At 52.7% G+C, this 69,913-nt stretch overlaps 1 protein-coding gene and 1 long non-coding RNA gene across 4 annotated transcripts; one reads left to right on the top strand and one right to left on the bottom strand.

The window, feature by feature from the left end:
- Positions 1 to 10,430: 10,430 nt before the first annotated feature.
- Positions 10,431 to 19,591, top strand: LOC115274269. Of its 2 annotated transcripts, none has more exons than XR_003901170.1 (4): positions 10,431 to 11,066; positions 11,717 to 11,884; positions 17,005 to 17,152; positions 19,177 to 19,591. It is a non-coding gene; the product is annotated as an uncharacterized LOC115274269 (long non-coding RNA). The 2 variants fall into 2 exon arrangements; XR_003901169.1 differs by having other exon boundaries at positions 18,766 to 19,591.
- Positions 19,592 to 25,921: 6,330 nt separating this feature from the next.
- Positions 25,922 to 67,491, bottom strand: ANGPT4 (angiopoietin 4). Of its 2 annotated transcripts, XM_029917035.1 has the most exons (9): positions 67,014 to 67,491; positions 45,128 to 45,283; positions 43,609 to 43,730; positions 39,981 to 40,213; positions 37,682 to 37,797; positions 35,390 to 35,491; positions 33,494 to 33,660; positions 28,766 to 28,896; positions 25,922 to 27,977 (listed from the first exon to the last, which is right to left on the bottom strand). In XM_029917035.1, exons 1-9 carry the CDS (start codon positions 67,320 to 67,322, stop codon positions 27,817 to 27,819), a joined length of 1,497 nt encoding a protein of 498 aa, XP_029772895.1. In that variant the 5' UTR covers positions 67,323 to 67,491; the 3' UTR covers positions 25,922 to 27,816. The 2 variants fall into 2 exon arrangements, with proteins under 2 accessions (XP_029772895.1, XP_029772896.1); XM_029917036.1 differs by lacking the exon at positions 45,128 to 45,283.
- Positions 67,492 to 69,913: the final 2,422 nt, after the last annotated feature.

Here is a 69,913-nt window from a genome sequence, read left to right as displayed (position 1 = left end):
GTCTGGCAGTTCATAAGCTGTTCGGTGCCTCAGTCACCTCCATGAGGTTCACCTTCATAAGGCTTGCTTGGGCCCATTCACATGGTAATCTTCAAGTTCCACATTGAGCAAGAGAAGTAAGCTCCAATGCACATGAACTTTGTGTAAAAAAATGTATTTATTTTTGAGAGAGAAAGTACATGTGGGGGAGGGGCAGAGAGAGAGGAAGACAGGATTCCAAGCAGGCTCTGCTCTGACAGCAGAAAGCTTGATGTAGGGCTCGAACTCACAAACTGTGAGATTATGACCTGAGAAACCGGACGCTCAACCGATTAGCCACCCAGGTGCATCACACAGGAGCTTTTTAAAGACTCCGCTTGGGGCACCTGGGTGGCTCAGTCAGTTGAGCACCCGACTTCAGCTCAGGTCATGATCTCATGATTTGTAGGTTCGAGCCTTGCGTTAGGCTCTGTGCTGACAGCTCAGAGCCTGAAGCCTGCTTCAGCTTCTGTGTCTCCCTTTCTCTCTACCCCTCCAGCACTCATGCTCGGTCTCTCAAAAATAAATAAAACATTAAAAAATTTTTTTAAAAAGACTCTGCTTGTGTTGTGATTACTAAGGTCCCATTGGCCAATGTGACATGGCCAAGTCAGATTCAAAGGTTGAGAAATAGAGTCCATCTCTTATTCACGTTGCAAAAGGGCATGAGGACAAGCAGGGAGCAATGATTGCAGCCAGTTTGCAATTTAGCACAGCCGATGTGTGCCAGGGAAAGTCCCGAAATTTGCAATACCTATGCTATTCATCCATTCATTAATGCAACACACATTTGTTGCACGAGGTACACCCTGAGGACATTGTAGTGAACAAAATGAACCAGAACACCTACCCTTGGAAAGCTCAGTCTCGGTTGTGAACAGATATTTAATTGGTCATCCCAGTCATGTTATAGCCACCAAAATTAGGTCCTAGAAAACAGGAGGGATTGCCGAGCTGGCCAGGGAGGCCTGGAAACCTGAGCTATCTGAGCTGAGACAGGAAGGATAGGTAGGAGTTAAACAGAAGAGGGGATAGGAGTGGAAAAGGATTTCAGATTGAAGGAATAGTTTGTGCCAAGGGCCCGTAGCGAGAGTAGATTTTAGGAACGAGAGAAGGTGGGTGGGGCTGGACCTGGAGCACAAGGGTCAGACTGTGCAGGGTTATGGGAGCCTTTGAAAATGTGAGGGTCTTGCTCGGCAGACTGAAATGAAACCCAGAGGTCTAACTATGCTCTACAAGGCCCTCATGGCCTGAATTCCTGTTATGCCACCCACTTCTCCTTTACCTACTCTGCTATAGCCACGCTGCCTTCTTGATGTTCCAGGAACACACCAGACATGTTCCTCAGGGCCTTTGCACTTGCTGCTCCATTGACAGGATCTATCTTACCCGAGACAGCCACATGACTTGCTTCATTTAGGTCTCTGCTCACATGTCACCTCCTCAGAGAGGCCTTCCTTGACCCACCTGAACCTGACTCTCCCTAGCTGAACCATCAGTATCCAGCAGGCACTAGTTCCCTCTCCTGGATTATTTTTCTTGCTAGAAAAATACATATCGGCCCCTGACTCACAGTAAACAGAGGCCACATTTCTTGCCTCTGTCTGTTACTAGAAGGCAGCTCCGGGAGGCAGGGATTTGACTTTGCTCTAGACTGTGTCCCTGTCCCCTAGGGAGCAGTAGGTATTCCATAACTATTTGTTGGATGAGAGAATGAGTGAGCAAATGGCATGCAGGAAGGAACTGGCTCCTGGAAGTTAGGGGGTCCAGGTTCAAGCCCCCGGTGGGCAACCTTGACCATTGTTCACCTTTCTGTTCCACTGTGAGGCATCTGTGGTCTCTCGGTAGGCTCTGTCTGGAAAGGCTTCGAGGTAGTGGAGGCCACCGGGCCCTGTTGGGGAGGAAGGGAGCTGGGGCCCTCTGCCTGGCCCTCCTACAGATGAAAATAGCCCAGCCTCTAAGTTGGCCCCTGCCCTCACCATGGCACCCAGCTGGAGCCGGCGGGCTCTGTCTGGAGCCTGCCAGCCTAGCTAGGGTTGCAGCTTCCCGACAGCTGGGCCCGGCAGCCCTGGGAGGCTCGTGTGTATGTGTGTGTGTGTGTGTGTGTGTGTGTGTGTGTGTGTGTGTGTGTGATACTTATTTATTTTTCTTCCTTTATTTTGAGAGACAGGGGGAGAATGGGAGAATGAGCAGGGGAGGGGCAGAGAGACAAGGAGTGAGCAAGAGAGAGAGAGAGAGAATGAGAGAGAGAGAATCCCAAGCAGGCTCTGTGTGGTCAGCGTGCATGTGGCTTGAACTCACGAACCATGAGATCAAGACCTGAGCCGAAATCAAGAGTCGGACGCTTAACCGCCTGAGCCACGCAGGTGCCCTTGAGCCCTGGGGGGTTCTTCAGAGCAAACCAGGCCTGTTGGATGTCCCTGATCTCCCTCCACACCTCTTCCTCCTCCCTCAGTGTCCGCTGGCCGGATAAATCCCTTAATCCTGTACGTGCCTGCAGCCTTTGTGGCTTGTAGAGCTTTCTCTTGGTCTGTGTTTAATCGCACCCTGCACTGGCCTTGCTGATGGGGACATTGAGGCTCAGAGAGGACAGTTGCCCCATTGGAGGTTACAAGCTAGTGTGTAGTGCAGTTGCGATGGGAACCCAGGTCTGCCCAGCCCACATGCAAGTGTGTACATGTGTGTTGAGGGTGGCGTGAACTGCCATTGACCTTCACTACCATCAGGTTTAAAAATTTTAATTAGTGGCCAGTATTAAGATTTAGGCCATTGGAGGAATCATATATACAGACCAACCAATGAACATCTAATGAGACCCCAAACACCTACAGTGTGCCCACACAGAGCAAAGCTCTCCCCGTGCAGCTCATTCCTGGGAGTGAGTGCCAGTGTGAAGTGAATGTCATTACCATCTCCTCCAAGGAGGCCTCACAAAGGTGAAGCCAATGTGCCCAAAGTCACGCAGCCAGAGGCAGGGAGGGAGGTGAGTTGGGGGTTGCTGAGACCTCAGCACTCACCCCTTCTTGAGACCCAGTGGTGTTTATTCAGGCTGGTGTGTCACACTTGGCTTTGGTGTTCCTCTTGGCAAAATGGGGGGGCAGTAGTGAATGGACAGGGCTTGTCCCAGCCCACAATCACCCCCCGGGAATGTGGGCTCAGGGGGATCAAAGCTTTCAGTGCTCATAAGAATCAAGTTCTCAAAAATCAGCTAGTAGGTTATTTTCTCATTGTGTAAATGTGGGGAAGTCACTATTTAAATGTAAAAATCCCCCCATACAGAAGTACTCGGCTGGCTCAATCAGTTAAGTGGTTAAATGTCCGACTTCAGCTCAGATCATGATCTCACGGTTTATGGGTTCGAGCCCCACATCAGGCTCTGTGCTGACAGCTCAGTGCTCACAGTTCAGATTCTGTGTCTCCTCTCTCTGCTCCTCACCCACTCATGCTTTGACTTTCCCTCTCAAAAATAAAATAAACATTTAAAAAATTATTTAATAATGCCCCTATACAAAGGATAGAGAATGTTATTTATTTCACCATTGTTTATGAGAGCACGCTATAGAAAACAGGCATCAGTGAGAAGTGGGTAACCCGACCTGGGCCCGGCCACACAGTGGCATCCCACGCAGCCATAGAAAAGATGCCTCGCGTGCACTTGACGGGGAATGGCATGATGCCTGGTTTGGCGAACAAGCAAGGTATGGAACAGCCCACACACAGTGTGCTACTATTTTTGGAAATCGGAACGTATGTCCACACACTCCTGTACTGGCCTAAAACCTCCCTGGGGAGTTACACAGCGAGTCCTGCACGTTGGCTGGAGCCAGAGGTCAGGGGGAGACTCACATCTTACTTTCTCTGTCTTTTGAGTTTTGAACCATGTAAATGTATTACCTATGCAAAAAAAAAAAAAAAAAAGGAAAAAAGAAAAAGAAAAAAGAAAGAAATTGAAGACACAGCAACAGAAATGAGAAGCCTGAAACAGACAGACAGACAGTCATCAGACCTGCAGGTCCAGGCGCTACCCACTCCCCTAGAGCAACCACGGCCGTATTCTGGGCTTTGCCTAGTTTAGTTTTGTGGCTCCACCCTCTACGGTAATATTTTGGTTTCCACATGCACAGCACCCATGGGAAACCCCAGCCAATGGGTATCAGGTTCCGTCTGGGCTGCCTGCCAGGATTGGTGGTGGGTATGACACAGCCCTGGGATGGTGTTGTTTGAATACCTGAGTGATGACGCAGCCCCGGATGGGATGATGACATTTCCCACAGTCTCACAGGCCTTGCTGGTCTGGTGATTGTCTGGCAACCTCCAGGTGGGTGTGTGGGCACTTCCAACAGCCAGCCTCATCTACTGGCTCTGAGCTTTCAGGGACTAAACCCATCCATCCATCCATCCATCATCCATCCAACAGCCATCTATCCATTCATTCATCCAATCATCCATTCATCCATCCATGTATCCATCTATTTATCCATCATCCATCCATCCATCCATTCATCCATCCATCCATCCATTCATCCATTCATCCATCCGTTTATCCAATATCCATCCATCCATCCATCCATCCATCCATCCATCCATCCATCCAGTATTTATTAAGCACTTATGATATGCCAAATAATCTTCAAGGTACTGAAGATAGAGCAGAGAAAAAACCCAAAAGTTCCCACTCTGGTGGACTAGACATTCTAAGGAAGAGATACACAATGCATGCCAGAGTGGAAAAGTTCTGGAAAAAATGAAGCCGAGAGGGAAGGTGGTGGTGGGGGGGGAGGACTCTAGGTTTTTGCCCTTTTGTATTGAGGTATGACTGACATACAACGGTGTTGACCCATTTTGGTTGTATCATTTGGTGAATTTTGACAGTTGGATAGGTCTCTATGTCCGCCATTACCAAGAAGTTCTAGAAGTTTTCTATCATCCCTGAAAGTTCCTTCCTGCCCCTCTGCAATCAATCCTGACTGGCACCCTCTCTCCATCTAGGAAACTGCTGGTCAGCTTTCCTTCACTAGGAAGGGTGGGATTTGTCTTTTCCGCAGTTCATACAGGTTGAATCTGGCTTCTTTCTCTCAGTGTAACAATACATTTGCGATTCAGCCATGTTGTGTGTCGTCCCTTTTTATTGCTGAGTAGTCCATGGTACAGATGCCTCCTGTTTTGTTTATTCATCCAGCCTATTGATGGACATCTGCGTTGCTTCTGTTTTGCTGCTAATTCCAAGCAAAGCTGCTCCGAATATCCCCGTACACCTATCTTTTCATTTCCCTTGGGTGAATGGCCGGGAGCAGGGCTGCTGGGCCTGGTGGTAAGTATATACTTAACTTTATTAGAAGCAGCAATGGTGCTTTTAAACAGTGTGCTCAGGGCAACATTTTAGCAGCGACCGGAGGGGGGTGAGGGGGAGCCTCATGGATGTTGGTGGTGAGACAGCTGGAGGCAGAGAAACTGGGCAGGGGGTGTACCCCGTGTGTTTGAGGAACAGCATGGAGGCCAGAGTGGTGGGAGTGGAGTGAGTGAGGGCCTGCAGAGGGCTAGGAGCTGGGGTCAGCGTTTAACAGGGCTGGACCTGTAGGTGTAGGGCCTGTAGGTCATGGTGAGGACATTGGCTTTTACTCTGAGAACTCCTGGGAGGTTTCTGAGCAGAGGTGGGACAGGATCAGACTTGTATTTTAATATCCTCCTCTGTCCCGGGCTGCCAAGGGGAGAATGGGCTACGGGGCAGCTGAGGATGAGGCGGGGAGGCCAGGGAGGAGGCTACTGCAACAGTCCTGGCCTGAGATGGAGGAGCAGGTCTGGGGTTAGAGGTGGCAGAGGGTGAGGAGTGTCAGATTCTGGATCTGCTCTGAACATGGAGGCCACAGGGCAAGTATTGGACGTGGGGGCCAGGGCAATAGGACACGAAGGACGATAGAATCTGAGGTGGCCTCTAAGGGGCTGAGAGTGACCCCCCACCCCCAACCAGCCAGCAGCCAGCAAGAAAATGTGCATTTCAGACCAGCAGTCACAAGGCCCTGAATAACAAGGACTGCCCGAATGACTCTGAGCCTCCCCAAAGGCACCTAGCCCAGCTCACGGCTGGATTTCAGCCCGGAGAGACCCTGAGCAGAGAGAACATGCCTAGACTCCTGACTACAGAAACTGTAAGATAGTTGTTTTCGGTCACTAAGCTGGTGATAGTGTTTCCTCAGCAGTGGATGAGGAAACCAGCCTCCCAGAGTCCTACAGCGTCAGAGCTAAGCGGGTCCTTAGCAGCCACTGAGTCAAGCCTCCCATGTACAGATGGGGAAACTGAGGCCAAGAGAGCAGAGAGGGACACTGGATCCTGCAAGGAGACACCATCAGGTGGAAGCTGCCCCTGCCAGACCCCGTCTCTTGTCTCCTAGGCTGCAGTTCTAGCCCCTCTGCCAACATCACCCCCGCCAGGGCACCGGCCCCCCAGGGAGCTGGCTTCTGGCCACCCACTGAATGCCCTCTGCCCCGTTCAGCAAGCCAGGGCAGGCTCCCTGCTGGGCAGAGCCGGGGAGTCAGGAGGCAGAGCCCTGGCACCCAGCAACCAGGCCCAAATCTGGGACCCCAGAGGAGAAGGACAAAGCACAGACGTGGGTGGGAGGGACTGTGCTTAGGATCCCAGCCCTGCTGCTCACCAGCTGGGAGGCTCTGGCAAGGGCGCCCCTTTGTTGAGCCGCAGGGTCCCCCCTGTGAGCTGGGAACTGCAATGCTCTCCTCCAGATGGTCAATGAGCTAAGGTCCCTGAGATTCGGTGGGAGCGCCGTAAACAGGCCAGTGAGCGTCCCCTCAGCTCTACCTTCTTACTGGTCTTAGGTTTCCCCATCTGCTAAATAACCTTGTGCCCTAGACGGGTTTGGGGACCCTTGTGACGCTAGCAGTGGTTTTAGGGCTCAGATTCTTGCTCTGCTTCTAACTCGCTGTGTGACCTTGAATAAGTCACTGAAGCCCTCTGAGCCCCAGTTGTCTCACCTGTGAAATGGAGCTACTGGTAATTCTCGCCGGTACCTGAGATGCAGGTCAGATACCTAGCCAAGTGCCTCCAAAGCCTGTCAGCTGGGTTTATAATCATCATCCTTGACATCCTTCCGCGTGCCCCCTGGAAGGGGCCACAGGGCAGAGCCTCCCTGGCGAGGAAAGTTTAGTTTCCTTCGAGACACACATTTGTGGGCTGGGCCAGGCCTGCATATATATCTGGGAAAACAACTTGTTCTTTCCAACTCTCTGGCCCCGCACTCACCTAAAACCAGGCCCCAGATATCACCGTTCTTGTAAATGCTGAACCCACAGGCAGGTTTTGGGAAGTGAAACTATGCGTTTGTCTTGCGAACAGAACCACCTCCCGTTTTTCTCTAGCTTTGTGCCAGTGCCTGGAGGTGGCCATGGGCATCCCCACTGGCCGTGTCTGAGTTACGGCTGCTGTCCTCTGTGCCCAAGTAACTGGCTGGTGGTAGCAGACACCTGACTGCGGGCTGGCCAGGCCAGAGTCTCTCCTGGGAACTTGAGTTGAGTGAAGGGCATACCGGCAGAGGTGGTTGGAGGTGGGTCACCGCTGGCCAGGACGCTAGAGAGGACAGCCAAAGGCTCTGCTCCTGAGCCCCCTGACAGGTCCCTGAGGAGTTCTGGGGGTTTGTTCTTTCACCATCCTGGGGATCCCTTCCCATAAACTCACTGCCAGGCTTCTCAGTGAGTCGATTTCTGGTGTTTATCACCCGATTCCTCCCACCAAGGTGGTAACTGGGAGGGTGGGGGGACAGAGCACTGTTGGGTGTTGAGAGCTGACTGTGGGATGGTGCAGTGACCCCCTTGGTCCATGCAGGCAGCTTTGGGGTGCTTCTGTGCAGCAGGAGCACTGGAATAAGAGTCTGGTTCTTCACCTGTGAACTTGGGCAAATCACTTAGCTTCCCTGTGTGGTCCACGGAACCAGGGGGAACCTCAAAAAGCAGATGGGGAAACTGAGGACCAGAGAGAGGAAGGGCTTTACCTCAAACCACACAGCAGGTTTAGGACAGACCCCAGGGATCTCCTGAGTCCCCCAAATCCCAGCCCTGAGGCGGAGCTAGAGTAGGAACTTGTCTGTAATTAGTGGCAGAACCTGCGTCCCCTAGACGAACCTCAGGTCCACCAGCAAGTCACAGATCATAAACCCCTTTCCCAACTAATTGTCATATTGGGCTCTGCAATAGTATCAGTGTCCCGTTCGGAGCTGAGCAAACTGATTCTGGAGAGTGACAGGTACCTGTCCAAGGTCACATTATAAGCTCATGGTGGAACCAGTCTGAGCCAGATCTGAAATGCCTGTGCCTTTCACTCGAAATCAGTGTTTTCCAAGCTGATATATGGGGATGAAGGGGTTAGTGGTTAATGAGTTCTCCATAGGGATTTTTAAATTGTTTGATTTCATTTTGGAGATAATCCTAAAAAAGTAACTCAAGCATATCATGAATCATCTATATGACCACAGGTAAGTCCTACCTGAGATTGTATCTGGGCTTGGGATCACATAGATACCAAGGAACAGCATCTTCTGAGAACAATCTAGGGGCCAGGCATTGTGCTTTGCACTTTTCACATAGTTAGTATACATTTAATCCCCACAACAACCTTATAAGATAGGTACTATTGTCATTTCCATTTCACAGGGCAGGAAGTTGAGGCACAGAGATGTTAAGTAACTTGCAACAAGGTCAAGAGCGAGCAAGGGGTACAGCCAGGATTTGAACCCAGGCTGACTCCAGAGCCTGTGATCTTGACCACTGTCCTCAGCCCTGAGTGATAAGAAATGGGCAGAGGGGGCTTTCATATGTAAAGAGGAATTCCTGCTAAATGAAGAGGTAGAGGGTGGGGAGGAAGTTTCCCTGGAGGCGACACACAGCCAAGTGGTAGGAGAGTAATGTCATTAGCACACGGAGTTGGGCAGAAGCGTGTGACAAACCAATAGAAACAGCAGCATGCTTGAGTGTCTGTCCCACATTCACAGTGCTGGGGGCAGTTCAGGTTTAGCAAAGCAACACCCTCCCTATCACTGAATTAATGTTACATTGAGGCCGTTGCAGCATCGGGGCCTCAGGAGCTAGGGCCATAGGCTGAAGAGTTTTGGCTTCTGAGGTCAAATCCATCTTCCTCCTTGCCTGGTCCTCATACTAGGGGCAAGTCATGCACCCTCTCCGAGGTTCAGTTTTCTCATCTCTAAAATGGAATTCTAACAGCACCCGAAAGGCTGCCAGTTGCCTATGGAATTCCCTTCTCTCTTTTTTCTCTGTTGACCAAATCCTGATTTTATTCCATTTGCAATGTACACAGCTAGAAGACTACATTCTCAACCTCTCTTGCAGCTACTGGTGGATGAGTAGAAGTTGGTAGGTGAGATTTCTGGGAAATATCCATGGAAGACACTGATGCAGCTGGGATGAGAGCCAATTTGCCCTTTCTTCTCCTTCTTCCTACATGGGACTCAGGCATTATGGCTTGAGCCCTTGCAGCCATTTTGGATCAAGAATTGATCTTGAGGAGGAAGTCACATGGTAAGAATGAAGCAACACGAAATTAGAGGGAATGCGAGATGCTGATAATACCATAAAGACTGTGCCAGCCCTGGCCTGGATTGATCTTTAGACTTCTTTTTTTTTTTAAATCAACTTTTAACTTTATTACAGTGGTTTTTGATTTATAGAAAAATTGCCAACAAAGTACAAAGAGTGTCTATATATCTCACACCCAGTTTCCCCTATTATTGATATCTTATATTGGCATGCTACACTTGTGCAAATCACAGCTCAATACTATTACATTATTATTAACTAAAAAAAAAATCAATACTTTATTCAGACTTCCTCAGTTTTTCCTAAATATGCCTTTTCCATTTTAGGATCCCATCCAAGATACGACATTACATTTTGTGGTCGTGCTTTCTTAGGCTTTTCTTGCTTGTGACAGTTCTCAGAAAAAAAATTTTTTTGATGACCTTGACTATTTTGAGGAGTCCTGGTCAGGTATGTTGTACCTGATTTGTCTGGAGATTTTCTTATGATTAGACCGAGATGATGTGCTTTGGGAGGAAGACCACAGAAATAAAGTGGCTGTTCTCACATTCTTCCGAGGGTATATACTGCCAACACGACTTATCAGTATGGATATGAACTTTGATCTTTGATCCGTCAAAGTCTCTACCGTAAAGTTATTCTTTTTATTTCTTTGCATGCCGCACTCTTTGGAATAATGCCATGATATGCAGCCTACACTTACGGTGTGGGGAGCTGTCCCTTCCCTAAGGATGGAGTCTCTCATATAAATTACTTGGAATTCTTCTGCACCAGAGATTTATTTATCCTATCTATCTATCTATCTATCTATCTATCTATCTATCTATCTATCATCTATCTACTTATTTACTCAATCATTTATTTGATAAATATCATACTTGGGTACATCCATATTCCATGTGGGCCCAGGGATATTTATTTTATCCGCTGGGTTATAACTCAATATAACTTTATGCTCTTGCTCAAATTGTTCCAACTTCAGCCACTGAGTTTTTTTCAGTTGAGTCCCCAGACTTTCTGACTTGAGGAAAAAAACAAACTAAGGTAGATATTTTGCAGTAATGATCTCAAGTTCCTCCCATTCCTGCACGTTCAACCCCTTTGCCAAGTGATTCTGCAGTTTCCCTCACGGAGACTGAGTGCCCTTCTCCATTCCTGGAATTTGGGTCCAGCCCTGTGACTTGCTTTGGTCAATGGGAAAAGGCCAAAGCTTGAAAAGGCCTTGTGCACGGGGCTTGCTGCCCCAGGGACTCTGAGACCACCCTGGGAGCCACCAGCCAGCCCGCGGAGAGGACAGGGTGTGTGGCCCAGGTATCCCCACGGCCCTTGCCTACCGCCAGCCAGCAGCCACGGGAGCGATTGCAGACAGAAGATGAACTCAGACGCAAGCTGCTCCCACGGATCCCAGTCCAGACTGCCAACCCACGGAGCCACGAGCAGGTCCCGGTGAGTTTAAGCCAGCGCGTCCTGGAAAACTTGCACCACTTCCTTTGGTGAGTGCGTGTCATTTGAATTTTCTGTTACATGAAGTCAAACCTAATCCTAAATGGACATGGAATTTATTTCATAGGAGGTGGTGGAAATGGAGTGAGGGAGGCAGAGTCAGTACATTTAACTGTCTGGGTGGATTAATGATAATATTAATAATGTTATTAATAAATATAATATCTAAGTTATGTAACATATAATAAATCAATATACTATCAATACACGAATATATAATATAAAAGATATAACTATAATATTATATATAAATTATATACATAATTATTATTTTATATTAAAGTTTATTAATTTTTGAGAGAGAGAGAAAATGCAAGTGGGGGAGGGGCAGAGAAAAAGGAAAGAGAGAATCCGAAACAGGCTCCAGGCTGAGCTGTCAGCAGAGCCCAACACGGGGCTCAAACCCACAAACCACAAGATCGCGAGCTGAGCCGAAGTCGGACGCTTAACTGAGGGAGCCACCCAGGTGTCCCAGTAATAATAATTGTTATTATTAGTTTTGTAGCATGTTAGTATTTAATTTGTAGCATTGTTTCAATTTTAGTTCTTCCATTTTTAGTGTAAGCTCAAGGGGCTGAGAGCCCATTCTGTGAGTGCGCACAAAGCAAGCCGTCCTCTGTCCCTGTCCCCCACCCCCCAGCCAGAGGCCGCCAGAAGCGCATCTGCCAGCAGACAACCTGAGCTGATTCCTCATCGCAGCGACAGAGGACGCACGGCCGGCTGGGAACTTGGAGGCATCTCAGCAAGAGGGTGTTGGAAGAGGCTTATTATAGGAGCTGGGCTTGTGCGAGGTGACCTTGGGGACAGTGTAAGCACGCAGGTTTTCTCTAGGTTGCACATTCTCAGGGAACGGCAGTATTCCCGTAGCCGGGCTCCTGATAAACCTTGCCTGTGCAGAAGGCAGACTGGGGCGAGGCTGTCACTGTGAGTGCCCCAGGGGCCATGGTCGCGGTATCCGCCAGGGTAGGGGGACATGCCATCATTTTTGTGGCTTGGAGATGTTCACGTTTTGTCTTTGTTCAGACAGGATTACAGAGTGGTCTTGCTTTAGTCTTGATTCTTTTTTCTGTTTTGTGTTGTGATTTTTCGTCTGTTTTTTTCCTGTTTCTGTTCCACAAGCCATCGGCTGTTATTTGTGAGTGTCAGGCTCAGCTGATCACATCCAAGGCAGCTCCCGGATGTCAGGGCTGCTCTCTCGCTTTCAATGGAGACCAATGCTGGTAGGATTCCTTTTCCCTAAAGATCTCCAGATATACTCAGGTTGGAGCAAGAAGCTCATTCCTTCTCAAATCGGGCAGGCATCTTTGGGGATTTTTCTTCTCCCAGAAGCCTTTCCTTTCCCATATTCTACTCACAGTATCTTAACCTCAGATAGTTACAGTATTAACTATACACAAATGGATCATATTACTAACAAGATACAGTAATAATAATAGGTATCAGGCACTTGCTATATTTCAGATGCTGTTTTAAGCATTTTACGTCTTAATTCAAGGATTCTTTTCTTTAATTTTTAAAAATGTTTTATTTAATTTTGAGAGAGAGACAAACAACATGTGAGTGGGGGAGGAGCAGAGAGAGAAAGGCAGACACAATCTGAAGCAGGCTCCAGGCTCTGGGCCATCAGCACAGAGCCCAGCCCAGGGCTCGAACTCACAAACTTCCAGATCACGACCTGAGCCGAAGTTGGGCGCCCAACCAACTGAGCCACCAGGCTTAATCCAAGGATTCTTAACCTGGGGTCATACAGGGGCCCATGAATGAGCTGCGTCTTCATTTGTCTGTAATTAAATTCAGCACTTCCTTCCATTTTGAAGGTAGACACAGGCGACAGTAGTGTCGGCAGTGCCTGAGACCTGGCCACCGTTAGAGATCATAGCTACTTTCTTATCCCACGACAGTAGTGATGGATATCTCAAAACACTGTCAGCACTCAGCATTACTGTGCGTGAGAGCACTTAGATCTTGAGGCCACTATGGTGGGTATTTAAGCGGTCACCAAAAAAGCATGTACAGTCCTATATCACAACTGTGTTCTTTAAAAATATTTTGGGGCACCCCTGGGCGGCTCATCGGTTGAGCATCTGACTTCGGCTCAGGTCATGATCTTGCAGTTTGTGAGTTTGAGCCCCACGTTGGGCTCTGTGCTGACATGCGGAGCCTGCAGCCTGCTTCTGGTGTGTGTGTGTGTGTGTGTGTGTGTGTGTGTGTGTGTGTGTGTGTGTGTGTGTGTGTGTGTGTGTGTGTCTGCCTGCCCCTCCCTCATTCACACCTGTCTTAAAATGAAAGAAAAAATATTTTGAGGACCATGATTTTAATTACCATAATCTGTTCCCTTCGTAATTCAATGTATTTTATTTCAAGCACCTGAAAACAGTGCTCTGAGAAGGGCTCCATGATCTCACTAGATGCTAAATGGGTCCACGGGGCGTGAAGAGCCCTGTGCATCGATTTACTCCTCCTGTGACCCCACAGGCAGGTCTGATTACCAGCTTGTTACCAGAGGGGCCAGGAAGCACAGAGAAGGTGCGTAGACTTCCCAGGGTCACACAGGTACCGAGTGGCTGAGCAGTATTAAATCTGTCAGCTGTTTTCACAGCCTATGGGGTGCTGTGGGCTTGTTCACTGTATGACGCATGTGCATGTGACTATCCGGAGGCAGGCATTAGACACATGGATGTATGGATCTGTGTGTGTGTGTGTGTGTGTGTGTGTGTGTGTGTGTGAAGGGAACCACAAATATTTGTCCACTCTGGGTCTTCTGTCTGCCTTCTGCAATCACTTTGAGTAAACTGCATCCTCATCTCCTTTGAGCCCTTGGGGCTGAAGGGCTGGGCTGGGGGAGGGCTGAGGGGCCAGGCAGGGGTGAGGTGGGGAGCAGGTGAAAGTGGGTAGGAGGGCAAACATAGCCCCAGGGCTCAGGCCTGAAGCTCCTCACACAATGAGCCCTTCCCCTGAGGACTTGGGACTGAGAACACCAAGACCCCAGTCCGGGGCCCAGCTGCTGGGGTGAGGGGGTGAGGGGAAATGAGGGGGTGAGGGGAAAGGAACACCACACTCATGAGGGGGACCCTGGGCTCTCAGCACCCTACGGCTACACTGCTTCCCTCCTGACCCCAGACCTGAGTTTTCCAGACAACCAGCAGTTCTGTGACCCCAGCTGGCGTTCCGAGACTGCCCTCCGTTCTGACACTCAGGGCCGCCCTCCCTTCTTTAGATGCCAGCTTCAAGTTCAGGGTGTTTTCTGTGCTTCTGACAGCCAGCCATAAAGTAGAGATTCCCCGGGACTCCCTCCTCGGGGTTGACTAATTGGCAGGAGCGGCTCGAAGAGCTCAGGGAACCCTTCACTTACTAGATCACCTGTGTTTTGTACGGGGAGACAACTCAGGAACGTGGAGGAGATGCGTGGGGGGCGGGGGCAGAGCGCCCACCTTCCACATCCCAGGATGGGCTACTCTACTTGCTCCTCCAGGCGCGCTCACCGGCCCAGAGCTCTAGACCTTGTCCTCTGGGGGTTCTGTGGAGGCTGCATTGCATAAGCAACAAGTTAATGTTGAAATCATTGGCTGATGGCCGGGATTCAACCTCTCCTCTCCACTGCCCTGGGGGTGGCGGAGGTGGGGTGGGACTGATCAGGTTCGTTCCCCTGGCAACCAGCCCCCAGCCTCCGGCTTTCTCCAAAAGTCACCTCATCAACACACACTGGGAAGTCACCTCATTAACAAACACTCTGTGGGTAAGAATAAATTCCTTGCACCTTCAGGGCTGGGAAGCATTTTCAGCAACCAATGACAAAAGACCCAATATAGCAAAAGATAGCTCTTGCCTCTTCTCCGGAAGTTCCAACCATTTCGGAGCTGTGGCCCAGAAATGGAGATGAAGGCCAAACTTATAGGGGTTTTTTTTTTTAAGTTTATTTTGAGAGTGAGAGAGTGAGTGAAGGAGAGTGGGGGAGGGGCAGAGAGAGAGGGAGACCGAATCCCAAGCAGGCTCCACATGGTCAGCGCAGAGCCCGATGTGGGGCTAGAACTCAACCTCGAGATCATGACCTGAGCCGAAATCAAGAGTTGGATGCTGGGGCACCTGGGTGGCTCAGTTGGTTAAGCGTCCGGCTTTAGCTCAGGTCATGATCTCATGGTTCGTGGGTTCGAGCCCCACATCAGGCTCTGTGCTGACAGTTCAGAGCCTGGAGCCTTCTTTGGATTCTGTGTGTCCCTCTCTCTCTGACCCTACCCTGCTCATGCTGTCTCTTAAAAATAAATAAAAAACATAAAAAAAAAGAGTCAGATGCTTAACCGACTGAGTCACCCAGGTGCCCTAAATTTACATTTCTTATTATAAAATGTTTTAAGTGCTTATTTATTTTTGAAACAGAGAGAGAGAAAGATAGAGAGTGACCAGGGGAGGGGCAGAGAGAAAGGGAGACACAGAATCCAAAGGCGTCTCCAGGCTCTGAGCTGTCAGTACAGCCCCCAATGCAGGGCTCGAACTCATGAACCATGAGATCATGGCCTGAGCCGAAGTTGGATGCCCAACTGACTGAGCCACCCAGGCGCCCCTATATATTTCTTATTATAAGTCGCAGCATCACAGGAACCTAGTAAAGCCTGGGGTCTGTAGCCTGAAGGGAGTGAGGCCCCAGAAGGGCCACTGGGACGTGGGCTATCCCAGTAGGGGAGCCGAAGGCTCTTCTCACGCCGTGGCCCCTGGGACAGGGGTCTCCCAGAAGTGTCCCTTTGACAGCAGCTCTGGATAGTTGTTTTCCTCCCCAAGGCTAAGTGACTTCAGTAAACATGATACATATGCCTCACATGGATTATTTGTGGCCGTCATCAGCTGATCCTCATACCCGAGCTGCAGGGGATCCATTGTTACAGCTTCATGGGTGTTTTATAGGGAGCCGGGGCCCAATGGAAAAATCACAGCAAGTCACTGCATCTCATTTCCTCATTTAAAAACCAGGGACAATTAGGTGCTGCTGCTGTCAGAACCAAATATTGTCTTTTCTCAATTCTAAGTGGTAGCCTCTATGCCCGGTGGACCCTATGTTTGGGGAGATTTGGGCATGAAGAGAAAGCAATAGCTTGTCTCTTATCTAATGTGTAATTTAGTAAATTAAAAAAAAATTTTTTTTTGAGAGACAGAGAGAGACAACATGAGCAGGGGAGGGTCAGAGAGAGAGGGAGATACAGAATCCGAAGCAGGTTCCAGGCTCTGAGCTGTCAGCACAGAGCCCAACATGGGGCTCGAACCCACGAACCGTGAGATCATGACCTGAGCTGAAGCCTGACGCTTAACTGACTGAGCCCCCTGGGCGCCCCGGTCTGTGATGGTGAGAATAGCTGGCCAGGCCAGGCCACCACAGCATGGCTTCGTTGTGAGGCCTGGGAGGGACCACAGCAGACGCCGGGACCCTCTGCGGACTTCCGGACCCTCACAACTGTGCCCTTGTGCGATTTGGGCTTCTTTGGTGGCTGACTCCAGACATCATCATCAGGCCCTGCTTTTCTCTCGTCCGCTCGCACAGGCAGGCGGCTCTCCTTGGAAAACAGAGTGGCAGTTGTGGGTCTTAGTCACGCAGGAGATGAGGCTGGAAAGGTGACTGGGCCACCCACATTCCCTATCCCCACCTCCAGGGTTTTCTTCTCTACGCTGGAGTGCAGAGGCCATGGGCAGCCATGGAAGGATTTTGAGCATGAGAAGATTCCATGAGTCATGATGCAGGGCCTGATTGGTCATTATAAACAAACTCTTGATCTAAAGACACTTTCTTGTAGAAGATTCATGTGACATGAGCACCAGGCAGCATAGCATGCTGGCTTTTCTTGAGAGCTCACGTTTTCTCACATTCCTTCGGGAAAAGGTGTATGGGTTAAGATTTTAAGCCGTGGCTTAAAGAAGAAAAAATCTGTCTCTCACTTGTGTAAGGTGCTCCAGGACTGGTGGGGCAGTTCCACACACAAAGGAAATCCGGGCTTCTTCCATCGTTCTGCCTCCAGTCGTTTGTAGCTTCAAGATATGAGCTCACTGCATGGTCCCAGCTGCTGGTGCTCCAGTCATCACATCTCCATCTCAGGTAAAAGAAAAGCAGGGTGGGCAAGGGGTTCGCCTTCTGGTGGGTCAGCTTTCCTATTTTCCTGACTTGACATCTCTTCTTAAATATTATTGCCCAGAGCCTGGTCATATGCCCTACTTTCATATCAGAGAAGTCCGGAAAGTGGGATCTTTAGAGGGGCCCCTTACCATCCAAAGTGGGGCATGTGTGTGTTTAAAGTGCAATATGCATGTACTATGCCACTCTTCCCATTGAGAGGTGGGGTCTCTGACCCCCTACTCCCCAAATCTGGGCTGGGGCTCTGTGAGTGCTTTGAACAGCAAAATAGGCCGAAGTGATGCTTTTATCATGTGATTTACCATCTTGGTCATGGAAGGCCATCCATCTTCTGCCTGTTTGGCTTGGAACCAGCAGACTCTTCATGGGCACGTGCTCTATTTAGTGACCTAGGACGCTGGGCTCAGAAGGGCCATTCACTCATTTTTGTGCTCTGCTGTGCTCTTGCATTTTTTTTAAGTTTTATTTATTTTGAGAAAGAGAGGGTGCGCACATGCAAGTGGGGGAGGGGCAGAGACAGAAGGAGAGAGAATCCCAAGCAGACTCTGCGCTGTCAGCACAAGCCCAGTTCCACGGACCATGAGATCATGACCTGAGCCGAAACCAAGAGTCAGTTGCTTACAAGCCACACAGGTGCCCTGTAGTCTTGAAATTCTTAGAGTATTATCTTTGAACATGTGTTTCATAAGGAAAGGCTGATGGGACAATGGAGCTAGGGCCTATGCAGAAAGGATGTGCACACTAGTTCCCTGCCACTCTATCTGTATATGTGTTTCTGATGTCAGCTGCATGGCTCTCACGACAGGCTTACCTCGTGTGTGGGGTCCCCTGCTCAGAAGGGCTCAGCAGAGCATTAAAACAGTTAAAATTGTTTTAAATTTTATCTTCTTCTTTTTTTTAAGTTTATTTATTTCTTTTGAGAGAGAGAGGGAACAAGAGAGAGAGACAGAGAATCCCAAGAAGGTTCCTCACTATTAGCTCAGAGCCCGATATGGGGCTCGAACCCATGAACTGTGAGATTGTGACCTGAGCCAAAATCAAATGTCGGATGCTTACCTGACTGAGCCACCCGGGTGTTTTAAATTTGAAATTAAAAATTTTATAATTGTTTTAATGCTCTGCTGTCACATTTTGAAGTTCTTAATCTTATCTTTGAACTTGCGTGTTGGAAGTGAAGTCCAATGGGACAGTGTCTGCGTGTGAGCAGAAGAGGTACACGGAATATGAGGCCCCACTGTTTACATACTGTGTTCACAGGGTCTCTATGATGTAGAATTGCATTAACTCACGTTACGTGGACATTCAGTGGGACTCAAAGTGGGTACGAGGTAAGCATGTGATGCTGTGATTGAGTGAGTAGGGTACAGCCTGAGGAGGCCAGGCTTTCTGTTCCAACCAGAGTGCCTTTGTCACAGAAAGAAGGCACGGGTGTTCCCAGAAAACTCAGATGACCCGGAACTGGATCATACCCTTTCCTATCCATGTTACTTCCCTGGATTAGGCAACTGCTTGCACTAAGAATGATGACCTAGAAGGAAAGGAGAAACAGGGAACTCAATACTTCGCTTTCCTTTCAGTGTTCCTTACTCATGATGAGCAGCAGGCAGAGAGTGTTAGTAGAAGGTGTGCACGTCAAGAAGTGATGACAAATGATTCACTGGTTTGGTGCGGCTTTTCCACTGTCCCAGAGGAATGAAGTACACACACACCTGTGAGCTCCGAAATACCCATGCTGTCATTTCAGTGATTCCACACAGGAGTTCGGTGCTGTCCCATTTGCATTCAGAACTGTCACTGTATAATGTAAAGGTAAAGGGTACAATTCATGCTAATAACTTCAATGAAAAAGGTGTTTTAGAACAACATTAAGTAGTGAATAAAAACACCATGACCTGTTGAGAGAGATACTGTCGGAGAAAGGAACAACCACACTTTCCTAATATTTGAACGAGGGGCTCCACGTTTTCATTTTGCACTGGGCCCTGCAGATCAGATTCCTGGTCCTGCTTGGAATGCTTGCTGTCAGACGTCTCCTCTGAGAATCCAGCCGCCATGTTGTGAGGAAGCCCGAGTCCTGTGGAAAGGGCCTGTGTGGATGGTCCCGTCAGCAGTCCTACCCAGGCCCGACCTTGGAGTCATCCCAGCCCACATGACAGAAATGAAGCCTCCGGATGATTCCATCTCCACCTCTCCCAGAAATGTCCCCTCCCCCACCCCGCCCCTTACCCCTTATCTCTTCCAGACACCTCCATCTAGCAGAAGCTCAGTCGTCCTGGCACTGAGACCCACCCTCCTGCAATGCCCTGTCTGACATCCAGACCTACTAAATCCATGAGCAAAATGAAGTCCATGGTCGTTGTTTTTCTGCCCCTGAGACTGAGATTGTTTTATACACAGAATTAAATGCACCATTGTTTTATCGTTTTGGGTTGCCCCCAATGTTTTGTTAATACAAATGAAACTACGGTGAATAACTCTGTAACATACATTATGTATATATTCAGGGCAGAGTCATAGAAATGAAAATGACTGTGTCAGGGGGCAAATGCATACGTAATTCTGTGAGCTTTCTGCTAAACTCCTTTCCAAATTCTTATTTCCTCCCCACATAGCTTTGGATTTACATTCGTACACGTATAATGTCTCCTCCCTGACATAACTGTGTACATAGAGAGACACACAGAAAAGTGCACACAGGAAGGTGAAGCCTGATGCAGTCTACCAAACTGAACGTGTGCTTGTAACCCACACAGAGGTCAAGTTCCGTTCCCCTAAAAGCTGCCCTAGCGCCCCTTCCCAGTGAGCCCTCCCTTCCATGCCCGTGTGTGAATTCACCACTCTTTACCCGTTTTCTGCATGTCCTTGCCGGTTGGCAGCTCTACTGCTTGGCTTCTCTTCTAGTCAACAGAGCCCCTTACATGGATATCAGGTTTGTTAGATCTCCTTTACCTTTCTGTTGGGTTATTGCTCTCAAACTAGGTTCCTGTGTAACCCTGGGGTCCCTTCTCAAACAAGAGGAAAAGAACAAAGGCTTGGCTTGGCTTCTATCAGTTAAAAACCTTCCCCCAACCCATCAAGTCTTGTCTGCTGTCAAGCTGCGGCAATGACAAAGGTTCCAGAAACATAGAGGAAATGCCATAGACTGCATTGTGAATAACAGTGGACGTCATTTATGGAGTGGTCTTATGTGTCAGGACATGTCTTTCATGTATGGTAGATAGATTTTCTCTAAACGTCAAACGCCTTGTTGAGATAGGTATCATGATCCCCATCTCACCGGAAGTGAAAACCAAGGTTCTGAGAGGGCCAGCAACTTGCTCAAGGTTAACACATTGGAGGATCAGGAAGCCTGTGAGCTGTGGGTTATACCACAGCACTGGCTTCCTGCTGTTTAGACCATTGCCCTCTGTGTTGTCTTCTCAGTCTGGCCCTCAAGGGCCCATCTATCTCAGCCCGGACTAGACCTCTGGCTTCTCAAATGCTCTGGAGCTTTCCCCTGGGTCAGCCCCAGGGCCTTTGCATGTGCTGTTGCTTCTGCCTGGAGCCCTCTCTTTCCTCTTCATTTAACTCCTCCTCATCCTGTAAGGATGTCTTCCCCAACTAGTTGATGTTGTTGCAACCCACATTCACTGTACTTTAGGTTGCTTGGTTAGTTTTTATTGAATTTCTGTCTCTTTCCACCCACCCCAGACTATAAGCACCTTAGAGCAAGTGTCAGTCTCTCTGGTTCGTGGCCCTATTCCCAGTGCATAGCACAGTTGTTGGTACATAGTAGTTAATGAGTACTTGTTGAGGGAAGGGGCCTTCTTACTTGGGTCTCACGGCAGCCCTGTGAAGCAAGCAGAGGTGGGCTGCTCATTCCCATTTTATGGATGAGGAGAGTGGGGTCCAGGGACAGTGAGTTTCCTGATTTGTGGACATAGGCCTGTAAGACCCTCCTAGGGTCAAGCTGACCCTAATGGAGGATACCAACCATTGTTTCTCTCTCTGGCCCTCTTCCTGGTGGACTTTCAGGCTTTGAAAGTCCTAAAATGTAACCTATAATTACAACATAAAGGTTAACCTGTTTTTTTCAAGACACGGTTGCAAAATCCCAGCCTTTAACTGCTAAGTTCTGGATTCTGTACACCTGCTTCTCCACCACCCCCTTCGGACCTATGATTGGTCACTTCAATTCTCTTCTGAGACAAGAACCTTAGAATTGATAGGTTCCCGCCAAGATCTGGCAGTTGTGTGTCGAAATGTGATTGACCCCCATGGAATGCTGTAAACTATGATTGGTTATCTCAATGATGACTTCTCTTGCCCCGATATGACCTATATAGCCCCTGAGTTTCCGCTCAGCGGGTGCTCTCCTTCGAGAACTTCATGCAACCGGGAGAGGCCGTTCGGCCGAGCTAAAGTAAAACCCTATTAATCAACTCCAGTTTCTTGCGGGTTCTATTCTCGGTGACTTGCATTGGGAAATAAGGTCCAACAGGCTGACCTGGGCGGCTGTGGTCCTGACACCTCTCCCAGACACCAAGGGGCAGGTGATGCTGGAGGGAAAGGGCCTCAGCCACCAGGAGGCTTCCGAGTGCTCAGATGAAAGTGGCCTGTCCCTGTCCCTCCTCTGCCCGGGCCACAGTGGGGAGGCCATGCAGGTGGACAAGGAAGAAAGCGAAGCCCCCCCCCCCAGGAAAGATTTGGGGGGCAGTGAGCCCATGGCCAAGTGTCTGAAGCCAGGGCAAGGGGTTGGGAAGTCAGAAGCAGGAGGGAAGGTCCTGTCCCGGCCCCAGGGGGTCAAGTAGGGACAGCAGCCCTTCACGGTCCTGGGTCAGCTTCAAGCACCTGCCGGCTTCAGCTAGGCAACTGCTTATGTATTTATTGGTTTTCCTTTAGCCCTGGTCACAGGGACCGGAAGATCCAGGTGAAGCACACCGTGGAGCAGGTGATGGGGGTCCAAGGCCGCCTCTGTAAAATTTTGCTGAGTGACTTTGGCCAAGTGAATTTACTTGCTGGGTCTCAGTTCCCTTGTTTGGAAAAGGGAGAGATGATCATAGCCCCTATCCCATAAGGTCGTTGTGGGGTTCTGTGGATAATGTGAGGGAAGTCTTCATGAGGGGCCTGGAAGAGGGGAAGAATGGGAGACAACATCACAGAGAGCTTACATGTACAGGCTCTGTCCTCGGTGCCTCACAATATACTAGACCCTCCAGGGACTGGAGGCTCTTACATTTTCCTTGTGAGGATCAGGAGTGGACTCAGGCCCCGCTCTCTGCAGAACCAGAGGGCTGAACTGATACCCTGTTGCTTAGACCGTAGCTCCCACAGGCTGGGTCCTGAGTTCCAGGCCACAGGGACATAAACGTCCAGTGGAAATGGGTGATTCCTCCAGGACGCTTTCCTCAGAAGGAATTCGTCAGGCCCGAAGGAGCCTCCGAGCTCCAGTGTAGGAACAGAGCAGAGGCGGGGCTGGAGAAGGACTGAGCGAGGTGAACAGCCCCGACTGCATGCTGAGCACAGGGTACCGGGGAGCTACGGAAGGTTTCAGGGAGGGGAAATGCCATGACTATAGGCCAGGAGGGAGCACACCTGGAGATGGAGCCCCATAGGGAGACCGCTGGGATATTCTGAGCTAAAGAGAAGTTGGGGGTCAGAGGGGCAGCAATGCTGGACAAAGCGTTTCCCTTCCTGAACCTTTGGGTGAAGGCACCGTGGCCAGAGAGGGCAGAGCTGCCCACCAGCCATGGGCTGATCAGCTCCAGACTTACATGGAGGAAAAATATTTAACTCACTGAATTTTGGGGTCTATCTGCTACAGCAGCCTGCCTTGTACCCTAAGTCACCGTGTAACCACATGCAAGGCATTTTACTTTTCTGAGCCTCTGTTTCTACATCTGTAAAATGGGGTAATAGTAGAACCCATTGGGATTCAGAGATGGTACATGTAAAACTAGCACCGGGGAGGGACGCGGTCAGTGCCCTTTGTTCTGACCCAGTTCCCCCTGGTTGATTCTGTGTGGTAGACACTCCCGACTTCCCATTCATCCCGAGGGCAAGTCCCTTATTTTCTCTTCCTCCTTCTGACGCCCCCACGGGCACCCAGTGCAGGGCAGTGGACCCAACCAGACCCTGACTCAGCGATACAGTAACTGGGTCTGGATGCCTTTCTGACAGAGGTGATCCCTCTCCTGTATTTTACAGACTGGGAAACTGAGGTCTAGAGAGAAGCAGGGATTTGCCCGCGCTCCACAGAGACTCAGGCAGAGCGGTGGCTGGATTCAGGCCTCCGCGGGCCCTGGGGGGAGGAGTGATCTCTGATGAAAGTGCCCGGTTGCGGGGGGGCCCCCGCTGTCTCCCCTCCCTTGCTTACTGTGGCCCCTGCCACCCTGGCCCCTTGTCATTCCGCATGATCACCTCAGGGCCTTCGCAATTGCTGTTCCCCCTAGTGAACTTACTCTTCCCTGGCTGCCTCTTCCTCGCTGTGTTAGTCCTCAGTTTAGGACGACCTCTTCAGAGAGGGTTTTCCCTGATCACCTGAAGCTGGACCCTCTATAATCCGTTTCTGCCTCCTGTTTATTTTCCTTATTTGCAATATATTATTAACTTAGTTTTACAAACGAAAACAATTTTTTTTTGGTTTGGGGCAGTCTCTCTCTCTCTAGCCTGTTAAGTTCTGTGACCACAGGACTGTCTTGTTGGTTCCATCCCCAGCACACAGCCTGGCCTTGACCCTGGCGGATCCTTGACACATACTTGTGATGTGAATAAATGAACCGATGCATGAATGAATAACTACATGAGTGAACGTTGCAGGCCTGATGGCCACCTCATGGCATTTGCATGATTTCCCTGGGTACTGGGCTCCACTCTCCCTGTTGTGCAGATGGGGGGAAAGGGAGGCTCTGGGAGGGCTCTCGGGGTAAGGCAGGAATGTGTCCGATGCTAAAGGCCATCGGACATCCCTGACCTTGGGGCACATGAGAACCTCGGTTGAGCAATTCCACGTTAATCTAACACCAGAAAGTAACACATTTATCCTGGACGTGGCCTGGACCAGACCCCATTCTCCAAAGTCTTACTCCATCAAAAGATGCTGATACTTGTGTTGCCAATGCAACCCTGATAGCTTTCTGAAGCATTGTTAAATGGAGGGGGGAAGACTCACACAGACACCGAGGGGGGAGGAAAATCTGGAAAACAGGGTCAGACCCCGCAGCCACCAAGACAAACCATCTGATGCTAGCTGCTCCCTCACTCCCTGCAGAGGGCCCCCTTGTACCACGTCCATGGCTGTCCTCTCTGGGGCTGCGTAGAGAACGCTCTCCCTTGGTGTGGAAACTGCTTTCACTGGGGACACTCGGAGACCTTGGGGACAATGTGATCTGCCTACATGGCTCCACTGGGACCTATTGGGGACCAGTGATAAAGGCAGACTGGTCCTGGAGAGCTTTCCAGAAATTTCCTTTAGTCCTTGAAGTAAGTGGATGGGACATTGCCCCAGGGGTTTTGTGGTTGGTGCCAGGAGGCCTCAGAGAGGCCTGGATGAGAGAGGCAGCTCATAGATGACTGGTGGTGATTGGCTGTGCCACCTTGGATGAAATCCTTTCCCTCTCTGAGCTCCAATTTTTTCGTGACTAAAATGTGGAGAATGCGGATCTGATACAGGGAGAGGTGATTCTGGATATGATTCTGCATAAAAACCTGCTGATTCAGAAGCCAGTTCCTATGAGTAGTGTTCCCCAGAAGATCCAGCCAGGGCCAAGGCCACACCAGCCACACCTCCAGAGGGCCCTTGGCTGCCAGTGTCCTTCCATTGGTCTGGTCTGCAGCCACCATGGGTCACATCACTCTCAGGGGACTTTTAGAGGTTGGCAGGGCCTCTGTCCTTATTGTACAAATGGGAAACAGAGGCTCAGAGAAGGCCAGGGACTCTGCCCTGGGGACACAGGACAGCAAACCAGGGTCCGACATCCCCGGGCAGGACACTGCTGCGTCCTTGATAGTTTGGGCCAACCTGGGGATGAGCTGGAGCCTGGAGCCAGGCGTTGAGGGTGGAAAGGCTGGGAGAGTGGGCAGAGATGGAGAGAAGGGAAATGGTGGCCAGAGAGATGGACAGTGGAAAAGCAATCCCCAGCTCTGGCCTGTCCAGCATCACTGCTTCTGGAAACAGTGCCCTTAAACTACTAGTCCACGTGACTTGGGTGGGACTGACCCCATTTCTAGGCATGACCAGGTAAGCCAGGTCTCATCAATCAGACTAACAGTGTTAAGTGCATGCAGCGATTGGCACTGAAGGACCAGTTCCGTCTGGAGAAGATCTTGCCCTTGCTGGAATCACTGGGATGGGGAAACTGTGTGTCTTAGGGATACTCAACTGGGAGCCAGGGCTGCAGGGGCCACCAGTCAGGAGAAAACCTGACGGAGAGTGAAGTCAACATGGCAGGTACAGGGCTGAGCAATGAAGAAGGACATCATCTGAGCGCCTAGATCTAGCCATACCTGAAGCCATCCCTAGACTTCCTGGTAGGTGAGTCAATCCATTCCTTAGGATAGGTTTCTATCCCTTTGTGCTGGTCAGTCCTGGCACAGAGGAGGAAGGAAGGGGGTATATGGAGTCTTCAGTGCCCCCCGGAGGAGCTTGTCTCTGGGGCTCACACCTTTGCCTCCATCTCCTCTCCAGCACACCCTAGCCGATAAACTCTGCAATACACAGATAAACGCCGTGGATTCAGAAATGCACGCTCACCCTACCTGGGCCCAGAAGTAGCGGGGGCATGCACGAGGAGTGGACTTCCTCACCCCGTTTACCTCTCTGGGAACTAACATTTATTAGGCACCTGCTCATGTCAGGCTCTGTTACTGACATACATGATTTCATCGCCTCTTTGCCACAGTGCATCCAGGAGGGGGCTTCCTCTCCATTTCACAGACAAGACAACTGAGGCCTTGAGAGCCTGAGCCACTGGCCTCAAGTCCAAGAGCAGGAGCAGGTCTGTCCAGCCCCAGAGCCCTGCCCACAGCACGACACCGCACACAGTAAATGTTAAATAAAGGCCTACCGAGCAAATGCTGTGTGAGGCCACAGGAGGCTTCTGAGCAGAACCCTTCCCCACCCTCGCCTGAAATGCCCCCACTGGCAACCACACCCTTCCTTGTTTCTAAAGAGATCAGCCTTGATCTGTGCTGGGGGGGTGTTGCTCAGCAGGTCGGCTGAGCCCCTGCTCAAGAACAGGCAGGGCAAGGTGCCCCATTTCCACCACCCCAGCCTCATCTAGCAGAAAACCTTCTGAAGACAGAGGCAAACCCTTAATGGAAGAGCAGGTCGGTCTGGGCTGGCCTGGGTGTTGGCTGCGCATGGCAGGATCGTGGTGGCCTCAAGACCAAGGAGGGTGACACAGCGAGGGGGTGGGTGCCCCCTCTGTGACCTGGTCCTCCAAAGGAAGTTCATGAGCAGCCCTGTTCCCCCGGACCCAGGCGGAAGCTGGCTCTGCCTGACACTCCCATCCCTGCAAGTCCCCCAGCTGTGGGCAGCATCGCCATTGGATCTTGTGGGAGGAAAAGGTTAGGGTCTCAGCTTGGAGGCTGGAAGGATCTGAACCTGAAGACTGGCATCCTGCTCAAGGCAGAATGGATGGTCCCCACCAGCCCCTGAACGTGAGCTGAGGTGAGCTAGGGTGACAGGGAGAGCTGAGTGGGCAGCCCCCAGGCAGAAATCTGGCTGTCAAGGGCCAGAAGGAGTCTGGCAGGACCCTGGCCCAGAGCACAGATCGGAAACTTGGTTCTAGACTCTTTTCAGGGGTGGTGTGTGTCTGTTTTTAACCCAAAGTGGCTTCCAGTTGTTTTTAGAGGCTGTTCAAGACCATCATGGTGACTCTATATAGCCAGAAAGAGCGAGGGCAGATGGGGGTGCGTGGTGGTGGAGCTCCGGGGCTCCTTCTCACCACACTTGCCAGCTTTTTCCAAGGGTATCTGCAGCCCCGAGAGATGCTCTGGGATCAACAGGGCTTGTTTTTCAAATAAGGACAATTGGAGAAAGCTGCCCGTTCTAATTCCTTCACAGGCAGTCAAAAGGCAAACGGCCACCTTAAAGGCTCTGACAGGTCCTGCAGCTATGAATGCCCATCCATATTGGTTTAACTGGGTGTCTCGCCCCCTCACTTAACCATAGGCACTTTTCAAGAGGAGCCTGAGTTATTCTCTCTGGAACATATTCTAGAACATGCTGGGAGTAAAGGAATCCCCCTTAGATCTTCTGAAGCCCCCAAATATCAGGTCTGGGCTTCAGATGCTGGGACCTAGGAGGAGTGGACTGGAGTCATGTATTTCTTTGAGGACCTAAGTTAAGTCTGTTCTCAGCTCACTCAGGCTATTGTGACCCTCAAGCTGGCAGGGCACCCCTGCAGGAGACAGAAGGGAAGAGGAAAGAGGGATACTATAGTGTCAGGATCCCCGCAACACCCACAATGTCACGACTTGAGGGGAACAGGGGGGCGGCTGAGCGTCTGGACTCCTGGTTAAGGACGGCTGGCTCGGGGGCCCAGGACAACACCCTGGCACTGTGTCCTGTGTTTGGGTCCAGCTTGTCTGAGGGATACCAAGTCCTGGCTCTCCCTGTGGGTCCGGGCTCCAGGCGTGGCTGCTTATTAGATGTCCACGGGACGCAGCATCATGCGAGTGGCCCGCAGCGAGTAGCTGGGGCCCTGGAAGTAGTGCCAGCGGATGCCGTTGAGCTTGCGCACGTGCTGGCGAGCTGGGTAGTAGATGCCGTTGAGATTCGAGAGGCCGCAGGCGTCAAACCACCATCCTGGCGGAGGAAGAGGAAGATGCTTGGGGAGGTGGGGACCAGCCAGTGGGCCGAGGGCAGCCCTCCGCCCTGGGGATGAATCAGGGCTGCTGCCTCCTCCAGGGAGGCAGCTGGAAGGTGATGGGCAGGATGGGATGGGCACGGGGGTGGGAGGGAGATTCCTGGACCCTCTGCTCAGCCTATGGCCTCTGGAGGGCGGCATCTGGATGGTCCCTGAGCTTGTGTCTGTCTCTCTATGGGGCTCTGTCTGATGTCTCGGTCTCTTTCTCTTTGTTCTCTGTTGCCCTGCCTTTCTAGCTCTGTCTCTCACATGGTGTGTCCATCTGTCTTTCTGTGGTCTGTACCACTTCTCTTTATCTCTCCACCCAGACTTCTGTTCTGATGGGACTCTGTCTCCACTGCTCTGTGTCTCTATGTCCTGATGTCCCTCTTATCTCTGTCTCTGCATCTCAGGATGTCTCTCCTCCTATCTCTGTCCCTCCTACTCACCCCATCTCTCGTTCTCTGACCTCTGTCCCCTGTACCTAGGAACACAGCCTAAGCCAGGGGTGGTGGGGACTGTCCCTCTGTCTCCCATGCCCAGGTCTCCCCATCTTGGTCCTGCTCAGCCTGTGGAGTGGATTCTCAGGCCTGGGGTGGGACCCCACCCTCCATGTTCCCCTTGCTCAGTCTCAGAGGAAGGCCGGTGGCACCTGTGTTAGGATGCAGCGAGAGCCTGAGGGAACCCCGGGACTTCGTGGGGGAAGGGACGGATGGGGCACAGCCAGGCTGGAGCCCACCGCACCCACCTCCGGACAGCATCTGGGCACACTTGCAGAGGCAGTTGTCATTGTCGGCATCGCGGGTGCTGAAGTTGGTGCCTTGCAGGACCAGGCTGCTCTGGCGCCCTGCTGAACCGCTGTATCCGCTCAGAGAAAGCCTGGAGGCCACCGGGAGGTGGTGATGGGAGAAGGGTCCAGAGTTAGGATGGGGTTGGTTAAAGAGCGGCTTCCCCAAGAGGCTTTGTCCTTGGCTGGGGTGCCTCTCTGGTTGTTCTGGGGTGAGGGGCGCCCCAGCCTAGAGTGCTTGGGCTATCCCCCGCCCCCTCCCTGCCTGCTGCCTCTTGGGAACAGAGCACCCACTGTATGCCAGGCCTCCCTCACCTCACTGAACCCGAATCTTGGACAAGAGTGAGAATGATCAAAACGATTATGATAATGAAGATGATGGCTAACATGTTTTTGAACACCTACGGTGTGCTGGGCATTGTTCAAAGTGCTATCCATGGGTTAACTCATTCTTGCTCAATCCTCACGACACCCTATTATTCCCATTTTACAGATGAAGAAACAGATCCCGAGAACCATAGGAGCCTGCCCCAGGCTTCTGAACAAGAGAGGGTGAGAGCCAGATGTCAGCCCAGTGTGGTCCACCTTGGGAGCTGTGCATTTTCCTCCCCAGCTGAACCATCCCGCAACCCCAGCCCACAGCCTCCAGGAAGCCTTCCCTGACCACACCAGCCCCCGCAGCTCGGGGCAGCCCCAATCCTGTGACTTGCACATCTGCAGCCATCTGAGGAGGGATTCCATGTGTCTGCCAGGCTGGGAGATCACGTTGGGCATGTCCAGGCCTGTGTGGGGAGGATGACCATGGGCTCTGGGGATCGAATGCCTAGATCTGAGTCCCAGCTCTGTGGGTCTCCAGCGGCCTGACCTGGGGCAGACTGCTTCACCTGTCAGCTGCAGTTCCTCCATCTGTTAAAATGGTAATAACGGTAATCCTAACAGTGGCGCCCTGGTTCGATTATTGTGGTCCGATGACTTCGGTGTGTGAGGAGTGCAGGGCAGGGAGGGTGCGCAGTAAATACCCACCACATTGAGTGCTTGCTATCATCTGTTCCTGTGCTGTCAGCCCTTGGCAAGTAGCTGGCACAAGTGGCTGAGGCAGGGACCTGGTTTGGGAACAATGAATAAGTTTCTACGGGTGGGGAAAAATGGATGCTGGATGTGGCCAGCGCAGTTCAGGAAAGGTCACATAGAGCAGAGCAGGGCCTGGGAGACACCCCTGGTGGGATCAGGAGGGAATGTGGGGCTTGGGCACATGGCCTAGCTCAGTCCTTGCACCTTTCACCATGGGCTCTGCCTGTCGGTGGTGAGGCAAGGACATGGGCTTTGGGGCCAGATGCTCTAACCATGAAGCTCTAACTGTACCCTTAAACACGCAACCTGGGGATCACGTGACTGGTATTGCAGCCCCCCTGGGAAGAGTCCCATCTGGCCAGGGCTCCCAGGGGTGGGGACAGACAGGTTGGCCAATAGGCTCCTATTGTCCCAGCTTCTCTTTGTGGCCATTATAGGCTCCCCTTGAGGCTTCAGCAATGTCAGTTCAAGGTCAGGCTTGGGGCTGGGGTTTGGGGTGACATTCAGTCTGAGGTGGGTAGAGTCAGGGCTGGACAAAGCCAATTGGTCTCACAGGGTCAGTCCAGCAGCACTGGCTTCCCTACTGTCTCCAAGTCCTCAGCTTAGTCTCTGCCTCCCTTCCCCTCCCCTGTCGGAGACAGAAAGGGGAACTTGGGACCGCTGGGGAATTCTCACGTCGGGGACAGGAAGCCCCACATGACACAGTGGTCAGATGCATTTTGGACATGTTCATGGCTCAAGCCTGGGGAACTCAAACACCCAGGTCTCTGGGAATCCCCAAGTTGGACACATGAAGCGTGTTGTCCATGTGTCCACGGACCTGTGGGCAGGTCTGTGCATCATCTATCGTTGTGAGCATTTGGATGCAGTTCTTCATGCCTGCCAGCATTGGTGTGTGTTTTTGAGTCTGTGTGGCAGTATCTACGGCGGGTCCAAGTTCGTGCTCTGGATTCTGTCTCTGTGTCTGGACTTACACGCGTGTTCCCCAAGGGGGCTTCCATGAAGCACCTCCACACGTGTGTCTGGGTGTGTCTGTGCTTGTTTGTGTAGCTGTGCGCTTGTGCAAGTCTGTGTACTCTGTTGGCCCACGTGTCTGCCCCAGAGGTGTGGGGAGCCCCTCTGTGTGTGCACGCATGTCTGTGCACGCCCCTGTGCATCTCTGTGTGTCTCTCGCACTTGTGATCAGATCTGGGTATGTGTCTGGTGTCTGTGCCTCCTGTTTCCTCCCTCCCTGTGGGCCTCTTTCAGGCTTATGCGTGTGCCTTAGTCAGGTTCTAGATGACGCTTACGTTGTTTTTAAAAATTTTTTTAACATTTATTCATTTTTGAGAGACCTAGAGAGACAGAGCATGGGAAGGGGAGGGGCAGAGAGAGAGGGAGACACAGAATCGGAAGCAGGCTCCAGGCTCTGAGCTGTTAGCACAGAGTCCGATGTGGGGCTCGAACTCACGAATGCTCAACCAACTGAGCCACCCAGGAGTCCCTAGAAGGCCCTCATTATTGTGTCTGACAAAGGTGGCCTTCCCGCCCCTGACACCTATGGTTTCCTGCCCCTGGGTTTCCCTGTGGGGGTCCTCCCCACCTCAGCAGCCAGCTGACCCTATGGTGGGGGCACTGGGACCAGCATCTGTCTGTCACTTTCTCCTCCTTGGCTCTTCTCTGGCAGTTTCCACATCTCCCTGTGTTTTCTAGGACCTCCGTCCCCACCCCCAGGCTCCCAAGCCTTTCCTGAAAGAGCGGGGACACTTCCTTATGATCTTGAAAGAAACTTGCTCAGGTTTGGGGTATCTGTGGCCAGCTGGATGGAACTCTCTTTGCCTCTTTTCAAAACATCCCTACCACCTGGGATGCCCTTCCTATTCTCTCTTTGTCTGGAGGATGCCCACCCTTTATAGGCATTACCTCCTCCAAGGAGTCCTCCCTGTTTGCACAAGCATCTCTGGGCCCCTGTGTTTCTCCCACAGGCAGCTACTGTCTTCCCGGGAGTGTGGGACTGCCTGTGGACATGCTCACCCCCAGACACACACAGGACCCACTAGACTGGGAACGAAACACCAGGGATAGGAACGGCAGTGAACTCACATAGAGCAGGTGAGCCACGTGTGTGAACAGCTACCTCGGGGTCAGCAATTATATTATTTGCTGAGCATTTACTAAGTGCCAGGCACTGTGTTAATGCTCTATGTGCAGTATCTCATTTGAGCTTCATAGCACTTTGAATGATGTAGGTATACCTAGGGTACCCATTTTACAGATGAGAAAATTGAGGCACTTCTTCAGGATCACTGAGGGAGATCGGCATGGAGTCAGGACTCAAGCCTTGGCTTTACTGGCTTGAATAGGAGTCAGTAGGGTGTTGTGGTTACTCTGTAGTCAGCTTGAGGAGTAGCAAGGAGGGCACCATCCAGCTTAGCCTTGCCTTGCTCAGAGCCAGGGCATGGTTCATTCAGCTCTGAATCTTGCAGTTTAGGGAAGTCTAGTATCAGACTGGGGTGGTCTTGAAAGGAGGATGTCAGAACAACTTAGCTGGAGGACCCAAGGCATTTAATCAGAAGAGAAAGGGGTGGGTGGGGCGTATTATTGAAAAGCTCCCTGAGATGGAATTAGACATAAAGTGCAGGAAGACGGAGAGTCCTCAGGGATTCCTTTGGAGGAAGTGACTTCCCTGTCAGTGGAGGCATTCCAGCCCGGCTGGCTGATGACTGTGGCTGTGGCTGTGGAGGAGATTCTAGCATCGTATGAAGCCCCAGACGACATGTAAGGTCCTTGTGGTCCATGTGGCTCATGAGTGCGAGCCTATGATTTCAGTTCTGTCCTGGTTCAAAGATAGCCAGGATGCAGGCTTATCTTCGAGAACCCTGAGCTTCTCAGAGAGGCCACACCATGCAGTAGAAACACCCTGAGTTTTGGTAGCAGAAAGACCTGTGTTCAGATCTAAGCTCTACCTCACTTGTAACTTGGGGCAGGATACTTAAGCTCTGTGCCTCAGTTTCCACATCAGTAAAGCAGGTGCAACAATGCTTCCCTCAGAGTGTTGTAGGAGGATTATATGGAGTAATATGCCTGGAACATGGTAGGTGCTCAACAAATGTTCATTCCTTTTCCTAAGTAGAGCCAAGAACCAAGCAGAGGGAAATGTGGGAGACCTTGATGATTTTACATCATGCTCATATTTAAGCCCATCTTGCAGTGAAGAAGCAGAAGTCCAGAGAAGCCAGAACATTGGGCTTGCCCAAGTTGACAAGGCAAGTGGCAACAGAGCCAGAATGAGCTCAGGTTCCCTGCTTCCTAGCCCAGGGAGCCTTCCAGCTTATCCCACAGCATGGGGACAGGCTGGACTCCCCGCTCTGGGCCTCAGGAGTATGGCCGACTCGCGGTGACTGACCTTAGAAGGCCCTTTCCTGCTCCTGGGATGGCAGCGTCAGCGACATTCTCCACCCCACCCAGTGGCCGGGACGTGCTGAGTGCTAGCTGGCCGCCTCCAGATCCCGTGACGTGCGCCCAAATGCGGGACAGATGGTAGGAATAGGAGACGCCCAGGGATTGACCCTTGGTGCAAATTCTACAGCCATTAGCCCGGGACCCCAGCCCGCCCACCAGCCTGGGCCCCGAGCCCACCTGTACAGCTGCCCCTCGCTGCCCAGCTGGAAGCGCTCATACTGAGCAAAGGCCTCGTTGCCTTCCCAGTCTTGCAGCTCCACACGCAGAGAGTAGGCTGCCCTGCTGGTGAGCTGGTGCACCACCTCATTGCCCAGCCAGTGCTCCCCTGCCACGTCACCGAAGCCCTGTGGAGAGTCAAGTGTGGGGGTGGGCTTCGTGCTGTGATGGGAGGCTGTGTCCCTGGCTCAGGAGCTGGGCTGGGCCAGCCTCCAGGGCCACTTAATCCAAAACCACTTTGCCTAATGACCAAGTCCATAAAGTACAGTGTGGGCAGGCCTGGGGATGGGAGTTCCCCACCTCCTAAGATTTTTGTAAAATTTTGTAAATTCTGTTAAAAATCATTGAAATCACATTTCTGTGGAGCTTAAGAACAGGCAAAATGAATCTGTTGTGATAGAAGTCAGAATAGCAGCTACCTTTGCAGTGGGGGGGGGAGTATTGACTGAGACACAAGGAGGCACGGGGGAGGGGGGACCCCAAGGGGACTTCTGTGGTCCTGGCAGTATATGTAGCTTTGAATGGTGGGCACATCAGTGGATACATATGTAAAAATCCACTGAGTAACTTATGCTTTAAGATTTGTGCCCTTAGCTGCATGTATGTTGGGCCTCAGTAAAAAATGGAAAGATTTTAATCAGCTGCATAAATTGTAAAGCAAACTTTGTTCAGTGACATGGCTGTTGCAAAATTTCAGCCGTATAGAAATGCAAAGCTTAAGCACCTTAGGTATGCCAGTGCCCCGGGGTGATGGGAATCCTGCCCTCGGCCAGAACAGTAATTCAGCACCATGGACAGGGCCACGCGTAAGCCCCACTCCCCATTTCAGTCCTGCCTCACTGTTGATTTGCCTAATAGTTTAAAATTCAGCGCTCTCGTGTATTTCTGCGTCTGCGCATCCTATTCTTTTTGCCATTGTAATAATTGTTTAAAACTCAACTGGCTCAAGGACACTCATATCTTAATTTGATATTTATTTTTAAGTATTTACCAAATGAACAGTAAGCAGACACAACTAAAGATACTGTTGCATTTCCACATTTCTTTTTCTATTTCTTTGGCTTGTGGAAACTTTAAGAACTTTGAACTCAGCTTGCCAACAATTCTTTATTCAAAAGTTAATTTAAAAATTGGAAGACCATCGGGCACTGCTTCTCGTCTTGTAAAATGCATAGGGTCTTTGAGCCAACAATTCCATCTGAAAGAATCTCTCCTGAAAATGTGATTATATATGTGTGCAAAGATAAGGGCATTCACTTAAGCAATGCAGTCAGGGGTAGGAGGCATAGATTAGTTTTTTCTGTTCCACTTTTGTATTCTTAAATTAAAAAAAATTTTTTTAAATATTCTTTATTTATTTTTGAGAGACAGAGAGAGACAGTGTGAGCAGGGGAGGGTCAGAGAGAGAGGGAGATACAGAATCTGAAGCAGGCTCCAGGCTCTGAGCTAGCTGTCAGCACAGAGCTGGATGTGGGGCTCGAACCCACAAACCGTGATATCATGACCTGAGCCAAAGCCGGACGCTTAACCGACTTAGACACTCAGACGCCTCGTATTCTTAAAAATTTTTAAGGCAATATGTACATATAATCTTTACACAAACAAAAAAATAAAGGTAAACTTTTATTCTTAGGATAAATGTCAGAACTTGCAAAAAGAAGTTCAGTTTCAGGTGATGGAGTCCCTGACAGTGATTGTGCACTAGGAAAATCTGTTTCAAGGTGATTGGTTTTAGGTGGGTTGACTTTTTTTTTTTTCCTTCCTGGGGAGGGTTGAAGGCAAACCAGTGCTTTGCCTACAGCCCACCTGCTCCAGGTTTCGGGGCTGAAAAGCCCCTTCCCAGGGCAGCAGTATTACCTGTTTGTAATCTCTCCAGTTCCGCTGGAAATTCACACTGCCGTTCTCACGGCGTTGAATGAGAGTCCATCCACCTCCATTGGCCTCCATGTCACAGAACACCTGGAAGGAATTGGGTGGTGGTTGGAGGGGCGGGGGAGCTGGAAGCCCTTGGAAGATGTCAGAAGCAGGTCTGGACCAGCCCAATTTTGATTTGACTGACTATCTTACAGAGCAACAGGTGAGCCTGGTGGCCAAGGGCATCAGAAATATCCAGGTTCACATTTTCCACTTACTGTCATCATTTTTCTCAAGTCATGGACAAGTGGTTTCCTCTCAGAGCCTTCCTTCCCTCATTTGTACAATGTAAATGTTAAAACCTTGATCTCTTTGTGCCTCAGTTTCTCACCTGCAAGTTGGCTTGATGTGAGAAGTGTGTATAATGAGTCATCTATGCTGGGCATATTGGGAACTAAGTCAATGGAGGCTTTTCACTTGCTATTATTGCAAGGTTGTTGTAAGGATGGAATGCTGACAGGTGTAATGTAGACTCAGGAAATGTTATTATATTCAGTGGGCAAATGTTTGCTGAGCACCTGCTGTATACCGACCTCCTTTCAAGGCACGGGGGGTGCCAATACGGATAAGACAGAAAGAGTCTTACTCTCAAAAAGCTCACCATCCATCATAATCTCTTCTTTCAGCCTAATCTTTGCTCACATATTATCTTTCCAGCCAGTTTAGTACATGTTCAATGTTCAGTGAAGACACATTCGGTCCCTGGTCTGATACTAGGTGACAGAGACAAATCAGAGATAAATCAACCCTCAGGGCTGGCTTGGTTTGGAGGAGGCCATGATAGGGCAGGCAGACTATTGATTATGAACATGTGGGCAGCCACGAGAAGAGCTCCTGCAGAGTTATCACTGGGCAACCCCGGAAGGCTTCTCAGAGGAGGCAGCCCCGGAACAGGGCTTTGGATAATGGTGTGCCTGACAGGTAGACAAAAAAGAAAAGATAGTGGTATTTGTTGTGTGAGTAGCAGAGGGTGCAGCAAGGGAAACTGAGGTCCAGAGAGGAGAAGGGACTTTCTCAAGGCAAGCGAGGCTAAATTACACTGAGGTGTGAGCCCAGCTCTTTTGCCTCACAGAATTTCACTACAGCTGCATTTACTGAATTTCACATAGAATATTTACTTAAAAAGTATTGTATCTTTAAAAAATCTTAAATACTTAGAAGAAATGTATTTTAGAAAGAAAGCTTATCAGTGCCATAAATTGAAAATTCGTAACACTTGCTTTTAGTCAAATAATTGTAAAAATAAATATAATGAAAGCGTGAAATTCTAGCTAGAAATAGAGGGCCTGATGATTTTTTGTTAAAAGAGGAGTTTAGCAGGTGTGTGTGAAGTGTCAAAGACAGTCTGGAAACAAATGGATATATGTATATATATTCATAGGAATAAAAAGAAAATGGAAAAGGGAAGTAGGCAGTGCAAAGACTGGCTAGTTGTTCCCCATACTCTTTCACTTCTGGGCCTGGCCCCCAAACCTTCCCTCCTGGTGCCCACATGTACCCTTAACCCCTCATCCATCTGATAACTGGACCTCAAAGAAGCCCAGGGCAACTAGTGGAGACATTCCCTGGAGATAGTGGGGTCTCTATTGGCCCTCGTCCCTAATTTCCCTCATGGAGCAGAGCCCCCACACCAGCATTCAACTGGACTATATGTAAATTAGAAAAAAACCTCTTCATGGGGCACCTGGGTGGCTCAGTCAGTTAAGTGCTCGTCTTTGGCTCAGGTCAGGACTTCGCGGTTCATGGGTTCAAGCCCTGCCTCAGGCTCTGTGACAGCTCGGAGCCTGGAGCCTGCTTCAGATTCTGTGTCTCCCTCTCTCTTTGCCCCTCCCCTACTTGGACTCTGTCTCTTTCTCTCTCAAAATAAATGTAAATTCTTTTTAAAATTAGAAATAAACTTCCTTGTCTTAAACCCCTGGATTTTCAGGGTTTGTTTGCTGTGTCAGCCAGCATTACCATAACCAACACAGCACTATTTTCTGCCATTCCAACCGAAAGCATGTCTGGAGAAGATGCTGGAGATGGATGCCCGTACAACTCTGGGAATTTCTGCTTTAACCCCACATTCTGACCTTTGGTTGGTCAGGGGCTCCGGAAGGTAGGGTTCATCCCACCTCTCTGGTATCTCAGATGTTGGTCAAGCCTGAAACTGATGGGGTGGAGTGGGGGGTGACCTGGCAGGGAGTCCCTTGGTGCAACATCCTGATAGCCTCAGCCCCCAGGGAGTCCCCTAACCTTCCTGGGCTCCGTCATGTTGGCCACATGGATGGTGTAGACGCCGCTGGCATTGGCCCCAGAGCGCTGGATCTCCGCGCAATCCTGGAACACTACTTCAGCTGCCTTTTCGGACGCTGCAATGTGACAAAGTGAACGCAATTGGAGGTGAGCTAAGGAGAGAGGGAAGGGGCCAAATGGCCACTACTTCCTGCCATGTTCCAGGCTGGGAGGTGCAGGGGACAGGGAGAGGTGTCAGACCTGAGCAAGTTTCCTAGGGAAGGTAAGGGAGCTGGGATCTGGATAAGGAGCAGGATCGCCCAGGAGAAGGGGGACGTGTTCCAGGCAGAGGGAACAACATGTGCGGGGGCTCCGAGGGGGGACAGTCCTGGTGTGTGCAGGGGATGGTGCAGTGAGGGGAAGTGGTAGAGGGTGGGGAGGGGGAATGACCCACACCATGAGACCAGAGCTGAGGCCAGAGCGAGCTCTGGCTGTCTGATGAACTTGACAGGAGTAGGTCGAGGCTGGCACAGGGAGGCTCACAGAGGAATGAGGTTGAGTGTCAGCAGGGGCCAGCTCAGCCTTGAATGCCAGGATGAGGAAGGAGCCCAGCCTTCGTGGAGGAAGAGTGCTGTGGCTAAAGCGTGGGACAGAGACTGCACGGGCTAAGACTCAAACCAGGGAGGCCACAGTCGAGGCTGCTGGAGTCTTCCAGGAGAGATAATGGGGGTCTGGACTCCAATGAGGTAGGTCCCCCTCAACCGACACCCAAGAATCAGGCAACTGGATCAGGGCATGTAGCTGGGGGCTTGGGCAGAGCCTTCCCTCTCTCAAGGTCTTACAAGGGAGTTCTTAGAGCGCCCTTGGGTGAGAGGCACAATCCCACAGTGCCCTTCTCTGGAGACAGCAGGGCAGGGGCACAAGGTATTTGGGCAAAGGGTGCCGGGGCCAGGAGCCCAATACAACCCCTACCCAGACTGGCGAGTGGACATGGGGTCCCAGCTGGACACTGGGGTAGTGGGGAGGCTGTGGCGAGAGCCCTTGGGCCTGTGCCTGCCTCTGTGGCTGAGCTACAATAAACCCACACGTGGGAGTAATTTAGGCATCCTCACTGCCAGAACGACACACGCACAAGCCAGGGATGGGTTCGGGTCACTCGGTATCTCATGGTTTGGAAGGAATCCACTTCTCCTGCCTGTGGCTTCTTTGGGGCCTCAAATCCCCCAAGCCCAGCAGGGCCTGCCCCACTTAGACGGAGCCCTGGTGCCATCCTCTGGCCCTAAGTCACTCCCAGCCTCAGTGCTTGGAACACTCCCTGGTTTGAGGCTTCCCGGCCTCTTCTATGGTGATCTTGCAGCCATAGAAACACCTTCCCCGGACTTTCTCTCCCACTCAGCCATTCTCTGCTTCCTGGTTCCAAACATACTTGCTAAAGCCTAGTCCCGCCCGGCGTAAAGCCTTCCCGTGGCTCCTGACTGTCCTCGGGTTAATGTTCTCTCTCCTCAGCACTGCCTTTTAGGCCTTCTGTGGTCAGGAAATTTCAAGAGCATTGCTGGCACACGGTGGCACATAGTAGGCACTCAAAAATTATGCATTTCCTCCTTTTTCCCTCAGAGACCCAGAGATAGGCAGTCAGGCATTTTTGCAAGACTATGCTGTTTACTACTGTGTCCCTAGCACCCAGCGCTGGGCTATGCCACACAGTGGGTGCTCAATAAGCGTTCTGCCGACTGAGTGATTCAAGCTGAAGCCAGCATTGCCGTGGCTGCCCCAAGGCATTCCCATTAGGAGTCAATGAGAACTGGGGAGAGGACTGGCATTGCTCTCCCTTCTCAGAAGCTCAGGCCAGAAATGCCTCCTTGCTTCTGGCTCTCCTGGGCTTAGGGACAAGGGCGACAGGGTGAGAAAATTCCATGGGGAACACTGAGTCCAATCTCTCCATTCTACAGATAGGGAAACTGAGGCTGGGGGAGGGGAGGGGCGACCCAAAGCAGGAGAAGATGGAGGGTGGATCCTGGAACCCAAACTTGTCAGTCTGGGCTGCTGGATTCCTTATCATTATTATCACTTTCACAAATAGATGGGGAAACTGAGGCAGGGACAGGGACATGCCCAAGGTCCCATATGGAGTTAGGGGGTAGAGTCTGGATTGGCCCCTCCTAGGACTCTATTATTCTTTGTGATTATTAGGGACTAGGCCTTGCCAAGGTGGCTTCCAAGCCCCGGGGGAACCGGGAGGGTAAGCGGGAGATCCATCCCCTCCTCCGCCGCGCTCCCGCCCCGCTCCCGCCCCGCACCAGGCACACCGCCGCTCACTCACCCGGGCCCTGGGCCACGACGCGCACCAGGCGCTGCACGGACTCCAGCAGTTGGCGCTGCTGACGCTGCAGGAGGCTGGAGTTGCTGCTGGCGGCGCGCAAGCTGCGCTCGAGGCCGGCGAGGGCGCCGCTCTGGCGGCCCAGCAGCCGCCGCAGCCGCTCCTTCTCGCCGCGGAGCGAGGCCAGCTCGGCCTGCTGGTGCGTCTCCAGGGCCTGCACCCTCGTCTCCAGCGCGCTGCGGGGCGGGGGCGCACGTGCGTGAGGCCGCTGTGCCCACCGTGCAGTCACCCTCTAGGGCTCGCCCCGGGGCCCCACGGCGGGGAGGGGTGGGTGCCTCCCCTGACAGATCGGTAAGGAGGCTCAGAGAAGTAGAGCGCCTGCCAGGAGTTACACAGCCCGGGGGTGGGGAATCGTGCCCACCGGTAACAGAGAGTGAGGAGGGGAGGGAAGGGAGATGTGGTTCTGGAAGAAGATGGATTGGGATCCACAGAAGGAAGAGGTGGGCGGGGAGATGGCACCCGGGTGGCTCAGTCCTTAGGCGACTGACTCTTAAAAAGTTTTTTAAAATATTAATTTATTTTTGAGAGACAGTGCACGAGTGGGGGAGGAGTAGAGAGAGGAGACACAGAATCCGAAGCATCCTCCAGGCTCTGAGCTGTCAGCAGGGAGTCCGACGCAGGGCTTGAACCCATGAACCGTGAGATCGTGATCTGAGCTGAAATCAGACCCTTAACCTACTGAGCCACCCAGGAGCCCCATTAAGTGCCTGACTCTTGTTCTCTGCTCAGGTCATGATCACTGGGGTCTTGGGATCCAGCCCCACATGGGGCTCTGCACCAGCAGCGCTGAAGCCTGCTTGGGATTAGCTCTCTCTCCCTCTCTGTCTGCCCCTCCCCTGTTGTCTCTCTCTCCAAATAAATACATATGAAACAAAATTGAAAGAAAGAGAGAGAGAGGTGGGGGTGGAAGGATGTGCGTGCCAGGAACCAGGTTGTCCTTGTCAAGCCCACTTTGCCTGTCCTTTGACCTGGCAGTACCCCCCCCCCCCAGGAGATAACCTCCAGGGAGCTTGGGCAGGATGCCCGGTGGGGGATGGGTTATACTAGAGACGCACTAAGGGCCTGAATACTCAGCAGCCAGGCCGGCTGAGCCTGTCCTGTCCGTGTCCCTGGAAATGCTCTGGAGGTGAGCGCATCTGCACCCAGATGGAAAGCTGCCCAGAACCCAGAGCGGGACTCCACTGGCACAAGAGTGCCTCTAGTCCAGCCCAGCATGTGGGATGACGAAACAGAGAAAGAAAAAAGGTATTACTGTAAATGTAGAGGGAGCTCAGTGAACTTAAAGGAAAAGGCCTGGGAAGACATGTGGAAGGACACGGTGGTGGTGGCTGTGTTTGCAGAGAAAGTGAAAGAAAATCCATTAAGTGTCGTTCCTCTTGCAGAGCGGGCTTGAGTGGCTGGCGATGGAGAGGAGGAAGAGTGGGGGGTGGGTGGAGGCAACTGACTTTCCCTTTCATTTTATAGGGGTCTCTGTTGTCTGGTGACATAATAAGCATGGAGCATTTTTGTCACAAGTCAAAAAAAAAAAGAGTTTTACAAAAAGAAAAAAGCTTTTGACTCGACTCTTCCATGTTTGGTATTTTATCCTGCAGGGATGCTCCGGCACGTGTAGCGAGGTTCGGGAAAGTTATTCACTGCCTCGCATTGAATAGTAGAAAAAGACAGGAAACAACCTTGCTGCCCATTAACTGGGGACTGGGGAAATAAGTGTGGGCACAGCCCCAGGGTGGAATGTTATTCGGCCAGAGAAAAGAATGAGCAAGTGGGTCCTGCATTGAGGGAAGTTTCCAGGACTCTTGGAGAAAAGAAGAGCGGTGAGCTCTCTTTGGGTTCAGGAAGGATAAAAAAATGTACCACGTACATTTGTGTACAGCACCTATGTACTTATTTGTGTACATATTCATAAGAAACCCCCGAATGTCAGCTTATAGAATGACCGCTGTGGGACAGGGATTTTTGTCTAGTGTTCACTTCTGTCACTTGTGTCTAGAACAGTGCCTGACGCGTGGTTAGAGCTCAAAAAATGATTGTTGATTGAATGAACAGAAGGGCACACAAGAAACTAGGGAAAGTGGTTACCTCTGCTGTGGGTGGGCAGCTGGCTAAGAAGGTAGGGATAGGAGGGAGACATTCCCTTATCTACAAGGTTATGCTGACCCATTCTCCAGACTAGAACAGTGAGTCTAGCCAGGACAGGAGGAATCTCCCCACAACCCCAAATTATGCCGTAGGAAGAGAAATAATTAGAGCATGCTTGGATTCTAGAAATTCAGCTGTCTCCATGGACCAAGAGCTTTTTGGTGACATCCTCCATCTTCGCTGATTTCTAGACACTTGGTGCCAATTCTGACTGTCCCAGTCCCTGCCCTGCCTCATCTTGTGGTGCTGGAATAAGAAAGTGACAAACTATCATTAGCTGTACGCAGATCAGAGAGGCCTGGAAGAGCCTTAGATCCTTATCGTGACCCAGCAGGTGAGCATCTATACCATCTCCCCCTGCACACAGGCCAGTGGCTGCTTCAGTGTGTGGGTTTTGCCTCTTTCAGCATCTTGACCTTGACCGTTTTTCCCCACTCAGCTCGAAACCAAGATGAAATCAGCCTCTGATGCCAGTTTCTCTGCCTTATCTGTACCCCATGACTCGTTTGTTCTTTGTAATTTGAAGGGTGTTTGCCTCAAGTGTCTTTGCTTATAAATGCAGAGGCTCTGGTAGTGTAGACCAGAAGCTGGTACTGGGGTTGCTTCCCGGAAAGGGGACCAGTGGGTAATGTCAGGTTTACTTATTTACAAATTAGTAACTCAAATTAAAAGTACAGGATGAATTGTATGGTATGTCAACTGTAACTCAATAAAGCCATTAAAAATTTTATAAAATAAAGAGGGGCGCTTGAGTGGCTCAGTCAATCGGGCGTCTGACTTCAGCTTAGGTCATAATCTTGCAGTTTGTGGGTTCGAGCCTCGCGCTGGGCTCTGTGCTGACAGCTTGGAGCCTGAAGGCTGCTTCAGATTCTGTGTCTCCCTTGCTCTCTGCCCCTCCTCTGCTGGTACTCTGTCTCTTTCTCTCTTAAAAAATAAATAAATGTTAAAAAATATAAAAACATTTAAAAAATTTATAAAATAAAGGGGAAAAGAAAGAGGAAGGAAGGAAGGAAAGGGAAAAAAGAAAAAACAGAGAAAGAATCAGAGTGTCCTGAGCCCCCAGGGAAATGTCTGCCTCCTGTCTCCACCCAGGGATGCCTGCTGGGCCCCAAGCCCAGCCTCAGCCCAGCCCCAGGGCCTGCCTTGGCTCTTAACTTCAGTCTGGACTCCAGCCCTGGTTTCAGTCCTTACCCCAACTCTGGCTCCAGCCTGAGCCCCCAAGTGGTCCCTCACTTCAGTCCTAATCTAGGCTCCCAGCTCTGGCCCCGTCCCATCCCAGGTACTAGCCTAAGTCTAGCTTCCACCCCTGGCCCGGGCCCTGGCTCTGGCACCCACCCTGGGTCCCAACTGCACTAGAGTCCAAGGCTGGCCCCACCCCCTAGCCCTGTCCCCAGCCCCGGTCCCGGCCCTGTGCCAGGATGCTGGTGCCCACTTGTTGCGGCCCTGTAGCCGGTGAAGCTCACGGCCCTGCAGTAGAAGCTGTTTCTCCAGCTTGTTGGTGGACAGCGAAGTCTCCAGCAGCTGGATCTCCATTCGTGACGTCTGGTTCAGGACCTGTCCCAGCAAACAGGAAGGGACAGGGGGGCTAGGCGGGTCCTGCAGGAGCGCTGCTCTGTGCCAGTCCAGAAACTTGCTGACTGACTTCCACCCTCCCTGCAGTTAGTTTTTACGGTCACTCACTCACAGGCCCTGAGTTTATGATCTGCCTCCTGAGTTTGCTCTTCCCTGGCACAGCACATGACAGTTTCATTCTTCTGGCTGCTCTGGCCCCCAGAGGAGTCCCTCTTCACTTCCCCCTCCATGCCCCAATCCAATCTATCAGCAAGTCCGGTCAGACCATTCCCTTGCCCTCCATGACCCCCACTCTGGTCTTGGCCTCTGTCATCTCTCACCCTGTGTCCTGTGTCCCTCACCTGGCTTCCTCTCTGCTAAGCAGCCCAAGGCAGCCTTTTAAAAACGTGGCCCACCTGCTCTGAAGCTTCCCGTGGCTCCCACTGCACGCAGCAGAAAAGTCCCAGTCCTTGCCATGCCCTGTGATGCTTTGCGGTGTCATCTGCCCCCAGTGCCTCTCTGAACCCTTGCCCGTCCCCTCCCCCTGGTCATTCCAGCTGCACCCACCACCTTGATGTTCCTGGAGCTTGCGGGCCCAGCCCCACCACTGGGCCTATGAACGTGCTGTCCCTTCCATCCGAGAGGCTCTCCGGGCAAAGCTGGCTCCAATCCTACCTTCTCTGCAGTGGCTTCCTGGCCTCCCTGTCTAAACTTGCAAGCTGGCCCTTCAACCTAACACACCCTCCTCTCCTGTCCCTGTCCTTTCTCCTGAGCACTGTCACCCCCTCACATGTGTAAGTTTCTCATCCTGTTCTTTCCCTGGTGAGCGTTAGAAAGGAAAACCCACAAGGGTAGGGGTGCATGCCTGTTTCACTTACTGTTATAAACGGGGGCCCGGCGTCTCCAACAGTGCCTGGCATATAGTAGGAATTCAACAGACACACGCCTACTTGTCATTCAATCTTTTCATCCTTTCACTCGCTCCCCGTCCTGTTTAGGCCCTTGTCCCTTCCCTCCCCTTCTGTTGCCCTTGCCTCCCCCCGCCCTCCCCGTGTCACAGTCACTGGCCCCCTGAGGTTGAGTGAACCGTTTATTATCCATCTTTTCCTGGAGCCGTCTGAGCCCCCTGGTGCTGCTACCCACCGTCATCCCAGAGCAGACCTGGAGTCACAAGAGTCACAGAGGCAGAAGGACCAAACCCCGTGTCTGCCCCCAGAGCTTGTGGCCTGGTGGCTGGAGTGTTTCGTAACAGGATCATCTGGGAAGGGCCCCAGGGTGCTGCAGGCCCAGGGAAGGCCCAGACCTTAGCCAGGGATAGAGGTCGAGGCTGCGAGGCAGTGGGGCTGGCCACAGCCCTCCCTCCCGCCCCTCCCCCCACGCCACCTGCTCACCCTCCATACCTGAGCCTCCACGTCAGTGAGCTTGCGGGTCTGGGCGGTGGTCTGGTTCAAGAGGCTGGTGCCTAGCTCCAGCATGGTGGCCGTCTGGTTCTGGACCATGTGCTGTTGGACCTGGGCCAGCTCTGACCTCAAGTTCATCTGGATGTACCTTTCTAGCTGTGGGGAGACCATGGCTGGGGTCATGGGTAAGGGTGGGAGGAAGGCTCCTGTCCCATCCTGTGTCTCCATGAAGGGCCAAGGCAACCAGGGGAGGGCTCTCTGCCAGGCCGGGCCACCATTACCTCTCGCCTGGACTATTCCAGCAGCTTCCTCCCTGACTTCTCTGCCTCCATCCTTGTCCCATGCACAAGCCATCCTCTATGCAGCAGCCAGAGGGATCTTGTTAAACCTAAGTCACATCGAATTCCTCCTCTGCTAGAAAGAAACCCTCCCAGAATTCCTTAGAGGAAAAGCCAGTCTTCTCTATGGCTTCAATTTCCTTCATGACCTGGCCTTCTGCTCCCACTCTGATTTCTTCTATCAGTCCTCTCCCTCACTCTGCTCCAGAGACACTAGCCTCTGTGACATTCCTCCAATGTAGCAAGTGTACTCCTACCTCAGGGCCTTTGCACATGCTATTCACTCTGCCTGGAAACTCCTTCCATCCCATCCCCATCTACATGGCTCACTCCCTCATGTCATTTCGGGTCTCTTCCTACCACTTATCCCTCCCCACCTTTGTATTATGTATTTATCTGTCTGTTGTCTGCTTTACCCTTGGAATGTCCACCCCATGAAGTCAGAGACTTGGTCTTACTCACCCTCTACCTCTGTACCCAGCACAATGCTTAGCGCACAGTGGGTGTTCAATAAATACGTGTTTGATGAATTGATGGAAAAGGGGTGCCACAAGGGTCAGAGAATAGCCTCCAGTGTCATGCCCATTACCCAGCCATCAGGGAGTGGGGATGCGTCTTTCTGCCTAGAAGAGTTTGCAGGTCTATCCATCAAGCTAGACTTTCTATTTTCTGCTCCCCTCCATCTGCCAAATGGGCTGAACCAGACAGTCTCCAAGGGTTCTCTCTGCTGGGATGTTCTGGGATCCCACGGGCTCATCTCTTTCCCAAGAGCAGTTGAAGCTGGTCTGGCATGAGACCAGGATCGAGTTGCAAAGGTGAACAGTGTGTTCTCAGGGCTCAGTGCCCGCAGGCAGAGAGCTGGCGCCCCTCCTCCCTTCTCTCTCCGTTCTGCACACAGGCTGGCCTCTGGCCATCATCCCTACCCCCCGGCCCTGGCTCCGTCCCTTGCCCTCTTAGTCAGTCTTCCAGGAGGTCTGACAGGGCAGCTCCTAGGATCTCTGGGAAGACAGGCATTCCCCAGGGAGGGGTGGTGACCTTAGCTGGAGGGGGCGGGGCAGGCTCTGGCTGCTTCCTCCTTGGTCTCTTCTCTCCTCTTCCATCTCAACAGTCTGCTCCCTTTCCCCACTACAGCCCCCCGTGGCTCCCTCTCCTGCCCCCCCCTGTGATTTTGGAGTGTGCTCCCTTATAGAGTAACATCAGATCCTGGAGGGGGTGGGTGCGGGTGGTGCTGCTAGTGACTATAGCAGTGGTTCTCAAAGTGTGGCCCTTGGAGCAGCATCGCTGGGGAGCTTGTTAAAAATGCAAATGTCTAGGTCCCACCCCAGACCTACTGAGTCAGAAATTCTGGGGTGGCGATGAATCTGATGCTCAAGAAAGAGAGCCCCTGGGGTAGCAGTCACGGAAGGGACTGAGGCTCTGGGAGACAGGCACAGGGAGCCTCTCTTGTCATATTGGCCCATTCCTTCCTTCCCTGCATCATCAGCAGCCCCTCCCCCACTGTAGCCTGTAACCCACAAGCGTGACCCACCCGCTGCCATCTGAAAACATGCTCTTGACCCCACAGTCCCTCTAACTGCGTCTCCAGTTTCTCCGGTCCCCCCAACAGCACAACTTCTTCAGCAAGTTGCCTCCATTTCCTCACCTCCACCCTCACCTGACTCTAAAAACATTAACAATATTCTGGTGTACTGCACGCATACAAGAAAGCTTAGGGAATAATATAATGCAGTCTGTGTATTTGCCATGTTTAAGAAAAACTGTATGTAACCCGAACTGCAGAATTCCGTGCCCTCTGGCCGGCCTCCTTAACTCGCCGGGTCATCCTCTCCTGAATGGAGAGACCCTCCCTGCCTTCTTACTCTCCCCCTCAGCAGCACATGGCCACACCCACGTTCTGGAGGCACTTCCCATCTGCTCCTTCTCTTGGTTGTCCTCCTATCTGTGGTCACCCCCTCTCCGTCTCCCCTTCTTACCAGGCTCCTGCACGTTGGGGGCTCTCAGCCCAGTTCTGGGCCCTAGTCTCTCTGTACCTTCTCTTCCTAGGTTAGGTATCCTTGGTGGGGACCCCAGGGTCCGCAAAGGGAATTCAGGGGGTCCATGACCTTTGCTAACCTCTAAGTACAATTTGGCATTTCCTTCAACTATGAACCTGGGCCACAAACCACAAAGCACTAGTAGCACAACTTCGTTACCCATAGACATCACCGATATTTCCATATCACGGCGCAGGCATGACAGTATCTTAAATTCTGTTTTTCCTCATTGTGACCTCAGAACGACGGACCTTCTCAGACCCGCCACTGGATAAAGCTACAACTATAACACAGATTTAATATTTAGTATTTTGATTACAATGGCGCTATCACTGGGTGCTCAGATGCTTTTATTTTATGCATTTAAAAGCACTGCTCTGAAAAGGGATCTGTTAGCTTCACCCAAGACCAGATGTGAAGCGTTGGGGGCCCCACGGGCTTCAGGACCTGCTGCAGGTGCTCCTTTAGGGCCCAGGACTGGCACATGCCAACAGCACTGGCTTTGTCTCCCACCCGGACTTCTCCCCTCGGCGTGCCACCAACTCACCATCCCCACGTGGGCTTCTAACAAGCATTTCAAGCAAAAGCATCAGGCCTGGGACCCTTGGTTTCTCAGCTCTCTGCCCTGTCTCGGCCTCCCCACCCCACTCCCCTCTGCAACTCCCCCCCTTTGCCCACTTTTCCATTTTAGCAAATGGCCCCAAACCCAGACCTCCTCCTTGACACTTCTCTTTCTCTCATCTACTCCACTCAGCCCCCAGTAGGTTCTGGCCACTACGATCCCAATGCAAGTTTCAAATCTGCTCACTCCCCTCCCCCAGGACCAGGCCACTATCATCCCCATTGGTCAGGTTCTGAGTGCACTGCCCGCCTCTACCAGCTCCCTGTGCATGGCTGCTGGGGCGCCCCAGGGCGCATAGCGGGAGGCAGAGCTATATGGGGGCAGCACACACTCTCCCACGAGTCTCAGACCCCTGGGAACCCAGTGCAGAGTGCAGACTCCCAGACCCTGAACTTCAGACAAATAGCAAGTTCAGTCCTGAGGCGACACTTTCCCAGGAGTCTCCGCCAAACCTCTCATTTGCAGATGGACAAAAACTGAGGCTCAGAAGCCTTGCCCAAGGTCACTACCTGCTGGTCTAGGTTCCTTGACTCCTTACCCAGGGCCTTCTTAAGGCCTGCAGAACTGGGCTGGGAACTCGGGGTAGCTTGGGGTCATCTCAAGTGACAGTAGTTCCTGAGTACCCACCCGCCTTGGTCCCTCACTTGTCCTGTGGCTGCAGGCAGTTGAGTGGGACAAAGGCCACCTGCAGCTGGGGCCCCTCACCCAATTTGCCACACCCGCCCACCAGCATGGGTCCTAGGATGGGTAATGTGGGCCAGATGGGCCCATTATGGCCATACCGGACTCTGGTGAGTAGTGCTGGCATGTGTGGTGGGGGCTGGGTCTGGTCTGGGGCTCAGGCACAGGCTGGAAGGATAGGGGAGGGGTCCCAAAGAAAGATTCCCCTTACTTCCCCCCCCCCACCCTTGGAAGTGGACCTGCCCCCTCCTTGTCACCCTCAAGCTGCAGATTCTCAGGGTTGAGATTGGGGGCAGGGCCCTGACCTGCCACCACCACTCCAGCCTGCAAAGAGGCTGACCTTTGACCTTTGGGCTAACAACCCTCTCCCTCTGGCCCAGGGGTTTGAGTTTTGGCTCAATGACACTCCAACTGTGGGACTCTGGTACTTGAGGGTTACGTTTCTCTGAGCCTCACTTTATTGATCTGCGACATGAGGACAGGACTCCTTACCCCTTGTTGGAGAGAGGGGAGCTGAAAAGGGACTTGGAGGAAAGGAAAGGAGTTTCTTTTTTTTCTTTTTTATGTTTTTAAATTTATTTTTGAGAGACAGAGAGAGACAGTGTGAGCAGGGGAGGGTCAGAGAGAGAGGGAGACACAGAATCCAAAGCAGGCTTCAGGCTCTGAGCTAGCTGTCAGCACAGAGCCCGACATGGGGCTCGAACCCACGAATCGTTGAGATCGTGACCTGAGCCGAAGTCAGACGCTTAACTGACTGAGCCACCCAGGCGCCCCAAGGAGAGGAGTTTCAACAGGCAGGGGCTGCTTGAGGAGGAAAGGTGTCTGGACATACCGCAGATGAGCATCTAATGGACACGCATCCATCTAGTATGCCTAGGTTAGTGACCAAGGAGATGCCCTCAAGCTTGGTTTTCTCCCACATTATTTACATTAAAAAACACTATGACTGGAGAACCGATAAGGAACTGGGGTCCATCCATCCAGGGGACTCTACTCAACAATGAAAAGAAAGGAGTCAGTGACCCACACAACAGTAAGACTGAAAGGTTACAGGTGTAGGTTTCTATTTACGTGACTTCTGGAAACGTCAGAGTCCATGGTGTGGCCAAGGACTGGGTCTGTGGTGGGACTTGTCCGCAAAGGGTCACAGGAGAACTTTCTGGGCAATGTGCTGTGCATGACTGTTGGAGTGGCTGCATGAGTGTACACATTTGTTAGCACTCGCGGAGCTGGAGGTTACAGGGGCGCCTGCGCGGCTCAGGCGGTTGAGCACGTGACTCTTGGTTTTGGCTCCGGTCATGATCTCAGGGTTCACAAGATCGAGCCCCACGTTGGGCTCTGTGCTGGCAGCGTGGAACCTGCTTGGGATTCTCTCTCTCCCTCTCTCTCTCTCTCTGCCTCTCCCCTGCTCAATCTCCCTCTTGCTCTCATGCTCCTTCCTCTCCCTCTTAAAAAAAAAAACAACAACATTAATAAACATTAAAAAAAAAAATCCCTGTATGTTAGAAGGATGTATTTCACTGTGTGAAAAACAAACCCACCAAATCCAGATTCTATAGAGTGGCCCATATGAAAGTATGTATTATAACTCTACATATATTTTCTTAAACAAATCCCTCACCTTCTGAGTGTCATTTGTGTATCCACTCAGGATTTTCTTTTTTAAGCTTATTTTTATTTCTTTTGAGAGAGAGAGAGAGACAGAGACAGAGAGAGTGTGCTGGCTTGGGAGGGGCAGAGAGAGGGAGAGAAGTGAGAGAATTCCAAGCCGGCCCTGAGCTGTCTGCGCAGAGCCCGGCTCGGGGCTCAATCTCGTGAACTGTGAGATTATGACCTGAGTGGAAATCAAGAGTTGACTGCTTAAGCGACTGAGCCCCCCAGGTGCCCCCTACTCAGGAATTTCTTGAGCACATGTTACGTGCAAGGTGCTGTCCTCGGGGCTAGGACATCAAGAATGAACAAAATTGGTAAGTTTTCTGATTCCAGGGGACTTCCACTTAATCATCAGTCAAATCCCAGTAGTGATGAGTGCCATGCAGGAAATGAGACACGGTTATGAGTGGGGTCAGAGGCCGGGAAACCCTCCCTGAAGGCGGTTGCCTGAGCGGCGAGGGTGTGAAGGAGCCAGCTGAGGGAAAGACGGAATTCTAGACAGAGGGAAAGGCAAATGCAAAATCCCTGAGGTGTGAGTGTGTCTGGTGTACTTGAGAATCAGCGAGAAGCTCAGTAACAGGGATAGGCCCTGCCTGTCTCTTCCTTGGAAAATGGCGCGTACGCCATTTTGTCATTTTGTCAACTGCAGATAAAAGCCAACGAGGAAAGAGCAATTAGTGTTTGGTGTCTGAAGATCCTGGGTTCAAATCGAAGCTCTCACTGAGTGGCTGTGTGACCTGGGGCAGATACCTCCGCCTGTCTGGGCCTCTTCTCTAGAATGGGGGTCATCATGGCTCCTGTCTCTGGGTCTGAGGGAAAATTCCTGGCGCTGTCGGTGTAAAGCACCTGGAACGTGGTTATGTAATCAGCACGTGACAAAGCTGTACGTCTGGGCCATGGGTTAGTAGGTAGCTATTCAAAAGAACGAGGTGGACCTTCACCGGTGGCTGATCTGAAAAGATGCTCCAATTATACTCTCAAGTGAAACAGGCACGATGCAGAACGTGACCTAGAGCAGGTCCACTGATCTGTGAGATGAGCTTTTCCCACAGCGGTGAGCACAGGTCCCAGACCGCTGCGGGGGGGGGGGGGGTACCGGTGCCCATGACTTTGTTACCACTAGACGTCACAGACGGTCCCGTGTCTCACCACAGTGGTTGTGGACACGCACGACACATTGTTTATGCTCATCACGGCCTTGAAAGGATGGAGGTAGGAGGGCCACCATTAGATTTTGTTATTTAATGTATTCACGCAGGAGCGATATTGTGACTGTCTCACAAATCTGTTATAAAAAAAAAATTTGGTTTCTGTATCTCAAGGCATTTGCTCCTGGAGGTTGTCATGAGGTTAAATGGGACTGTGGGTGTTCAGTGAGCCCGTGCCTGGCGTGTAGTGTTTGTCCTGGCCTCTGGTCCCTCTGTCCTTTGCTGGTGGGGCTTTGCCAGGAGGGAGAGTGGGGGCAGAAGTTGCGGGCCCCTAGGAAATGGAGGTTGTCCTGGTAACTCCTTATGGCACCCCATGATTCCCAGGTGTGCTGGGACACCTTAGAAATAGCCCCTTATCAGGGCACCTGGGTGGCTCAGTGGATGAAGCGACAGACTCTTGGTTTCAGCTCAGGTCATGATCTCATGGTTCATGAGTTCGAGCCCTGCATCGGGCTCCTCACTGGTGGTGCAGAGCCTGCTTGGGATTCTGTGTCTCCCTCTCTCCCTTCCCCTCCCCGCTTTCTCTCTCCCTCAATATAAATAAATAAGCGCTCTGCATGGAGGCTCTGCTCTTGACCCCATTTTATGGATGAGCAAATGAAGGCTCAGATACAGAGTCAGTTCCCTGAGCTCACCCCTCAAGCTGGCAGATCTTAGATTCCTACCCAGTCGCTGATTCTGGAGGCCAGCAGGTCAGGTCCAGTGGGCACAGGAGGGGCAGGGCAGGAGCTAAGTAAGTGGCAGCTGTGTCCCCCTCACTCGGCACAGGCCTGGGTTCCAGCCTTCCAGCCAGTGAGCCCAGAGACGAATGAGCCCAGGTGAACCCTGGTGTTGGCTGCTGCCTGTTGGCTGAGTTTCTGGGTCCCCTGCCCACGCTTGTGCCTGAACCAGACTGAAGGAGAACCAGGAGTTCCCATGAGCTGGGGTGTGTGTTAAGGTACAGAAAGGCCAGGGACTCTCCCCAAAACAACCCCATGAAACTGTAGCCAGGCAGTGGGGAGCACGGTTTCTGGTCTCTGCTCCCCAGCTCCGAGCTCCGTGACTTTGGCTAACTGATTTCATCTCTGAGCGAACACCACCCTTCAGCCTTCTAGTGGCTGGGGCCCAGCCCCTTGGAAACCTGCTTCGCCACCCCTCCCCCACATCCAATCTGTGGTCACGTGCAGAATCTGACCACTTCCCCTCCCCCTCCTTCCCATCACTTCCACCCATCAAACCTCCCTGACCTCCATCATCTCACTCCTGCCTGCCTTCCCCTGCCCCGTCCCCTCCCTACCCTGCTGTGCCCTCAGCTTCTGCGCATGCTCCCCAGCCTGGTCTAAGCCCCACGCAGCGGCCAGAGAGAGCCTCATATGCTTAAGCCAGGTCACAGCACCATCTGCTCAAAACTCTGCTGTCACTTAGAGTCCAGGCTTTACGGTAAATTCCTTTTCAGGAGGGGAAAAAAAAAAGTCTTTGCTTTGGAAACAGGCAAGACTGTTCCATAGGGCAGGGTCCAAACCCGGCTGCTTTGGAGGTGAGGTGGGAATGAGAGCGAAGCGAGCCAGGCTGAACCTGCAGGGTGGGAGAGATAGAGCCTGGCCTGACGATGAAGGGGAAAGCATCACCCCCCCCCCCCCACCAGGGACCCAGGCCTGGGCAGGAGGGATGTGGGAGCTCAAAAGACCTGCCGGACCACACCGCCAGCCCTGCTTCCCCTCTGGGGCAACCGAAGCCCCAATCCGGAAACCGATTTGTATAGGAGGCTGCACCCAGAGGCTGGTGGTCCAGGGTAGCTAGCCCTGTGGCAATCTGGAAGAACAGACCTCTGACAGCTTTGTGTGCGCGTTTCAATTTAAATGTAAATTTTTGTAATTAAATTTTTTTCTTGGAATGGGTGATGAGATGTGAGCCCCCTGTTTGAAAATCCACGGTTTCAAAAAATGTGGCTGCTAACCAACCTCCCGGACCTGCCCGGAGCCTGTCCCCACAGGCCACTACGCTGGGTTCACTTCCAGGGAAATGTGAGCATGTGCCCTGCACGTGCCCTGCAGGCTCACATCACCCCTGCTTTGGACTAAGAGAAGGTCCGCTCGCCATTCTGCGCCTTGCTTTTTCTCGCTTAGTGTAAACGTTGGAAGTTGCTCCACATTCATCCAGACAGGCCTGCCTCGCTGATTTAACAGCCACACAGGATTCTGTCTGTGGCCACTCTGTTTGCTCAGCGGGTCCCCAACAGCTGTCATTTCCAAGTTTTTGTCATCAGACCAGGGCTGCTGGGAATATCCTCGCCCGCCTGTCCGTTAGCTCTTCTGCAAGGTTGCGTCAGGGACAAACCCCTTGACGCAGAACTTTCTAGTTCGAGGGTGTGTGCCCTCCTGACGTGTCTGTGGTTTCCACACTGGTTTGAAGGGAGGGGCCCTGGGGGCTGCTGCTGGGGCCACAGGAGCCAGAGACACCTCCTGGAATCCTCCCCACTCACGTCCACACCCCTGAAATCAGGACCACCTCGTCAGCCTCTTTCTGATTATTGGGCCTCCCCACAAATGTCACCTCCCCTGAGATGCGTTCCAGGCCACCTCATGGAAGGTTAACACCAAGCCCCCTGCTCCTCCCACTGTGACTGCCCGGGGTGTTGTTGTTGTTTTTTCACAGCCCTTTACCCTTCTGAAATCACCCCCGTTTTCTGCCAAGTATCAGCCCCAGGAAGGCAGGCCTGCCGCGTTCCCAGCCACTCTCTCCCGGCCTCAAGGGGTCCCAGGCACACAACAGGCACTCAGTAAGTATTCGTTGAAACAGGGGTGTCTTCGGGAGAATGTTCTAGAAGTGACGGTGACACGATCCCAGCACTCATCCATCCACTCAGCAGACTTGCTCAGATGGGCCCGTACCTGGCCCCGGGGAGAGAGCAGGCTCCACTCCTGCTGGAGGGGTGGGCCAGGCTCTGCGCAGCTGCCAAGTCTCCAAGGGGCATGGCCTTGAAGGCCTTACCAGTATAGCCCATTTCGTCCTTGGCTCTCTCACCATCCCCATTTTACAGATGAGGAAAAGGAGCACAGAGAAGCTGAGCCTGTTGCCCACGTCACACAGCTTGCGAGCGCCACAGAGGCCGGCGTGGAACTTGGGAGACCCTACCCTTCACCACCCAGTGGGTGCCTTGAGTCAGCCAGACCCCAAGACAGCCCCAAGGATCCCAGCTCCTGGTACGCATGCCACGCTAGTCCATCCCTCACTGGACTGAGCCTGGCCGCCGTGACTGGCACATCGTAGGAATGTTGGAGTGTGACTTTCACAGCCACATCATCGTGTTTTGGTCTCGGCTTTGCCCCCTCTTGGCCCCCTTGCTTGAGAGGAACTGGCTGCCATGTCCCGAGGACCTTCAGGCAGCCCTGCAGAGGGGCCCATCGGGGATCCTCCTACCCTCCTCCCCCCTCTAGCCAGCACCCACCTACCAGCCCTGGCAGGGGGTCACCGGGGGGCAGACCTTTACCCCCAGTGCAGCCTACAGACGACCCCAGCTGAGGTCCAAGTCCAGCCTCACAAGAGAGCCCGAGTCGGAGCTACCTTGCTAAGCTGCTCCTGAATTCTGGACTCTTGGAAACTGAGAGATCATAATTGTTTGTGGTTATTTCAAGCCGCTAAGTGTTCTGGGGAGATTTTATGCCACAATAGATAAGACATGCACTACTTTTGTGGAGGTTCAGAGGCCAGACCCTCTTGGTCCAGGTCCTGCCCCCTCTCCACCACCCCTGCCTAGGCACATCACATCCCTGCCACATCATCCCCATGCCTCAGTTTCCCCATCTTTACAAGAGGGCTGACTTTGTAGCCCTGAGCCCGATGGCTAAGGGTTGGCCTTTCCTCCTCTGCCTTGGCCCAGCCCCTCCCAGCACCCCCCTCCCCCAGGCCCGCACAGGCCCTGACCCCGAGGTTCTGAGCAGCCAGGCCCAGACTTCCTGGTTGTTTTCCCCTCTATCGCTCTTCTTCTGAGTCAGAGCTCAGAGAGAGCCGAGCGAGCTGGCGGGGAGCCAGGGGTGGAGCGTGTCAGGGACGTGCGGGCTGTTGTGGAGGGGTGTGCTGCTCAGCTCTTAGCTTGGCCCCCTGATTCCCGGCACAGGCCAGACTTCCCCGAACTTCCAGCTGCAGCCCCCGAGTCTAGTCGGGGCCTCGCACTCTGAGTCAGGCACCAGTTCGGCCCCAGCTCCGCCCCTTCCTTTCTATGCCAGGGATGGAGCTTCTCCGGCCTCAGTGGCCTCCTTGAAAAAGGGAGGGGGGGAGCTCTTTGTTTCTTTTTGGCAGAGGGGCAGGGGGCATGAAGGAAGCAAGAGCTGGAATCTGTGCTTTCCAGGGCCTGGGATTTTCCTCCCTGTTTGCTGGCGTCGCCCTAGGGCCTAGCACAGTGCCTGGCACATAGTAGGTGCACTGTTATTTGTGGAATATTTGCAGCTGTCTTAGTCTCTGAGCTTCACCTTGTATGAGAGGGGTTTGTGTGTGTGTGTTGGGGCGGGGTGGCTGGTGTCTGTCCAAGGCAAAGAAGCCCCAAGGAAGATGATAAATGCAGGGAACAGAGAGAGGAGGAGCTAGGCTCGCATTTTCTGTCTGAACGGATGTGAATAGGCTCCCAGGGCCTTCAGCCTTCTAAGGCCCCACTATCCTTTCATAATTGTCTGTGTCTTAACTTTGATCTTGGAAGGTTCGTCTAACATGGGGGCCTATTTGATGAGTCCTCCTTATTCTCCCCTGTGTAGACATGGAGAAGTTAATTGAGAGAAAAGAAGTGTGTTTCTCATGATTGCACACCTTTCCCCCACCGGTGCGCCAGCCCTTACACGGAACAGGGTGGTGTGTCCACTTTGCTGGGCAAATGTGTATTCAACACCTATGACGGGCTAGGTGCTGTTCTAACCCCCCTGCATATTATTATTATTATTGTCTTAATGTCATTTATTTTTGAGACAGAGATACAGAGCATGAGCATGGCAGGGGCAGAGAGAGGGAGACACAGAATCCGAAACAGGCTCCAGGCTCTGAACTGTCAGCCTAGAGCCCAATGTGGGGCTTGAACCCACAACCATGAGATCATGACCTGAGCCGAAGTCGAAGGTTTAACGGACTGAGCTCCCCAGGCGCCCCGCCCCCTGCATATTAAATCTTTGTTGCCACTTTATGTGGTAGGAACTGTTATCAGCCCATTTTACAGATGAAGCACAGAGTGGGTAAGCAGCTCATCCAAGGACACAGGCAGTGTGTCATGGGCAAACCCAGGCTGTGTGGGAGCAGGTCGACCAGGCCACACTTCTGCAAAGTGTCCTTGGCTGCTCATTTGACAGCACCCCACCTGCCTCCCAACCCAGCTCGACCATGGGGAACAGAGCCACACCCATTCTAGATGGAGTGAGGCCTCGCCTGCACGACTCTATTCTTGTCTGATTTCTAGCAGTCAGGAGGAAAAGGGTGATTGTTCCCCACTGGACAATGGGGTAGACTGAGGCCTGGAGGAGCCAAGCACTACCCACAGCTGGTAAAGGAAGAATTTGAATCCAATGGCTGAGCTCTTGCCACTCACGCATCTTGCACCTTTGGGTCTGACCCTGAAAACAGGGTGACAGAGATGGGATCAGGGTCAGGCAAGAAGGGGAGGAGCAGGTGCAGAGGTTCATGGCCACTGCCCATTGTGGAGAACCCGTCACTGGGCACAGAGCAGAGAAGTGGTTACACTGGTTCCCAGCACCCAAGATCCCTGAGAGCAGGGTCTGGTTGGGCCCCTGATAAGCACCCCAGCCTCAGCTTGGCCACACTCTCCTGCTGTCTACACTTCAGCCACAAGGAACGCTTTTCACTTCCTCCAAATCACCTTGTTCTTTCTCCCCCAGGGCCTCTGCACTTGCTGTTCCCTATGCCAGGAATGCTTTTCCTTTTCCCCCATTATCTATCCCTAGAACAGGTGGGGCCTTCCTCACAGTGCGCATCATGGTTGATCATTACACATGAGAAATTGCTAGGTTGGTGTCTCTCTTCCGCTGCTCTTGGAGGGGAGGGAGTGAGTCTCCCCTGCTTACTGCTGAATTCTCAGTTCTGGCACGTTGCCTAGCACAGCAAGTTCTCAATACACATCGGTGGAAGGGGTGATGGAGAAATGACTGTTCTCACGTGTGTGTGTGTGTGTGTGTGTGTGTGTGTGTGCACATGCGCGCCTGTGCACATATGCCTGGATGCCACCCCAGAATGCCATAACTTAAGGACACATTCAATTTTCACGAGGTCCATGACACACAGTGTGTCATGTTGCCACAGCGGAGGAGACACAAGAGGCCTTCAGCTGGACTTCAGGAACCCTGAGTTCCGATTTAACCCCCTGCTGGCTCTGGGATGAATGTAGTTGAGTCCTTCCCCGTGCCCAGGGTTAGGGGAGCCATCTGTAACATGGGGAAGGGCCATAGAGAGGCAGTGCAGGTGGTAGTTAAGTGTGAGGTCTGGACCCCACGCCTGCCTGGGTTCAATCTTAGCTACGTGGACTCTCTGGGCCTCAGTTTCCCCATAACAAAAGCGGATTGTAACAGTCCTCGCCTTTTAGGATGTTGTGAGTTTAATGGACTGATGTTTGCAGGACATGCGTATCCAGGCCTGGTGCAGAGAAAGGCTTTGGGTATTAGCTAGAGCAGCAGTTCACCCCAGATGAAAGAAGAAACAAACGGCACCTCCTACTTCCCCGGGAGCCGAAGCAGCATCAGGTGCACGCACAGACCTTGCCGTGCCCTTGTCCTTTGGGCCTCACGGCAAACCCAGGCATGAGCATACCATTGGCCCCAATTTACAGATGGAAAAGCTGAGGCTCAGGCCTTTCCCACATTGGCAGAGCTACTAATCTCACAGCTGTAAGATGGAGTGAATTGGGTGCCTGGGTGGCTCAGGCAGTTAAGCGTCTGACTTCGGCTCAGGTAATGATCTCATAGTTGGTGAGTTCGAGCCCCATGTCGGACTCTGAGCTGTCAGATTCTGTGTCTCGCTCTCTCTCTCTGCCCCTCCCCTACCTGTGCTCTGTCTCTCTCTCTCTCTTTGAAAAATAAATAAACATTAAAAAAATTTTTTTAAAAGATTAGGTGAACAAAAGTAAATTGCAGAGAGATGTAGACGGCGTGACCCCATTTATATAGGAAACATATATATATGTTATATAGGATAGACATGGGTAAGAGATTACCAACCCTCAACTCAGAATAGCTCTCTCTCATTGCGGGGGAGAGAAGCAGGAGAGGGGCAAGAGTGAAATGGTATTGGTAAGGTTTTGTTTCTTAAGCTAGGTTGTGGGAGCAAGGAATTTTATTTGATTTATTTCTATCTTTTCATACTTCCAAAACATTTCAATAAAAATAAAAAATGCATAGAACTAAGCCTAGGTGGCTTAGTCGGTTAAGCGTCTGACTCTTGGGTTTCTGCTAAGGTCATGATCTCGAGGTTTGTGAGTTCGAGCCCCACATCAGACGCTGCCCTGAAAGCATGGAGCCTGCTTGGGATTCTCTCTCTCTCTGCCCCTCCACCATCTCCTTGCTCCTGCTCATGCTTGTGCTTTCTCACTCTCTCAAAATAAATAAAGAAACTTTAAAAAATAAGGCAAAATTTTAAAAATAATAAAATATTTAGAACAAATTGCAAGGACATTAACTGGGAGATGATCAGGGAACTGGGAAAACCAGTGATTTGTTCCCTGTCGGTGTCTTCACACACTTCCCTGTTTCGCAGCATTTGCACCAAACATCGGGAGAGACCCAGGTGTGATGGACTGGAGACAGGAGGGGCTCTGCTCCTCTGTAGGGGATGGGGGAGGGGGGAGGTAGTTTTCCGCTCAGCTTCAAGGGTCTGTGGGCATCCCTTCACCCACAGACCCCCCCACGTCTCTGCATGCTTTGCCCTATTTTGTCTTCCTCCAAGGTCATTGTTTTCATGATCCCTATTTTGCAGATGAGGAAACTGAGGCTCGGGGCAGGAGGCAAAGGGACTCATACAAGGCAAGGTGTGGAGAAGCTGCTGTCAGATTCTGAAGCTGACTTCATATCAGAGTCCCTTGCTGTGCTGTGTCCCAAGTCTGCCATCACTCTCTGACCCTCACCTGTCTCCTTGCTGCCGGACGCCGTGCCCAGCACCACACAGGCACGAACTCATCGAATCATCCTACCCTGCAAAGTGGCTTCTATCACTTCCCTCATTTCTCAGATAAGAAAACGGAGCAGCCAAGTGATTGGGACAACATGGCCACCAAGCCTCAGAACCCCTGGGATGCAGTGGAGTCAGGTGGGCTCCAAGGGGCAAACAGTCTTGCTTCCGAGGCTCACTGTGACGATGAAATGAAGTGATTCCCACAAGGCATGGAGGACGGTGTCTGGCACACAGTAAGTGTTTAATAAGTGCCGGCCTGAAATTCCTGTTAGCTTTCTTTCATCCTACCCTCTCTCTAGGAGGCAGCGAGTGTTCTGAGTTCTGCTTTACAGAGGAGCCAGTTGATGCAGGTGGCGTCCCCCGGGTCCCACAGCTGGTCAGTGGCACGGCTGGGACATGACCCCCTCCTCCCGACTCTGGTCCATTCCAGAAATTTCAGAGCTGACTCTGAGGTTAAGCAAATGCTGGGTGGAGGTGCAGACTTAGGGGGCAGACCTGCGTTCTGTTGTCTCACATATCCTGCCCTGGGAGACAAGGAGAGGGTCTGGTAGCTCCCAGCCCAGCTGAGCTGTGGGGCCGAGGAAGAAAGAGCCAGGACTGCAGAGCCCTGCCCCTACAGGATAGCCCAGTGGAGGTGTTTAAACAAATAAGCCTGTCCCTGGGGGGGAGGGAGCTGCCCCTGGGGCTCCCTGGGTCGTCCCTAGGTCAAGGGCATCTGTGCCAGCCATTTCTAGGCTCCCTTCTCAGAAAAAGAACCCCATTTCTCCAAGAGGCAGATGCTATTCTCCTCACTCTCTCCTCCCCTCCTCCAACCCCAGCTGCTTAGAAAGCAGCCAGCGGCGAGGTTAGGAAATCAAACCCCAAGACATTCTGTTCGGCAACTGAGATTCATTTCTTGTTTGGATAACCAAAGGCTGAAAATGCCAAGAATTTACGGGCAGCCTGGGGAGACTGGGGTAGCTGGGAGTCCTGAGCCGGTTTGGGAGGGTCCTGGGCTGGGCCAGGACCCCACGCTGTGCTCCACTGGGTGTGCTTTTGACCCACATCCAGCTGGGCAGGCCCCCCCGGGACCGCTGGGCTGAGGCTTGAGCTGTTCTGAGGCCTGGCGTCAGGGGCCTGGAGCGAGCAGCAGAGGCTGGGGGCAGGGCCAGGTTGAGAGCATCCTATCCAGCCCCTCACCCCTCCTCGCTTGGCCTTGGGTGCAAAAAGGGAAGAGAAAGAGGCCCCAGCTGAGCACCCTGGCTGGGCGGTGGGCTCTGGGCATCCGGCTTGTGTATCCTGGGTCCTCTGGAGGGGACAGTGTGTGTGGACACCCAGGGAGGTAGAGATGGGAGGGCTAGCCAGTCCGGGGGGTGGGGGGTTAGGGGGACAGACAGGGAGAGACCTCGGGGACATGCCACCAGACAGGAGAGAGAGTCACAGAGCAGCAGAGACACACTCAGAGTTAGAGACAGTGTCAGGGCCACCATGAGAGTCCCAGGAGAGAGACCCACAAGAGGCAGAGAGACCCAGAGACAGAAAGGGAGACGCAGAGACACATGGGGAGATGGGCAGAGAGGCCGACTGTCGCTGGCGCAGGAGAGAGGGTGGAAGGGACCACGTTTTGGAGGTTTGAAGCTGGGCTGCACTTGGGTGCCGGGTGTGGGCTGGGTTTCCTTCCCCTCATCTGTAGAATGGGCCCTGCATGGGAGAAGGCGGAGGAGAGCACCTCCTGGCCGACACCGGGGCCACCACTCACGGGGTGACAGTAGCTGTCACTGGGCACGGGGCACCTGCTGTGGGCAGATGCTCTCCCAGTTCTGCTGCTCTGAAGCCCACAGCAAACTCTCATTGCACAGGCGAGGCCCTGAGTGCAGGGCCAGCACCGGGTCACCCAGGCAGTGGACCCAGGAGGCCACTGGGCTGCCCGGCCTGCTGGGGGAGCCTGCCCCTCAGCTGGCTCTGTCCGCCAGTCCACCCACCCCCTCGACAGTCTTGGCTGCAGCTTTCCGCCCAGATGAGGGGGTGGAGCAGAGCCAGGAGCCGATGTGCAGCCCACAGATAGCAGACTCCAGACCTCCAGACGGGAGTCATTAGTGCAGAGGCTTTCCAGGGGGAGGGGGAAGGAGAGGAGGGGAGAGAGGTGGAGGAAGGGAAGAAGAGAAGAAGGAGGGAGAGTGGTAGGGTACTGGGGGGACAGATGAGGAAAGGGGAGAGGGAACAGATCTTCCCGCGCCCCCACCTCCCTGCCCCCTGCACTCTGAGTTTAGGAGGACACCGGCCAGCTGGCCAACTCCGTGCTGGGAGAAGGCGGTGGGTGTCTGGGATTCGGGAATCCTGACCAGAGAACAAGCCGCTGTCTCTCCGATCTTGCCTCCCTCGTGTCCCTGAGACCCTCCAGAGTCAGCAGAAAGGACCTGGAGTTTTCAGAGTCTGGGCTGGCTGTCACTGCTGGGCGACTCTAGCATGTCCCTTCCCCCTCCCTGGCCTGTCTCCACACCTGTGCTGAGGGGACAGGGGCAGGAGTCAGGGCTCGCGCTGAGCAGTGCTGGCCACTGGCCGCTTGTGGCAAGGAAGGTCTCCTCTGCGACCACCTGGCTGATTGGAATCTGGCCGAGCACTCGATCTGGGGAAGCCGGTCCTCTCCACTCATCCCCAGTAATCCTTAATGGCCACAGTGGTAATAAGGACGCTTCAGATCAGAATAGTTTGAAACTCGTTTTCTTTCCTCTTCTGGGATATTATCGCAGAAGCCAAGAAGAGGGCGCTGAGTTTCAAAGACTCTGAGATATGCCCTGCCCAAGGGGCATGAAGGGGGCATTCACCCCGAAGAGCCCTTACCCAGGAAATGGCAGAGCAGGGCAGGCACCTGCTTGGACCTCAGCAGAGGCCAGGCAGGACTGGGGACCCAGTGACATTCCCAGCCCCCAGGTTATTGGACGGGGACTATCAGACTGACTTGTCTCCAGGTGCTCTGCCCTCACCCTGCTGCCCTCACCCCGAAATACAGGGCTCAAACTGGAGATGCAGTGAGTTAAATAAAAGCCCATTGGTCCATGGCATCCGGGTGCAGGGGGGCTACCCCACGCCTCCCGAAACATGAGTTCCAGTCAGGCAGCAGGCTGACAGCAGCGTGGGAGCGGTCTCAGTGGTCATCCCAGCCATCCCCCGACATGTTCCCATTTTGCAGATGGGGAAACTGAGGCATGCTCATCCACAACCATGTGGCAAGTAAATACCAGAAGGGGATGGGAACTCAGGTCAGCCTGACTCCTGTGACAGTGCTGTTTGCCCCATGGTGCCCTAGGAACATCTGGAGAGGACAAGATGCCATGTTAAGGAGGTGGGCTGGGTTACCTTCTGACCTGAAAGCCACTAGTTTGAATCCTTCCTTTGGCTCAGCCTGTGATGCCTGAGTACCAGGCAACCCGGGGAGTCAAGGGTGGATGAGAGGGTGAGGCTTGGGGTAGAGAAGCCAGAGGGAGGCGATGAGGCCAGAGGGGGAAGGGAGGCAGCTGGGGAGTGGAGGACGCACCACGAAGAGAGAAGCAGAGGCCACAGGGTGGGCGGGACCTGCTGTCTGGGGGGAAGGCGGCCATGAAGGCCTTAAACAGAGACAGGTGGGCAGGGAGGGAAGAGCTGAGTGTCTGGCAGTGTCAGAGTTGAGGCACTATGGGCTCTCAGAGGGGAGACATCTGCAGGGTCAAGGTCATGGATCTGGGGCTCAGGAACCCATCAGATGCCAATTTGGCAGCACTGTGGGGCAGGTGGGAAATGGTACTGCTGCAGGAGTGGCAGGGGCAGCCCTGGGGGCCCTGCCCTGACATGTGAAAGGAGGTAGAGGGACAGAGTCCTGCAAAACACTGGCCTCTCGGGGTGGGGGAGGGACTCGGGGACGTTCACGCATGTGCTCATCCCGAGGACGTGCATGGAGCACCTGTGCTGCGTCAGGCAGCGTTCCGGCTCCAGGAACCCAGTAGTGAACAAAGCAGGTGTGATCTTTGCCCCCCTGGAGTGCACAGGCCAACAGAAATGCTCTGAGAATGGGTAGTGATACGTGCTAAGAGAGAAAACCGAAGCCGGGTTGAGGGAATACAGAGTGGCAGAGGGAGGGTGGTTGTTTTAAATGGGGTAGGAAAAGGAGGACCTCTCTAAAGAGGTGACATTTGGGGCACCTGGGTGGCTCAGTTGGTTAAGCATCCGACTTCGGCTCAGGTCATGATCTCGTGGTTTCTGAGTTCGAGCCTCGCATCGGGCTCTATGCTGATAGCTCAGAGTCTGGAGCCCGCTTTGGTTTCTATGTCTCCCTCTCTCTCTGCCCCTCCCCTACTCATGCTCTGTCTCTCTGCCTCTCAGAAATAATTAAACACTAAAAAAAATTTTTTTTAATATTTTAAGGAGTGACACTTAAGGAGGGACCTGAGGGAGGTGGGGTGAGCCATGTGGGCATCTGGGAGAGGAGTGTTCCAGGGACTAAGGACTTTTGCTTTTATTCCAAAGAGATGGGAGGCCCAGGATAGTTTGAAACAGAGGAGAAACAGGAGCTAACTTAGGATCCCTCTGTCTGCTAAATGAATGAACTGTGGGGGCCAAGGGTGGAAATAGGGAGCCCAGGGTGGCTGCCAGGATGGCCGCCTGGGTAGGAGATGAGGTGGCTGGTCCAGAGTGGGGTATGGTAGGGAAAGGGGTAGGGAGTAGGTCAGAGGGGGCATGTTTTGTGGATGAGGACTTGCTTATGGCGACAGTCTCTGGAAGGACAGTCTCTGGAAGTCTATGTGCTGGTCAGCAACATAGAATTTGTCAGGAGATCAAGTATGATGAAGACTGACCTGTGGCCATTGGATGTGGGAGGTGGCATGTGGGAGGTGACTTCTGGGGGAAGAAGCAAATGGGATGTGAGGAAGTGGAGGCAGAGTGTATAGACTTCTGAGACCCAGGCCAGAAGTCAGATAATGTTGGTTGGATAAGAGGCTAGTTTCCTCTACTCGTCCTTCTCCATTTTTTCCCCCATGGGAGATACTTCTATGGAACTAAGCACGGAGCGGGGAGTAGAGAAGGGGAGAGCTGGCTTGGGAGGTTCAGGGCCTGCAGGAGGATGGGATCTACATCCCAGAAAGGAAGAGTGGTCTTGGCCCACAGAGAAACCCCTCCCTCTGACTTGGAAAAAGGCCCTGGGGACTGGTGGATGCATGGGTGAACCTATACGTGTGGGGCAGGCAGGTGAAGAGTGACTCTTCCCCGTTTCTCATTGAAGGGGTCATTGGTCTGGTGTGAGGATGGGGGACAATAAAAACAGAGACTTGAGGAGGACGTGAGGGTTGGAATGGCCCTCATGGAACCAGAAAAACACACATTTCAGAGCAGCATGGAGCTCCCAATGGGTTGGCTCCAGCGTGTGAGGCCAGAAACTCCCCCAAGAGGGATCTAGAGGTGGGATTGGCAAGCTGGCAGTGTTGTAGGGCAACTGGGAGGGAGGGCAAGTGGGCAAGGGACTAGGAGAAGGTGGTGATTTGGAGGCTGAGGAGACAGATGGTTGGTTAGGGCAGGAATAAGACAGGAGGTTAAGTGTGGGTGCACACGAGAGCATATGTGAGTACGCACAAAGCAGTCTGGCTAGATACAGGTAGGACAGTCTCTCTGCCTCGGGGATGGGTGAACCCAGGGTGCGCTCAGAGCGATCCTTTGGAAAGCAGGGGAAACTATCAGAACTTCAGATAACATGATTTCGTGTATCATCTGTTTGAAAGTGGAAGGTTCCTATTCATTTTGCTTTATACCTTGCGCCTATTACATTAATAGGGGTACGTGTGCAAAACTATGTGGTGAATATGCACACATCAGGGGAGTGGACATCGTTTGCTGCTTGGACACATGCTTTGAATAATTTGGTAACCAAGGAGCAGGAAGGCACTGCTCCTTGCAGAAGCGGCTGGCCAGTCACCGTGTACCGTCGAATCCATCGGAAGCCTCTAGGAAGCAGTCCACCTCCTTCTACCCCGTGTGCTGCTCGGACTGTCTTCTGCACCTGGGGCCTGGGGCTCATTCTCTCCCTCACTTGCTGCCACTTAGAGGCTCCTGCCCACCTGATCTTGGGACCCACAGGACACCCTTCCTGCCCCCACGCCTGTGCAGGGCCAAGCCCGCCTCATTCGTCTCTGTACTTGGCGCCTTGTGGAGGGCTTGGCACACGGCAGGTGCTCAGAGAGTGTTCCCTGAAAGAATGAGGGCTGAAGACCCAAGAATGGCCTTGGCCTTGGGTCAGAACAGCAGAGGGTATCCCTAGGTCCTGGCTTTCTGCCTTCCAGTACCCAATTCATCAGCAGGATCGATGTTTCCCCTTCAGAATAAATCCGAATCTCCCCAGCCCTGTCCCGCTCCAGGCTCCCATCACCTCTTGCCTGGTGGTGAAGCTGCCTTCTTTTCTGATTCCCAGCATGCACCTTGCCCCTTATGGTGTATTCTGTTCAAAGCAAATCAGGGGGGTCTCAAAGCAAGAGCCATAGTCCTCTCAGTGACTCCCAAGGCCCGACACGACCTGCCTCCCCACCGCTCTCAGATCTCCTGGCGCACCCCTTTCTCCCGTCCTTCTCTGCTCCAGTGGCGCTGGTCCTCACGGTTCCCCAGGCACCCTGACTGCATTCCCACCTCACAGCCTCTGTGCTTGCTGGTCCCTCGGCAGCAAACGCCCTCCCCATAGATACCTGCATAGGCTGCTCCATCACCTTACTTTGTTCTCTGGGTTCAACCATCACCTCCTCCGAGAAGCCCTCTCAGATTGTCTGACCTCAAATAGTCACCCCGTCACTCCTTGGCCTCTTTCCTCCTTCATTTTACTTCACCATCTGACATAGCAGATATCTACGGCTCATCTCTTTCTGGCCTCTTTCTCCCACCAGTCCGGCAGGGGACATGCGGTTCCATTTACTGTTATGTGCCTCGCCCCTAGGATGGGCCAGGCCTGTGATGACAGCTCAGTGGATCTCTACTGGACGAGTGAATGAACGGCTGTGAGCGAGCCAGGTGTCCGGCTCAGACCCTGTCTGGTCTTGCTGTGTGGCGTCAGGGCTGTCGCTGCCCATCTCTGTTCCTCGTTACCCCCAGCGGTGCTCTTCGGAGACCAGGGCTGCATCGGCCTGGCCTTTGTGCGGGGGGACGGCCTCTGGGGAGGACGCTCCACCTGTCTATGGGGACAGGCTCCCATGACCCTCCCCCTGACACCCCCGCAAGCCCTGCCCTTACCTTCTGCAACCACTGTGTGTTGTTCTCCAGCACCTTCTCCAGCTGTCTCACCCGCTGGGCTGGCCAGTCCCCTAGGTTCATTCCCACTGCTGGCGAGTCCCTCTGGAGGCTGTTGGAGCCCCCAAAAGCCTCAGGGTCCAGTGGGCAGGGCTCGGGCTCGGGCAGCACAAAGGTGTAGCTGCACTGGCCGTGCTGGACTCGGTGTGCCCGGCGGCGCCCGGCCGCCTCCTGTCCCCTCCGCTGGGCCACGGTCACGGTGGCCACAGCCAGGAGGAGGCCGGCCAGCAGCATGGCTGGCCGGGAGAGCATCCGCAGATGTGGTGGCGGCTGGGGTGTTGGGTCAGAGCCCCCTGGCGCTCCGGCCGGCTCGGTGCCCGGAATGCACCCCCGTGGCCAGCGGTGGACAGGCCTGCCCTCCGCAGCGGCAGACCCCTGCTCGGCCGAGCTCTGGCCCGGGCGGCTATTTATACTTGCTCCACATACCACAGCGGCTGGCTTCCTCCCACCGCCTCTGCTCCAGCCCGCAGACACCCCCTCACCTCGATTCTTCCCCCTTCCCCTCCCTTCCTTCCCCCTCACCCCTGCCCGCTGCTGCTGCCCGTCAGCTCGCGCCGGGCCTGCGCTCCCTGCGTGGCCTCGCCTCTGAGTTATTTATTATCCAGTGGAGGCCTGGCCTCCCCGTGCGAAAGAAAACACACCCAGGCACACACGCGTGCACGCACACACGTGAACACCAAACCCCCCAAGCCGCCTGCTTCGGAAAACCAAACGCATGTGAACCCTCTCTTCCTGTCTCTGTCTGTCTCTCTGTGTCTCTCCAGCCTCCCCCCACCAAGGCTGGGATCTCAAGTTTCAGCTCCCTTTCCCCTTCCCTCTCCACCTCTACCCCCGCCCCCCCAATTCCATGTTAGTGCTTGGAACATGAGTAAAGTGACCCCGGGCAGAGGGGCGAGGCGGGGAAGGACACAGGGAGTCCCATCTGTTTCTAGAGAAGAGGAAAGCCTTGTGAGGCCAGGGAGGTGGGCGCTGCAGCTGGGAGCTGGCTCCTTCCTCCCTTCCCCCCCCCCCCCCCGGGGGGCCCCCTCGGAGGATGTTGTGCCCTGGGGTGGCCCTGACTCAGCTGCCGTGACAACAATGAAGGGTTGTCCTGTCCTGGGGCAGATTGTTCTAGATCTGCCTCTGGCTGGGGCTGGGAAATGGACTGCAAGCTGAATAGATAGCTTCTGGTAAAGAAGCATCTCTGCTGGCCCCGGGGTCAGAAGGCCGCCTTCCCAGCCTCTGCTTTTGGGTGGGCAGCTGAATCTCTCCGTGCGTCAGTGTCCTGACTGGTATGTGGGGTAAACTCCATCTCTTACACGATGAATGTATGTGAGTCCTCAGCCTGGAAACTGAGGACTTTTTAATTCCCTTGTTTACGTGTTTCCTGGTTTAAATCCTAGCTGGACCAGCTGTGTGACTTTGGGTGAGTCGCTGAACCTCTCTGTGCCTCTGTTTCCTCTTGGTGAACTGAGGAAACTAATACCGCTCCCTTTGCAGCCTGTGAAAAATTAAGTGAGTTAGAGCAGGGGCGGCAGAGGGTGAGCACTAAATAAATACTGTGTATCGCTTTTTCCTGTCATAGTTACTACGTATCTCCCTTCCCCCAACCTGCTGGCATGGAACGCCCCCCAGCCCTCCACAAGGGCAGGACTTGTTTTGTGTGGCCAGGAGGTGCCCCTGCCGTGGTTGCACCTCTCCCCAGGGGCGCTGCCTTCCGCCTTTCTCTGCCGCTTTTCCCAGAGTAGGGGCCGGACCAGCTGTTTGGTATTGTTCTCTTCCCTTTGTTTTCCCCAATCCTGTGGAGGTTTGGATGGGGTGGGCTGCTTGGGGGCAGGGAGAACCAGCTCAAGGGGACTGAGGACAGGAGACCAGGTGTGTGGGGCTTTGGCAGGAAAAGGAAAGACCCCCGTTCTCGCCACCGGCATTCACTGGACTTCCTGTGTGCTCCGGACCCACTTGCCCGCCTCTGCTTCAGTTGTCTCGGCTGGGAGTGGGGTTTTTCTACCCCCGGCCTTGTGAGGAAGAGGCACCTTAATGCAGGTCCTGGGTTTCTCCTGGTGCCTGGCACAGATGAGCCCAGAGGGAAGGGCCACTGTCTTGAGGATTGTGTTGGTTCGAGCCCAGCGAGGCCAGTGTCATTAGCGTCTCCATTTTACAGAGCAGGAGAGTGGTTTGCCCAAAGTCACACAGCATGGAGACGCTTGACTGGAGCCGGGGCAGGAGGGCAGGCTGCTGCCGTGAGTTTGGGGCCCATCTCACTTACCCCTCAGGGCAGTGCTGGAGCACCTCCTCCCTCCCTCCTCTCCCTCCCTCCCACCACTCAGCCTCAGCCCCCTCCTCTGTGCACTGCAGGGAGGAGCATTGACAAGACAGTGGAGCCCCCCAGCCCCCAACACCCAGGCCATGCATTTAATCTTTCTGATGGAGAGAATGAATGAATATGTGAAATGTAGCTTTCTTCCCATGGTCCCATTAATTACACGAATGGCTCTCTGTACAGAAGAGGAAACAGGATTACCTGTTCACTGGAGAAATGCGGGTAGGATGGCCCTGGCAGCCTCTGCACCTTCATTTCAGTGCCTCCTTCTCACCTCACGGCCTTTGCATATGCTGTGTTCTCTGCCCAGAGCACTTTTGTCCACCCACCCTCGCCCCCATCTTTCAGCAGTGTTCCAATTACTGGGGCTGTCAACCAATTACACCAGGTAGGGGGCTTAACACAGAAATAACCATTTATTATCTCTCAGCGTTTCTGTGGGTCTGGAGTTCAGGACCAGCCCAGCTGGGCCCTCTGCTTGGGTCTCTCGTGACGTTGCAGTCGGATGGTGGCTGAGTTAGGGTCATCCCAAAGGCTTCTCGCA

Source organism: Suricata suricatta, chromosome 12 (genome assembly GCF_006229205.1).
Source record: "Suricata suricatta isolate VVHF042 chromosome 12, meerkat_22Aug2017_6uvM2_HiC, whole genome shotgun sequence".
In the NCBI taxonomy this organism is placed as follows: domain Eukaryota; kingdom Metazoa; phylum Chordata; class Mammalia; order Carnivora; family Herpestidae; genus Suricata; species Suricata suricatta.
The sequence above is the reverse complement of the archived record's forward strand: the minus strand, read 5'-3'. Positions and strand labels throughout refer to the sequence as shown.

Excerpts from the sequence above, each read along its gene's own strand:
- ANGPT4 (XM_029917035.1), bottom strand. The coding sequence starts at position 67,322 with ATGCTCTCCCGGCCAGCCATGCTGCTGGCCGGCCTCCTCCTGGCTGTG. Across the intron at positions 35,492-37,681 it reads ACATGACGGAGCCCAGGAAG|GTGTTCTGTGACATGGAGGC; the intron begins GTTAGGGGACTC and ends AATTCCTTCCAG. Across the intron at positions 27,978-28,765 it reads TGCCCAGATGCTGTCCGGAG|GATGGTGGTTTGACGCCTGC; the intron begins GTGGGTGCGGTG and ends TTCCTCCGCCAG.